Here is a 72089-nt window from a genome sequence, read left to right as displayed (position 1 = left end):
ATGTTTTATAATAACGATCCATTTAATCCCAAGAAAAAGAATTAGAGCCCGGGTCCCCACAGAGATAGATCGAGAAGATTGCTTGGTCTCACCCAGTCCACATACATGATACCATCGTGAAGCGGTTCTCGATGGATGAGTCCATGAGAGGACATCTACCAATGTGTCATGGCGTGTCCCTATCCAAGTCTGTCTCCCAAGACTGATGCAGAGATAGTGGCGATGACACGCATTCCGTATGCTTCGGCAAATGGTAGCATCATGTATGGGATGATATCTACACGTCTTGACGTGGCTTTCGCACTAAGTGTAGTGAGTAGATATCAATCGAACCCTGGTCTTCCACACTAGAAAGCTGTGAAAGACATCCTCAAGTAGTTGAGAAGGACCAATAAAGTGTTCTTGGTCTATGGGGTGGAGAACTAAAATTGGAAGGCTATACCGACTCTAGCTTCCAAAGCAATATCGATGACTCGGAGTCAACCTCTAGGTTTGTATTCATGCTCTATGGTGCTGCTGTCTCTTGGAAGAGTTCCAAGCAAGACAATATTACGGATTCCAGCACAGAGGCCGAATACATTGCTGCATCAGATGCAGCAAGGGAGGCTGTTTGGATAAGGAATTTCGTCTAAGAGTTGGACGTCATTCCTAATGGATTTGCTACTATCCCGGTGTTGTGTGACAACACGGGAGCTTTAGCTCAAGCAAAGGAGCCAAGGTCTCATCAGAAATCCAAACTAGTATTGAGAAAGTACCACATCCTCGGAGAGATTGTGGAAAGAGGAGAAGTGTCTTTTGACACAGTCGGCTCCGCCGATTATGTTGATTGATCCACTAGCTAAGCCTTTACCTAGACCATTATTCGACAAGCATCGCGAATCAATGGGTTTAAAGCATATGGGTAGTTGGCTCTAGTGCAAGTGGGAGATTGTTAGAGTAGGTGCCCGTCGAGCCAAGTGTTGGCCGAGTGTTCACAATGAAACTCTATGTATAAGCAATCTTTATTTTAATAATATATGAAATTATTACTTTGGCACATCTTTATCTGTATACCCATGCTAGTTGCATAGATAAAGCCCTTGAATATACAAATAGTAGAAAGAATATGAGATGCTCATATGATGAGTATCATGAAACTCATATTTGTAATACTGTATATTCTAAACGGTTCCTAGTCGATTCAGCCGCCACTAAGAAGGATATAGGCCGCTCGAGTTAGAGACTAGTATCTGCGATGTGAGTACCATGTTTCATTGGTAGGGGACATTGTGATGTCCGAGCATGCAGATAGGTGCTCCTTGTAGAGTGCACTGAACAACCCTCCATAAAAGGACTTTCCAAGTGGTTCTCACTTATCGAGTGGAAATGTCCTAGTTTATGGTTGTACAGAATTAGTCCTTATGACCCGGGACAACATTGAGACTCTATGTGCTAGAATTACACTTTGACTTGTTTACCGACTCTCATGGGGTCATTAGGTGGCAAGGTTGGGTGTTCTGTCGAAACACATAGGAGTCGATGCATTGTAGTCGGGGATTCACCGCTTACCTTCGGGTATGGATATCCTATGTGTTATCATGTGTATGTAGATCGAAATCTCTGGCTAGAGTATGGTGGTAATTATGAAAGGGTTTCATAGATTACACCATCGATGCAACTACGACATGACACATAGTATCGATTCATTGACAACTCTCGATAAACCAATGGTTGTCGAATCGATCGGGATATATGAGTTGAAGGGACCGTACTGTACGCTAACCATAATTAAATGGTTCTTGCAGGTACTATCATATGATACCTAGGGAATCACGTAAGCGATGCTGCTAGGCGTTTAACATGATTGGTTGGGTACTATCAGACTTGAGTTCTGACGTTCTTATTATCAAGGTGTTGATAAATAAGAATGGAGCAATTGGGGTATGCTCATATAAGGACATGTTTAGTCCGAATCACATAAAGATGTGAACCCACGGCTAGTTGTATCAATGAACCATTGAGGGCCACACAAGTACTAGCTTTCTAGATCCCGTTGAGAAGTAAAAATAGTTCAATGTGTTGAACGGCTTATAAAGGAGTTTATAAGCGTGAGGAAAATTAGAAGTATGACTTCTATAAAGGAGAAATTAGTTCAATGTGTTGAACGACTTATAAATGAGTTTATAAGTGTAAATGAAATAGAAGTATGACTTCTATAAAGAGAAATGTAAATTTTAATTTATGGAAGTGTTCCTAAATTAAAAGTTGGCCAAGAGAATAATGTAATTGAAAATTGTGATTTTCATAAACATTATTATGGACTAAATAAATTAATTCAAGTGTTGAATTAATTAAACACTAGTGGACCTAGTAGAGTCCAAATAATTAAATTAATTCAAGTGTTGAGTTAATTAAATTATATTGAGTCTTGTAGAGCTCAATTTAAATTAATTATTTAACTAGTGGGACTTGGGTAAATTCAAGTAATGTTTAATTAGTCTCAAATATGTTTGAGATAATTAAATTTAGTCCATGGTTTTTTAATTTGTTAAAAACCATATAATATATATGCTTGGGAGGTGAAGAGGTGGAGATTACTTTTGAATAAAAAATTGCATGGCATGCAACTTTTTCATTTTTGCTTTTTGCAACACCAAGACAAGAAAATTAATTCATTCTCCCACTCCCCACATGTGTGATGGCCGAAAAACTCTCTTTGGTTTTCTCTCCATATTTTCTTCTCATTTTGTTCTTCAATTGTTGGAGAATAAAACTCACTTCTCAAAGAAAAATCCTTATATTTTTCTAGTGCAAAATATGAGGGGATCTACCTAGTTGGTGGTGGGCTTGATTTTGTAGGAAAGACTCAAGGAGGAGGCTTGTAGATCTTCATGCCATTCAAGAGCTTTGTTGTTTAACAACAAAGTTGGAGCCATCATCAATCTTTTAAGATTGATAGGTATATTTTCTCAACACCCTATGCATGAAAGTTGAGATTTTTTTGTATATGCTACACTAGTACACATGGTGGCCGAAAATTTCCTTGCAAGAAAATGTGATTTTCGAAAATTTTGTAGCTTCCGTTGTGTTTTTCGGTCACCTTATTCGATCCCTTTCAGTTTTAAGGGGAAAGGCAAGATGGAACCGAGTTCTAAAGCACCGGCAGTTCTATTTGATCTCGAGAAGCCGTTGTGTCCCAAGGGCAATAGGCATCATAGGGGAGAGTGCAGATTCGGTACTCACACTTGCTATCGATTTGGTACTGCAGGCCATATTGCCAAGGACTGTGCGAGAGGATCGAGTAAAGAAAAGGTGCAGGGTCGCATCTTCACCATGACGAAGGAAGGTATAAACCCTGATTCTTCTGTGATCTCTAGCACTATTTTAATTTCAGGCAGAGTAGCTACGACATTAATGGATACAGGTGCTACTCATTCTTTTATGTCTGAACAATTTTTGAGATCTTTGGGTTTAGTTCCTTATGTTCTTCTCCTCCAGTTTAATGTTGTATTGCCTTCTGGGATGTGTTGTTTCCGACATCTATTGTGTATGCATGCTCTGTTCAAATTGATGAGCGAGTGGTTTATGCCGATTTGATTGTTATTCCGATGGTTGCGTTTGATATTATACTTGGCATGGATTGGCTATCAACCTATCGTGCAGTGATTGATTGCGTTGCTAAGACGGTGAAATTTGCAGATGATGGCAATAGGGAAGGTATTCTCGCCAGTGCAGGTACTTCGCTGGTCCTTCCTTTTATTTCGTGTCTTGAGGCTAAGAATTTGTTGTGTAGAGGTTGTGATGGGTTTTGGCTTCGATTTTTGATATGGATATAATGGTTAAGTTGAATATTGATGATATTGATGTGGTGAGAGAGTTCCATGATGTATTTGATGATGATGTTCCGGGTTTACCTCCGGACAGAGATGTAGAGTTTGTGATTGATCTAGTCCCCGGGACGGTTCCTATTTCTAAGGCTCCGTATAGAATGGCCCCTTCAGAGATGAGAGAGTTGAAGACGCAGTTGCAGGATCTATTGGATAAAGGTTTCATTCGTCCGAGTTCTTCGCCTTGGGGAGCTCCGGTTCTTTTTATCAAAAAGAAAGATGGGTCTTTGCGTCTTTGCATTGATTATAGAGAGATCAACAAAGTGACTATCAAGAATAAATATCCGTTTCCACGGATAGATGACCTTTTTGATCAACTACAGGGGGCTACCGTGTTTTCGAAGATTGATCTGCGATCTGGCTATTATCATTTGAAGGTTAGGGAGTCTGATATCCCTAAGACGGCGTTTCGGACCAGGTACGGTCATTATGAATTTCTTGTTATGTCATTTGGTCTGACTAATGCTCCTTCAGTCTTCATGGATCTTATGAACCGAGTTTTCAAGCCGTATCTGGATAGCTTTGTCATTGTTTTCATCGATGACATATTGATTTATTCCAAGACCAGAGAGCTTCATGCAGAGCACCTCAGAGTTGTTCTTCAGTTGCTGAGAGAGAAGCGGTTGTATGCTAAGTTGAAGAAATGTGAGTTCTGGTTGGAGCAGATTTCTTTCATAGGCCATGTTGTCTCGAAGGATGGTATAGCTGTTGATCCAGTGAAAATAGAGGCTATACAGAAGTTGATACGAAACCTCGTACGAATGAGAAGCAAACACGATTATCGAAATCGCACACTCAACTCAATAACAAACAAGGATCGATTATGTTGTCCCGATCTTTTGAAACAAGTAACAATTTGTGATATTCACCTCTAAGCGATTAAAACTTAGCTACAAATATCAACGATAAAACAATTGAATTTCAAACGAACCTTCAAAGATCTTGTTTTGACAATCCGAGCGAAAAACAATCGACAAACGCCACAAAGATACAATCTTTGATAAGTTTGATTTGGGTTGAAGATCAAAGCAAAAATGCCTTGAATATTGAGAGAAATCTCCAATAATTTGATATCAATCTGCCTTCCTTGTTTATGGTCTGATACATTGCATATATAATCAATAAAGTATGAAGAAGTAGTGTAAAAAGCCTTAATTAAGATAACTAGAAAATTTTGACACGAAAGTGGAGACCGTGGGTGTGCTGATGATTCGACCGTGGGTGCGCTGCAGCTTCGGCAACAGACCGCGGGTGCGCTGATGATTATACCGCAGGTGCGGTGCAGCTTCGGGAAATTTTCTTAAATTTGATTATCATGGACCGCGGGTGCGGTCCCTGTTTTAGCGCGGGTGCGCTGGACCTTCGGCAATTGCACTTGAATAACATTCCAAAGGCCTCCAATATTATTCCCATGATTCCCAACCTCCTCTAATTTAGTCACCCAATTTGTAGATCCTCCTTGGTAGTTCATCATGAGTCATTGAAGGGCTTCTTTAAACTTCTTGCTACGTCCCCTCGTTATAGGTCCTTCGGGTAACTCCAACGACTCCCATGCTTTCTTTGGTGCTTGTCAACCACGTTTGCATCATTCTCCCCTTCTTGAAAAGGATTTGTCCTCAAATCTTGATCATCTCCTACATCAAACAACGAAAGATCACTAACATTAAAAGTAGAACTGACATTGTACTCACATGGTAGGTCTAATTTGTAGGCATTGCCGTTGATCTTTTCAAGCACTTGAAATGGTCCATCACCCCTAGGTAAGAGCTTCGAACGTCACGTCTCTGGAAATATTTCCTTCCTTAAGTGCAACCACACCCAATCTCCTTTTTCAAAAACCATCTTTTTCCTTCCCTTGTTGGCTTGATTCGTGTATTGTAAATTCTTCTTCCCGATATTAGCCTTAACCTTCTCATGCAAACTCCTAACAAATTCAGCCTTCTTCTTTCCATCCATGTTTAACCTTTCACTCACAGGCAAAGACATCAAATCTGTTGGAAACTAAATTCTGGAGTTTGACAAAACATAAAAACCAACTAATACATGAAAGCATATTCGGCAGCTGAACATTCAACTAAAATCAGTTGACACAAACTGATCAGTTGAGAACTAATCAGTTAAAACATTCAGCCGAAAACATTAAAGCTTTTCAACTGAAGATACCTCGGGAAATATCATTCAACAGACAAAAAGACATATCAGACAGCAACTGAATATGGAAAGCCGCACTGCATAGAAAAAGGTATTTCGGCTGTTGAGATTAATACGCCGTCTTACAATAAATGATGAAGCGACAATCAAGAACTTTGTCCAATAAATGATAAAGTGGCAATCAACGGATACGAGAATTCAAAATTACCGTTGAAAGATAAGTCTATAAATATGACTAAAGAGCAGTTGACAGAAGATACGATTGACCAATCTTAAACTTGCCATTACTCTGTCAAAATCTCAGCTCACACTTATCAGATCTATTTGTAGCAATCAAGGCTACACATTGAGCAATCTAGCACTCTGAAATATTGATAATTCGATAAGTGCGAAGTTCAGTTACTTACAGAGATCATTGTATTATACTAAGAGTTTCAGTTCAGGCAATAGATAAGTCCTAACTGAAGTGGGTCTGTACAAGCGTTGTACTCGATCAAAGTCTTTTAGTGAATATCCTATCCTTGTGATAGAAGGGGTGACGTAGGAGTTATTCAATTCTCCGAACATCCAGAAACATATTGTGTTGTCTTTACCTCAGCTTTTTATTTCCAGTTAGATATTCTATCTTTCAATCAGTTTATTTTCCGCAACTGCTTATTCAGTTTAACTGATTGATATTGACCGACGGGATACTTAGTTCAGTTCGTAACGAAACTGAACTACCTTTTTCGAAAAACATTTAAATTCCTAGAAGTGTTTATTCAGCCCCCCCTTCTAAACAACCGATCCTAACAAAATCCAAAGGAGTTAAAGGGTTAAAACCATAAACAATCTCAAATGGCGAATAATTTGTAGTAGAATGCACGCTATGGTTATAAGCAAACTCAACAAATGACAAACATTCTTCCCAATTTTAAAAGTTCTTATTGAGTATAGCACGCAAAAGTGTTCCTAGAGTTCTATTAACAACTTCAGTTTGTCCATCCGTTTGAGGATGACATGTAGTAGAAAATAACAGTTTTATGCCAAGTTTAGCCCACAAATTTTTCCAAAAGTAACTCAAAAATTTAACATCACAATCAGATACAATAGTCCTAGGCATAACATGCAACCTAACGACTTCCTTGAAGAACAAATCCGCAATGTTTGATGCATCATCGGTTTTATGACAAGCAATAAAATGTGCCATCTTAGAGAATCTATCAACAACAACAAATATTGAATCCCTCCCCTTCTTAGTCCTCGGAAAACTTAAAACAAAATCCATAGAAATATCAATCCAAGGTTCACTAGGAATAGGAAGTGGTGTGTACAATCCATGTGGTTGTGTTCTAGACTTAGCTTGTCTACAAGTAATGCACTTTTCACAAACATGCTCAACATCACGTTTCATATGTGACCAATAAAAATTCACATGCAAACAACTCAAAGTTTTAGCCACACAAAAGTGCCCCATCAAACCACCACCATGTTCCTCCCTCACAAGTAATTCACGAATTGATGACTTAGGAATGTACAATCTATCTTCTCTAAATAAAAACCCATTATGCAAATAAAATTTATCATGTGGACCATGCATACATGTTTCAAATACTTCCTTAAATCCTAATCCATCGCATACAATTCTTTCACATGTTCAAATCAAAAGATTTTTGAATCGAAGGTAGAGATTAGTACGTACCTCCGTGATAGTGCGTCGGCCACTACATTATCCTTACCTTGTTTGTACTTGATTATGTAGGGAAATGTTCCTATGAATGTCACCCACTTAGCATGCCGCTTGTTCAGTTTCTGTTGTCCCCTAAGGTACTTTAGAGACTCATGATCGGTATGGATCACAAACTCCTTAGGCCTCAAGTAGTGTTGCCACATCTCCAAAGTCCTCACAAGCGCGTACAACTCCTTGTCATACGTTGGATAGTTCAGTGCTGCTCCATTGAGTTTCTCACTAAAGCACGCCACTGGTCGTCCTCCTTGCATCAAAACCCCACCAATACCTATACCTGAAGCATCACATTCAATTTCAAAAGTATTAGAAAAATCAGGCAAAACAAGTAAAGGCGCATTAATTAATTTTTGTTTAATAATATTAAAAGACTTCTCTTGCTCCTCGCCCCAATGAAATGGAACGTTCTTCTTAATCACCATCATCATCGGTGCCGCCAGTGTACTAAAATCTTTTACAAACCTCCTATAGAAGCTTGCAAGACCATGAAGCTTCGAACTTGACTAACATTAGCAGGCATTGGCCAATCTCGAATAGCACTTACCTTGTCCTCATCCACTTGTATCCCCTGTGAACTTACCACAGAACCAAGAAAGACAAGTTTGCTTGTACAAAAATCACATTTTTTAAGATTAGCATATAAATGTTTATCCCTAAGTGTTATCAGTACAAGTTTTAAATGCTCAACATGCTCTTCTAAATCTTTGCTATACATAAGTTTTCCTATGTAAGCACGCAATACATGATTCATCAACCTCATAAAGGTACAAGGAGCGTTTGTTAAACCAAAAGGCATTACCATCCACTCATATAACCCATATTTGGTTTTAAATGCTGTTTTCCACTAATCGCCTTCCCTCATTCTAATTTGGTGATAACCACTTTTCAAATCAATCTTACTAAAAATGCATGCACCATGCAACTCATCTAACATATCATCTAGTCAAGGTATGGGATGCCTATACTTGATGGTTATATTATTGATTGCCCTACAATCTACACACATTCGCCATGATCCATCTTTCTTAGGAACTAATAAAACAGGTACAGCACAAGGAGACATGGACTCACGCACAAAACCCCTTTCTAACAACTCACTTACCTGCCGCTGAAGCTCCTTAGTCTCCTCCGGATTGCTTCTATAAGCTGGACGATTTGGCAATGCACTTCCGGGTACAAAATCAATTTGGTGCTCAATCCCCCTCAATGGTCGTATTCCTTGAGGTAGATCCTCCGGAAATATATCATCAAACTCCTGCAAAAGGGAAAAAACAATGCTCGGAAGTGTTCCGGCTATATCACTTGTGTTAAGGAGAATCTCCTTGTAAAGAATCAACACAAGTGGTTCACGTGTGTACATTAACTGCTTCAACTCACTCTTTTGGGCCATATATGTTTTCTTTTTGACCTCTTTCCTCTCATTTTCTTTTCCCTCTTTTTTATCTCTATGGTCATCTCATCATTTTTTTATCACTTATTTTTTTGACCATATCGTTTTCTAGTTTGTTTAAGGCCACCTCACTTTTCTTTTCACTCTTTCTTTCGGCCTCATCTCTTTTTTTCTTTTGTCGTTGGTCTTCCATGATTTGTTTTGGGGACAAAGGAAGCAAAACAATTGGTTCTTTCTTGAGTACAAAAGAATATCTGTTTCTAAACCCATCATGTGTCACTTGCCTATCATATTGCCATGGTCTCCCGAACAAAATATGACAAGCATACATTGGCACCACATCACACAACACATAATCAATATACTTCCCAATCGAAAACGCAACAAAAACTTATTTGTTCACTTTCACTTCAGCACAGTCGTTCAACCACTGTAGCCTATATGGTTGAGGATGTTTCAAAGTAGGCAAGCTCAATTTGTCAACCATCTCGAGACTAGCAACATTGGTACAACTTCCTCAATCTATAATAAGATTGCAAACTTTGCCATTGAAAAAACATCTAGTATGGAATAAGTTTTCCCTTTTGTTTGTTTCCTCTTCCTTGACTTGGGTATTCATTATACGCCTAGTCACTAACGCTTCACCCACAACTGTCTCATATCCCTCATCAGGATCTTCTAATGCAGGCATCTCATCTTCATCCCCTCCATCATCTCCCTCACTATGAGATTCATACTCCCCACAATTATTCAACACCATCACCCTTTTATTGGGACATTGGCTAGCAATATGTCCAACTCCTTGACACCTAAAACATTTAATATCTCTAGAACGATTAATAGGAGTTTCAGGTTTACCTTGTACTCCCTGCTTAGGCGCCTCCTGTTTAATGTCAACTTTGGGATTGACCACTACCTTACTTTCTTCACGTTTAACAACGTTGGAACGCCAAGGTGTTGATGTATTCCCAGCTTGAGTGGTACGGCCAACTCCTCTCCTCTTGAGTTGTTGCTCCACTTTTATCGCCATCTGCTCCATTTCATCTAGATCCAAGTAATGTCTAAGTTCCACTTGGTCTTGAATTTCCCTGTTCAAACCACATAGAAAACGAGCCATAGTAGCCTCACTATCCTCATCTATGTTTGCTCTAATCATGACTACTTCCAACTCTTTATCCTCAACACTCTTCACACCCTGCCTCAAAGTTTGTAACTTCTTAAACATTTCTCTATAGTAGTGAGAGTTGGTCCAACAAATCTGCTTTCAAATCTAATACATTAATCTCAAAGAGCTCATTGCTCCTCCTGCCGTCGTTTCAGTGACTCATAGGGTTTCCCTCAGCTCAGTCTTTTTGGTTCTTGAGAATGGTTTTGGTACAAACCTCTTCCTCATTACGCTTTTCATCTCAGCCCAAGTTTCTATAGGCCTCTCATTGCATCTTCTCTTAGTGGTTACTAATTGATCCCACGAAATAAGTGCATAATCAACAAATTCAACCACGGCCAACCTTACCTTCTTTTGTTCGGAATAATGGTGACAATCAAACACAAATTCAACTCGCTTTTCCCATTCTAAATAAGCCTCTGGATCCGACTTACCATGGAACGACGGAATTTTCATCTTAATGCTACCTATGTTATTATCTTCCTTATTCCCATCATCGTACCTACCCCGTAAGGCTTCTCTTCTTCCCCTACCAAATCCTCTACCTCTTCCGCTCCTACCCCAGTTCTCGTTTTGACTCTCCTCTTCTACTCCCAATTCATAATCATCCTCTTCTTCTTCGACTGTACCCAAACCTTTAGGCTTAGATTTATTTTCACTAGTGCTAACTTCTAGCCTATCAAACCTCTCATATAAAGGATCCAACTCGGCCCTCATGATTCTAATAAAATGCCCAAATAACGCCTCCATTTGAACCTTAGACAAACCCTGGTTCGAACTCTCTTCTACTTCCCTCTCCATTTTAATTTCAGATTTTGTACCTGCAATAAAATGTTAGTAGAAATAAAAGATTTTCCTCACCCAAATTCTCACGATCACTCCAAAGAAATAACACTCGCACTCAAATGTTTTTCACTCGAATTTGATAGTTCTCTCAAAGGTGTGCTCAATCTTTATATTTTATTTTTTTTTATCAAACTAACAAGATTCAACTTGTGAACACTTGCAACTGTCTCACTTGGATTGTACAAAAACAAGAACGATAGAATAACACAGAAATTTTTTTTCGAGAATTCTGGATTATCAATTAACAAAGGATGATAGAAATAACGCAGATCTTAAATTAGAACAAAGGATAACAAAAAAACGGAAACAGAACGAATTTTTTTTTTGTTTTTGATCGATATGACAATAGAAACAAAAGTATAACACAGATCTGACGAATTTTTAAACAGATCTGAAAATGATAATTTACTTGAATCAAATAGAACGGGAAGCTCTGATACCAAATGATACGAAATCTCGTACGAATGAGAAACAAACACGATTATCGAAATCGCACCCTCAACTCAATAACAAACAAGGATCGATTATGTTGTCCCGATCTTTTGAAACAAGTAACGAGTTGTGATATTCACCTCTAAGCGATTAAAACTTAGAAACAAATATCAACGATAAAACAATTGAATTTCAAACGAACCTTCAAAGATCTTGTTTTGACAATCCGAGCGAAAAACAATCAACAAACGCCACAAAGATATAATCTTTGATAAGTTTGATTTGGGTTGAAGATCAAAGCAAAAATGCCTTGAATATTGAGAGAAATCTCCAATAATTTGACATCAATCTGCCTTCCTCGTTTATGGTCTGATACATTGCATATATAATCAATAAAACATGAAAAAGTAGTGTAAAAGGCTTAATTAAGATAACTAGCAAATTTTGACACGGAAGTGGAGACCGCGGGTGCGCTGATGATTCGACCGCGGGTGCGCTGATGATTATACCGCAGGTATGGTGTAGCTTCAGGAAATTTTCTTAAATTTGATTATCATGGACCGCGGGTGCGGTCCGTGTTTTAGCGCGGGTGCGCTGGACCTTCGACAATTGCACTTGAATAAGATTCCAAAGACCTCCAATATTATTCCCATGATTCCCAACCTCCTCTAATTTAGTCACCCAATTTGTAGATCCTCCTTGGTAGTTCATCATGAGTCCTTGAAGGGCTTCTTTAAACTTCTTGCTACGTCCCCTCGTTATAGGTCCTTCGGGTAACTCCAACGACTCCCATGCTTTCTTTGGTGCTTGATCAACCACGTTTGCATCAGAAGTGGCCTATTCCTACCACTGTATCAGAGGTACGCAGTTTTCTTTGTTTGGCGGGTTATTATCGTCGTTTTATTGCATACTTTTCCAAGATTGCCCTGCCGTTAACCAATTTGACGAGGAAGACTGTGAAGTTTGAGTGGTCCAATGAATGCCAAAGTGGATTTCAAGAGTTTAAAGATAGGTTGACGACAGCTCCTCTACTTGCATTGCCCAGTGGTTCAGAGGACTTTGTTGTTTATACCGATGCGTCAAAGAAGGGCCTCGATGCAGTGCTGATGCAACGTGGAAAAGTTATAGCTTATGATTTTCGCCAGTTGAAGGACTACGAGAAGAATTATCCTACGCATGATCTGGAGCTGGAAGGTCTGGTTTTTGCCCTGAAAATATGGAGACATTACTTATATGGCGAAAAGTGTGAAATTTCACGGACCATAAGAGTTTAAAGTATTTGTTTTCTCAGAAAGAACTCAATATGCGACATAGAAGGTGGTTAGAGCTTGTCAAAGACTATGATGTGATGATTAGTTATCACCCAGGGAAAGCGAATTTTGTAGCAGATGCATTGAGCCGTAAGTCGAGTTCTTCTTTGAGTGCTATGATTCAGAAGCCGTTGTTGTTAGACTTGCAACGAGAGAATAAAGCTTTGGTAGTCCCAGGAACCATTGCTCGATTTCAGCGTTGGTCATTCGGGCTACATTGACGGACAAGATCAGTAGAGAGCAGGCTAATGATGTACAATTGACAGAGTTGAGAGCCATAGCAGAGGAGAGAGGTAATTCAGAGTTTGGGATGAATGGAGATGGTTTGATGACATTCAGAGGCCGTATTTGCGTTCCTATTGGTGATGATATTTGGCGAGACGTCTTGACAGAGGCACATACCGCGCCATACTCGATACATCCAGGTGGTACCAAGATGTATCGGGAGGTAGACTCTATTGGTGTCCAGGTATGAAGAAGGATATTGCCATGTTTATTCCTCAGTGCCTAACTTGTCAGCAGGTGAAAATCGAGCACCAGAGACCTGCTGGGACATTGCTATCATTGCCGATTCCTCAATGGAAATGGGATCATATTACGATGGACTTCGTGACTGGTCTACCTAGAACGCAGAAAGGTTTTAACTCTATTTGGGTTATTGTTGATCGGTTGACCAAGTCAGCGCATTTTCTTCCAGTCAAGACGACGTATTCCATGAACCAGTATACCGAAAAGTACATAGAGGAGATTGTTAGAATTCATGGTGTTCCTGTGTCGATCGTGTCTGATCGTGACCTTAGATTTACTTCATAGTTTTGGAAGAGTTTGCACAGAGCTATGGGTACACGGGTAGCATTCAGTACAACATATCACCCCAGAGCGACGGTCAATCAGAGAGAGTTATTCAGATTTTAGAGGATATGCTCAGAACTTGTACTATTGATTATCCTTGTAGCTGGGGTTCCAAATTGCCTCTTGTTGAGTTCACGTACAATAATAGCTACCAAGCGACGATTGGCATTGCACCGTTTGAATCACTTTATGGCAGAAAGTGTAGATCTCCCATGTATTGGGACGATATTGGTGAGAGGAAGATGTTGGGTCCCGAGTTGGTCTAACAGACAGCTGATGTTGTTGCTGTTATTCAATAGAGAATGAAGACAGCACAGTCGAGACAGAAGAGTTATGCTGATGTGAGACGAAGGCCGTTGCAGTTTGAGGTTGGTGATCACGTGTTCTTGAAGATAGCACCTCTTAAGGGTGTGATGCGGTTTGGCAAGAAGGGAAAATTGAGTCCGAGATTTATTGGCCCATTTGAGATCTTGGATAGAGTCGGTGATCGAGCTTACAGGTTAGCCCTACCGCCAGATCTTGATAGAGTTCATAATGTTTTTCATGTCTCCATGCTCAGGATATATACTGCGAATCCTTCCCATGTTCTTCGTCACGAGCCATTGGATTTGACGTACTAAGAGATTCCAGTTCAGATTCTGGATCGCAAAGTTAAAGTGTTGAGAAACAAAGAGATCGAAATTATTAAAGTCATTTGGAGGAATCATTTGATTGAATAAGCCACGTGGGAACCAGAGAATGAAATGAAAGAGAAGTATCTTGAGTTGTTTGCGCAGTGACGTCAATTTCGAGGACGAAATTCCTTTAAGGATGGGAGATTGTAATAGCCAAGCCTGCTGAACGGTACAGTTTAAGATTTCGTGTGATTATTGACTATTTGGTTAAGTTTAAGTACAGTTTTGATGTTAAGAGTTGCGATTTATGGTTTATAGTATTATTGATATTAGATGATGTGTAGTTGTATTATAGCGTTGTTGCGATTTAATTCATGGTAATTCGTATGTTGAGCCAATTGGTATGAGGCCAATTGGGGTGGTTAGATAAGTTATAGAGTTGCAACTTTCTTGTTGGGAGTGTTTCCAGATTTTGAGGAGAAGCGACGTTGCGATTCGATTTTAGATGCAAAAGTTATTGTTGGCTAAAGAGGAGAGTGCACCCGCACTCCATTTTCAGTGCACCCGCGGTGACTGGGCAGAAGAGGCAGTGCACTCGCACTGAAAAAGGGACCGCATCCGCGGTGGCAGGGCAGAGCCTTCAATGCACCCGCGGTCAGTTTTGCAGCGCACCCGCGGTCGTCACTTTGGATTTTCGGAAGTGTTACAGAATGCCTAGCGCACCCGCGGTGTATTTTGGAGCGCACCCACGGTGCGTGAATAGTAAAAGCGTGTTTTCGGTTTTAAGTGATATAATACATGAGTTGGTTCACTTTTCCCTCATTTCTTATCCTCTTCTCGAAATTTCAGCTTTAGGGAGACTAGGGTTCCTACATTTCTTTCTTTCCTTCCTTTGATTCTAGCTTCTTGTTGGATATTTGAAGGGTGATCAAGATAGTTTTGGGTTCAAGGAGCTAAGGTAAGCTTGTGGTATAGTTTATTCTTTGTTTTTGGTGTTGGGAGAAATTATGGATTATTGAGTGTGTTGGTTTTATGGATTTTTTGGTTTGGTTGATTGATTATTGGGTTATTAATGGTGCAATATATGGTTTATAGTTGTAGGAAGTGTACCAAGAGATTAGATTCAAGGTTTCCAAGTGTTGTAAGTGGAATTCATTTCTTGTGCTCACATGATAATATATGTATTGTGTTTCAATGGTTTTAACATGTTATTCCCTTCCATTTGATTCATATTATGTATAAATACACTTTGTTGTATATTAGAGGCTTTTATATGTCTAAATTGTGAAAAAGGGGTAGCGGTTACGTCCATCTAAGTACCGGATGTACTCCCTTGTTCTGGCACTTGTCCTGCAGCTGGTTGCGGTATCCTTCTAGGCGGCATATCTGGTTATCAAACAAGTTAGTACACAGTATATACAAGCTGTCTCAGCCCTCCTCTGATCATATACCTCTGATCCAGAATCGGTTCTGATTCAGTCTTGGCAATTACATGCAGTAAATCAACTCAGATATAATACAACACATAATTAGGAAATCAATAAATCATGCTAGCACATCAAAAGCAAGGAAGATGACTCGATCTACCCCGCTCATTCTATTCTATCTCAGTCTACAGAACCTACGGCTCTGATACCACCTGTTGTGGGGACCCGGGCTCTAACTCAATTCTATCAGGGATTAAATGGATCTGTGAGAAAATGTGGGTCAAAATTTTCGCTTTTCAACATCAATTCTAATGTATATAAACAATCCCAAGTTCTTTATTTATTTTTACAAATATACAACATGTCTTGTTCGGGTACAATCATACAGCTAGGGTTTAATACAAAGTCCAAACCATAAACTACAAATAGTCCAAGTCTAGTCAAACCACTAGTCATCTTCTGCGCCCGTAGTCACCACGCTATCTTGATCTCATCTCTGTCGTGACCCAGATCATGCCCCACCTGTTGTTATGCACACATACCGACATAACAACAGCCAGAAACTCCGGTGAACAAATCCCAGTATAAAACATGTATACATGCATATGCATAATAAAATCATAAAGCACAATCTCATGCATGTAACATAAATCATAGGTTCCATAGTCTATGAAACCTATCTATAAAAACATGCAATGCAAATCAACTCATGTCTTGACTCAACTCGACTCTCCTCTAGGTATCCCGGGGTGAATAAGACGTCACTGTCTGTTACCTACCCTCCCAATCGGGGTAACTGTACGTCTTACTCCTAGACTTCGGTCGTGTCTGTATCGAATGTCTACAATCGGAGGAAGTCTGCTCCTTTGCGTCGATACACCGAACGTCTAGTTTTGACAAATTTGTCAATGACACTCCTATCTCAATGCTTGAATATAAATCTATTAACACATCATTATCATATCAGGAGATTTGAATATAATCTATAAACAATTCAAAACATATCAAAACATAAACAATAAATCTAGTATGTGATTTGGTTGGGAAACTCCAATCAAATCTGATTCGAGTCGTGTCTTCCCTATAATCACATGAATTATACCTTTCGTCGTATAATCTCTGTCGATGTCGAAGTCTCGCTATCAAAGTTGCCAATACAAATCTGAAATGGCAATGTAGAGATGCACCATATCAAATACAATTCAAAGTAGGTCTTGTACAATTCAATAATCCATCTTGGTGCAATTTCAACGGCATAACGGCGTAGTTCTCGATACCGGTCAATCCAATTCTCAACATATATCAATACATCATAATCTCTGATTCATAATCAATATCATCTATCCATCAACATCTCCAAATCTGCATTATCTTAACTCATACAAGCTGAAATCTCATAACAATAGCATAACATATCATTTTCTCGATCCGGTTACGAATACGCTATGCTTAATATGTTAAGAACACAATATAATCATCATATCACAAATCTTTGAACATATGAAATCTAAATCATGCTGAAATTTAACCAAACTTACATCCTTAGATAGCTCTTGATACAAGGAGAACAAATCTATGTTTAGATCGAAGTTTGGTTGGATAAATCTTGCACAAGATGACTTCTAGGATGAAAGAAGCCTTGTACCTTTTCTGTAATTGCTCTGAGTTTCGTTGCTGATCAGGAATGGGGAATGAAGGACAGCACCTCATATATGCATGGCTAGAACACATGTCTTATTTTTCATTGATCACGCATGACCGCGGGCGCGGTAGCTTCATTAGCGCGGGTGCGCTCAAGCTTCGGCCTTTCATTCAAAATTTTGAATTATGTAACCGCGGGTGCACTCCCTTTCTAAGCGCGGGTGCGGTCTATCTTGTACTCAAAACTCTAATTTTTCATGCCTTTGCCATGTCTTTCCTACTCTCATCTCATCTAGTGCACTTGATTACATGTCATGCATTCTCATATCTTCGAATATCACATCAATGAAGACTAATGAATCTCGAGCCTTACATTTCTCCCCCTCTAAGAAATGATTTCGTCCTCGAAATCGCAGGCAATCTATCAAAGCATGACCATAAGCAATATAATCAAAACTGAAAATTTACTTACATCATATGAATAACTCGGGATGTTTCTGTCTCATCTCTGATTCTGTCTCCCAAGTTGCTTCTTCGATGCCATGACGACTCCATTGGACTTTTACTAGCGGAATAGTCTTCGTTCTGAGCTTCTTTTCTTTCCGATCAAGAATCTGTATCGGTTGTTCAACATAACTCAATGTCTGATCCAGCTCAGCTTCGTCAGGGTGAATGACATGGGAAATATCTGGCATATATCTACGTAACATTGATACATGAAAAACATCATGTATCCCAGATAAAGAAGGAGGAAGAGCAAGTCGATATGCTCGATCACCAATCCTCTCAAGAATCTCATAAGGACCGATGTATCTCGGAGACAACTTCCCACGCTTGCCAAATCTGACAACGCCTCTGAAAGGAGAAATATTTAGAAACACTCTGTCTCCTTGCTCGAATACTAACGGTCTACGTCTGACATTGGCGTACTTGGCTTGTCTATCCTTTGTCGTCTTCATTTTTCTCTTAATGATCTTCACCTTCTCAATCATTTCACGTATCATATCAGGCCCAAGTTCTGGTACCTCAGATACATCATCCCAGTACAACGGAGATCTGCACTTCTTGCCATACAAAGCTTCAAACGGTGCCATCTCGATACTCGTCTGATAGCTGTTGTTGTACGAGAATTCACATAATGGCAGTGAATCTTGCCAACTAGTACCAAAATCTAGTACTACAGCTCTCAGCATGTCCTCTAAAGTCTGGATAGTCCGCTCTGACTGTCCGTCTGTCTGAGGATGATATGCAGTACTCAGGTGTAATGTCGTACCTAGAGCCTGCTGCAAACTGTGTCAAAAGTGTGAAGTGAATCGTGAATCACGATCTGATACGATAGACTTCGGCACACCATGCAATCTGACTACTTCTCTGACATACAACTCCGCCATCTGATCATGTCGATATGTCATTCTGTATGGAATAAAGCACGCTGATTTGGTTAATCTGTCAATAATGATCCAAATCGCATCACATTCCCGGGAAGAACGAGGTAACTTCGTCACGAAATCCATGGAAATGTGATCCCATTTCCATTCTGGAATAGACAAACTCTGAAGTAAACCTCCAGGCTTCTTTCTTTCAGCCTTCACCTGTTGGCAATTTAAGCATTTAGACACAAATTCTGCGATATCTGTCTTCATCTGTTTCCACCAGAATTGTGTCTTTAGGTCGTTGTACATTTTACGGCCTCCAGGTTGAATGCTAAACCGACTACAGTGCGCTTCTGACAATATCTGTTGTTTCAATTCTGAAAAATCTGGCACTACAAGACGGTTATTCACGTATAGTACCTGATCACGTACCTGATATTCGGATATATGGCCTGATCTGACCATATCAATCGATTTCTGCACATTTGGATCAATTCTTTGTGCTTCTTTGATCCTCATAATCAAGTCTGGCTCAACTTGAATCGAAGCAAGTCGTAGTGTTCTACTCTCTGTATCAAATATCAATCCAGACAAACAGCAATCTTTATCTAAACTCGAAACACCTATCGTCGATAAGGATAAAGCACAAACCTTTCGACTCAAGGCGTCTGCTGCTGGATTTGACTTCCCTGGGTAATATTTGATCTCACAATCAAAGTCTTTTCAACAAATCGAGCCATCTGCGCTGTCTCATGTTAAATTCTGACAAAGAAAAAAGATACTTCAGGCTTTTATGATCAGAGTAAATTTCAAATTTCTCGCCATACAGATAATGACGCCAAATCTTTAATGCAAATACGATAGCCGCCAATTCAAGATCATGAATGGGGTATCGAGTCTCGTGAGTCTTCAGCTGTCTCGAGGCGTAAGCAATCACATGATCTCGCTGCATAAGAACACAACCCAACCCTCTGTGAGATGCATCACAATATACAACGAAATCGCCAGTACCTGAAGGAATCATCAAGACAGGTGCACTGGTCAGTCTCTTCTTCAATTCTATAAAGCTAGACTCGCAATCTTCAGACCACACAAATGGCGTATTTTTTTTTGTCAACTGGGTAATTGGCTTCGCAATACTGGAGAAATCTTTGATTAATTGTCTATAGTACCCTGCTAGACCAATGAAACTGCGTATCTCTGGCACAGAAGTCGGTCTCGGCCAACTGATCACGGCTTCAACTTTACTCGGATCCACAGAAATGCCATCTCCAGATATAATATGACCCAAGAAGACAACCTGTCTCAGGCAAAACTCACATTTTGACAGCTTAGCATATAATCTTTCATATCTCAGTGTTTGCAACACAATTCTCAGATGATTGGCATGCTCATTCAAATTCTTTGAATATACCAAAATATCATCAATAAAAACAATCACAAACTCATCCAAGTACTTCTGAAAGATGCGGTTCGTCAAACTCATAAACACCGCTGGAGCATTCGTTAAACCAAAAGGCATGACAACAAACTCATAATGTCCATACCTGGTTCGGAATGTCATCTTCGGTATATCAACATCTCGAACTCTGAGTTGGTGATATCTCGATCGCAAATCAATCTTGGAATAGATGGAAGATCCCTGCAACTGATCAAATAAGTCGTCGATACGAGGCAAAGGATACTTGTTCTTTATCGTTGCCTTATTCAGTTGCCTGTAATCTATACACAATCTCATAGAATCGTCTTTCTTTCGTACAAATAGCACTGGAGCGCCCCAAGGGGATACACTAGGTCTGATATATCCCTTGGCTAGAAGATCTTCTAACTGTGCTTTCAGTTCTTTCAGCTCTATCGGCGCCATCCTATACGGAGCTCTCGAAATAGGAACGGTACCTGGAATAAGATCTATGCTGAAATCAACCTCTTGGGCTGGAGGTAACCCTGGAATCTCGTCAGGAAATACATCTGCAAATTCCCGTACTACTGGCAAATCTGCCAAGGCCGGGCTCGATTTCTGTAAATCTACAGAATAAACAAGGAACCCTTCTGCTCCTTTCTGCAACAATCTACTCATAGTCAGAGCAGATAATAAGGGAATCCGAGATCTGGAACCCTTACCATAGAATTTCCACTCCTCTGTCATCTCAGGTCTGAATCTGACAATCTTGTGGAAACAGTCTACGGTAGCTCTGTACTTAGTCAACATGTCAATTCCGACAATGCAATCAAAATCAGATAAACCAAGTACAACACAGTCCAAATCAATTTCATGCCCCTCAAACTGTAGTATACAATGTCTAACTGAAGTCACAGATATAAGACCACTTCCTAACGGAGAAGAAATAGATACTACAGTAGACATTGACTCGACACGCAAGGAATGCAACAATGCAAAACGTTCTGATATGAATGTATGTGATGCACCTGTATCTATCAATACATATGCAGGATAACCGCAAAGAAAACAGTTACATGCAATCACATCATCTGGCGCGTCTTGTGCCTGCTCCTCTGTCAATGCAAACACCTGAGCCTGTTGTCTGGGAGGTTGGCTCAATGTCTGGCCACCTCTGGCTCTAGTCTGGGACGGTGTAGGCGTGGGCTGGAAGGAATGGACAGACGAAGCTTGCCTCTCGGGCTGAGCTACTGAAGCTGATGACCCTGCACTCTGAAATCTCTAGCACCTTTTTGGGGACAAACTCTGGCGAAGTGTCCCGGCTGTCTGCAATAGTTACATCTGCCCATCACTCCCTGGCACTGCTCAGTGGCATGCCTACCACCACACGAACTGCAATAGACACCACTGTACTCTGAACTCTGACCCTGACCTCTCTGTCGGGATCCGCTGGAGCTCGACGAACTGCTCCCTGCTCTCTTGAACTGCTTACCCTTAGCCTTCAAAAACTCTTTCTTGCCACTACTGATTCCACTATCATATCGAGGAGGAGGTGGTGGAAACTGTGCGGCGGGCGGTGGCGTCGGTCTCTGACCCTGAACACTATAGGAAGCTCCTCGCTGCCTGATCAAGCCAGCCTATGCTCCATTCGCTCGATTCAACGCCTCAGAAAAGGTGTTAGGTCGCCTCGTGTTCACCAATGTGAAGATATCCGGATTCAAACCGTTTATGAACTGATCGGCAACTGCCTCGTCATTCCCTGCTACATGTGGTGCAAATCGAAGCATGGAAGAGAATTTGGCAACATACTCCTCTATGTTCCATTGCCCCTGTCTCAAATTGGCGAACTCCGCCCCTTTGTCTTTTCGGTATGATACTGGAAAGAAACCTTGATAAAATTCATATTTAAAAACTTTCCAAGTAATATCAATACCTCGATGTTCTAGGGCTCGTTTCGCCGTTAGCCACCAACACTTCGCCACTTCTTGTAATTGATGTCCGATCAGTTTCACTCTACATTCATCTGAATAGGCAAGTGATTCAAATAACATTTCTATATCATCCAGCCAGCTTTCGCAATCCGCTGCAGTCTCAGTGCCTTTCAAAGTCGGGGGTCGGAACGACTGAAACCACTTTAACAGAGTCTCCATCGGGGTAGCGGTTACGTCCATCTAAGTACCGGATGTACTCCCCTGTTCTGGCACTTGTCCTGCAGCTGGTTGCGGTATCCTTCTAGGCAGCATATCTGGTTATCAAACAAGTTAGTACACAGTATATACAAGCTGTCTCAGCCCTCCTCTGATCATATACTTCTGATCCAGAATCGGTTCTGATTCAGTCTTGGCAATTACATGCTGTAAATCAACTCAGATATAATACAACACATAATAAGGAAAGCAATAAATCATGCTAGCACATAAAAAGCAAGGAAGATGACTCGATCTACCCCGCTCATTCTATTCTATCTCAGTCAACAGAACCTACGGCTCTGATACCACCTGTTGCGGGGACCCGGGCTCTAACTCAATTCTATCTGGGATAAAATGGATCTGTGAGAAAATGTGGGTCAAATTTTTCGCTTTTCAACATCAATTCTAATGTATATAAACAAGCACAAGTTCTTTATTTATTTTTACAAATATACAACATGTCTTGTTCGGGTACAATCATACAGCTAGGGTTTAATACAAAGTGCAAACCATAAACTACAAATAGTCCAAGTCTAGTCAAACCACTAGTCATCTTCTGCGCCCGTAGTCACCACTCTATCTTGATCTCATCTATGTGGTGACCCAGATCCTGCCCCACCTGTTGTTATGCACACATACCGACATAACAACAGCCGGAAACTCCGGTGAGAACAAATCCCAGTATAAAACATGTATACATGCATATGCATAATAAAATCATAAAGCACAATCTCATGCATGTAACATAAATCATAGGTTCCATAGTCTATGAAACCTATCTATTAAAACATGCAATGCAAATCAACTCATGTCTTGACTCAACTCGACTCTCCTCTAGGTATCCCGGGGTGAATAAGACATCACTGTCTGTTACCTACCCTCCCAATCGGGGTAACTGTACGTCTTACTCCTAGACTTCGGTCGTTTCTGTATCGAATGTCTACAATCGGAGGAAGTCTGCTCCTTTGCGTCGATACAACGAACGTCTAGTTTTGACAAATTTGTCAATGACTCTCCTATCTCAATGCTTGAATATAAATCTACAAACACGGCATTATCATATCAGGAGATTTGAATATCATCTATAAACAATTCAAAACATATCAAAACATAAACAATAAATCTAGTATGTGATTTGGTTGGGAAACTCCAATCAAATCTGATTCGAGTCGTGTCTTCCCTATAATCACATGAATTATACCTTTCGTCGTACAATCTCTGTCGATGTCGAAGTCTCACTATCAAAGTTGCCAATACAAATCTGAAATGGCAATGTAGAGATGCACCATATCAAATACAATTCAAAGTAGGTCTTGTACAATTCAATAATCCATCTTGGTGCAATTTCAACGGCATAACGGCGTAGTTCTCGATACCGGTCAATCCAATTCTCAACATATATCAATACATCATAATCTCTGATTCATAATCAATATCATCTATCCATCAACATCTCAAAATCTGCATTATCTTAACTCATACAAGCTGAAATCTCATAACAATAGCATAACATATCATTTTCTCGATCCGGTTACGAATACGCTATGCTTAATATGTTAAGAACACAATATAATCATCATATCACAATTCTTTGAACATATGAAATCTAAATCATGCTGAAATTTAACCAAACTTACATCCTTAGATAGCTCTTGATACAAGGAGCACAATTCTATGTTTAGATTGAAGTTTGGTTGGATAAATCTTGCACAAGTTGACTTCTAGGATGAAAGAAGCCTTGTACCTTTTCTGTAATTGCTCTGAGTTTCGTTGCTGATCAGGAATGGGGAATGAAGGACAGCACCTCATATATGCATGGCAAGAACACATGTCTTATTTTTCAATGAACACGCATGACCGCGGGTGCGGTAGCTTCATTAGCGTGGGTGCGCTCAAGCTTCGGCCTTTCATTCAAAATTCTGAATTATGTAACTGTGGGTGCACTCCCTTTCTAAGCACGGGTGTGGTCTATCTTGTACTCAAAACTCTAATTTTTCATGCCTTTGCCATGTATTTCCTACTCTCATCTCATCTAGTGCTCTTGATTACATGTCATGCATTCTCATATCTTCGAATATCACATCAATGAAGACTAATGAATCTCGAGCCTTACAGGTTTTGACAAGAAAAAAGGTAGGAAAGAAACTCGTCCTCCATTCGTCACCGACGTTCCACCACTACGGTATTCATATTTCGAGCTTTTTAAACACAAAGGCACGTTTCTAAACCTTATTTTTGCACTATTAAAATCATATTATGTGTGTTTAATCATGTTTGCATGAAAAATATGAAACTCTCCTTTTATTTTCGTTTTTATGGCTTGTACATCTTAAAACTTTGATTTTCATGCATTGAAACTCATGCTTATCATGCACAATGGGGCTGCCATGATAAGGCTATGAGAATGGACGATTTCAACATGTTTAAGGGTCCATAGATGCATGTTTAAGGGCTACAAAATATGGCTGCAAGAGCTGAACGTATATTGGGTTTTTAGGAACTAGGTTTTGTGTTTTTGGTCCTAGGAAGAAGCAGGCTGTTAGCTACCGTAGGGACATGTTCATTGTTCCTAATAGGGTCTATTCATGGTCCTAGATGGGCTGTGCGCGGTTAGAAAGGAAGTATGAAGGTTGCACGTCGCTTTGGGTCGCTTAAGGCTTGTAGGGGAGCATGTTTAAGGTTGCAACTGCGAGGGCTGTATAGGCTGGTCCAATAGAGTTCTAAGGGTTCAGTCTAGGTCCTAGGATGGGTACATATGGTCTGGAAATGACGGTTAATGGCTAGGATTGATGGATTGAAAGTTTGCTTAGACTAGGGTTTGATCAATTGCGCAAAAAATTCAATAGTCATTCTAAGATATTCTAAGGACCTTAAATGGTTTGATTTGGGTTGCATAAGGCATGTTTAGCTGTTAATAGGCTATGGTTCAAGTTTGGTAAAATTTTGAGTTGATTCATGTTAAAACCGGGGCATACAGTTAAGTTTTAAAACGAATTTAGAAATTATTTGAGGAGCTTAAATTTATGTCTAAAAATGTTTATGGGTGTATTTTCAGGTGTCATGTTAAGTTTAGGGATGAAAAGTTTAAGTTTAAGATTTGGGAAAAAAATATTAAGTTTTGAATTTATTCGGGTTAAAAACGCCTCATGGTTTAATCATTAAATTATTAATCGAAAGCCTCGAGTTTACATCTAGGAAAAATACTAGAAGTCAAATTTAAGCTTATTTGATAATATATGATATGCTCGAGTCAATAAAGGTAAGAGAAAGCCAAAATCAGGAATTTTGGAGTTCAGAGGTAAAATGATCATTTTGTGTTCCGGGTATTATGAAAGGCTTGGCAGCGCCTCAAAGAATCATAACACAAGCTAAATGATATTTTGGAAACGTTTACGATGAAAATATTAGATTTTATGATAAAATTGTGCAATTTTTACTGTTAAAATGATATTTTCCAAATGTGGAAAGGATACGATATTTTATGTTTAAAAGGAAAAGGATAAATATTTTGAAGGAAATGAATTGACTGTCACATAAAGGATATGATATACGATTTTTGGGAATATCGTGACAGAGAAGGAGTCCTAGCCAGGCTAGGATTCTTCCCTAGGCTGCGACCAAGGACTCTTGAAGGAAGTGAATTAACTGTCACATGAACCCCCACTGCGAGCCGCCTGAATCAAGAATAGCAGGAAGCCGCGCGCTTTAAGCTTCCTCATGCTATGGTCGAGCCAGAAGAAAACCCACCCTCACCATCCACTGTCCCAACCCTTGACCATCTTCCTTAGACCCTAAAGGACCAACCCTAAACCTCCCTGCCCTAGCCGCGAGCCCCCTTGGCTGCTTCCGTTCACCCAAAGCTTTGCGCGAGGAGTCCTCGTCCCACAGGACTACTCCTAGGATACGACCAATATTTCCTAGGTCCTAGCCAGGCTAGGACTCTTCCCAAAGCCTAACCATGACCATCACGACCCCCTAGCCCAGCCCCTGTCGGGCCATGCTTGGAGCCGTTCCTCAAAATCATGAGTGAACCCCTTCCAAACCCTCGAATACCCTAGGTGCTTCTCTCCCTTGCTTATGCGTAATTCCAGCATGTATTGTCCCTTGAATTAATCATGTTCTAATCATATAACATCCTACGTTGACAGCGTACTCGTTGGAAATCATATCATGATCACATATAAGTAAAAACGATAAAACTTTTGAAAATATTTGACACCACGTTTAAACCATCAAAATTAGATATTTTTCATGAAAAAAACAATTGAAACATGCATATTATGAGTTGAATGATGCATAAAAGAGTATAGAAAATGTGCCTTTGCGTTTAAAACGTTCGAATACGTATCGTCAGCGAGGAAAGACGGACGGGCGAAGAAGACTCCTAGCTTTTCTCCTTGAAGAATTACGAAAATTGTTTGTGCTATTGTGTGTAAAAGTCGGCTTGTAACAAGCTCTCAAAAGACCTAGAATTGTATTTTTATAAATTTAATTTGCATGCTAATAGGCTTAGGTTTTGGGCTTCAAGTATAGGAGCAATTGGACCTACTCAATTTGGTTAAATTGAGCCCAATAACTCTTATTTAATTAAAACATAAAAGTTTATAAATTTTAATTTCCAAAAATAATATTTTTGATCTTTTAGAAACTCCTCGTTTGCTCAAAACCGGCTTCCCGAGTAAAATCGAGCTCGACTCGTAAAATAATTCGAACTCTACTATTCTTAGAAAAATTAAATCATTTTGAATCATATTTAGAAGCCTTGGAAATATTTAATGAAAAATATTTACTCTTGTCTTGGTCGTCCCCAGTGTCCTTTCCCCTTCATGTTATCGAATATTCGGGTAAAATCCTTCAATTTCATGAAAACATGTCATATAATCATTTAATCATGCAATCAAATCTTTAATCATTTAATATTCATCAAGTAAACATTTAAAATCAATTAAATAAAACAATTAAGCAATTCAAGTAATTTGCATGTATGTGGTTTACGTAGGTTGGTATTCGGACATTACATAAACCTTTTTTTGCACCATTCAAATCATATTATGTGTGTTTAATCATGTTCGCATGAAAATGTGAAAATCTCCTTTTATTTTCATTTTATGGCTTGTACATCTTAAAACTTTGATTTTCATGCATTGAAACTCATGCTTAATATGCACAAAAGGGCTGCCATGATAGAGCTATGGGAAGGGACGATTTCAACATGTTTAAGGGTCCATAGATGCATGTTTAAGGGCTGGGAAATATGGATGCAAGAGCTGAACAAAATTTGGTTTTTAGGAACTAGGGTTTGTGTTTTGGTCCTAGGAAGAAGCAGCCTGTTAGCTGCTGTAGGGACATGTTCATGAGTCCTAATAGGGTGTAGTCATGGCCCTATATGGGCTGTGTAAGGGTTGGAAAGGGAGTATGAAGGTTGCATGTCGCTTTGTGTTGCGCCCTTAACTCCTAATCGTTATTACAATACAATTTGATTAGGGTTAATTAATTACAGCTGAAAACGAGTAAACATTTTTCTTTGCAATGAACACAAAACGTGTCAATTGTATTAATAATACATAAAATAATATATAATATAGTCTCCTCTCATCACGTACAATGTAAAACAAGCCTACACGTAATCCAAAACAACTACATACAAACAAACTCATATCCTCGGGACATGCCCCGGTATATAGATACATATATATACTGGGAAAGACCAATAAATCTTAGCTCAAATTGTGACTCCCTCCAGAAGCACCCTCTCTGGTCTCCTGATGTAATGCCCGGTTACTCGTACAAATGATAATAATGTGTTTATGTCGTTTATTATGTAGTTATTTAGCTCATTAGATTTCACGTGATGATTGAGGTATCAATATTGAGATTGAACATGACTTTTATATTGTTCATGGTGTATTGAGAATGAATATATGCTTAAATAGTTATAGTAAGAGGTGTAGGTAGAAGTAATGTAATGAAAGTTGGTATAGGACTGCAGGAAATGAGACGAAATTGTGGTAGTTGTTATGGGTTTTAGCATAATGGTTTGAATATTGATCCAAATTGTGTGAGGCCTTAACCATTAGAAAGCTAAGATATATTGCTACAACTTTCACGTTTTGGGTTTTGTCCAAATCATTGTGGAAGACAAGCCAAAAGTACTCCGAAGTGGGTCGTGTATACCGTCATTCCTGCACTGACACATGTTAGGCGAATGGACATAACTTTTTACTCAGACCTCCAAATGACCTGAAACTTGTTGGAGATTCAAGCCAAGACATAGATCTACAACTTCCTAGTTTACCACTTTTCCAGATTATGAACGGAAGAGACGTTTCTGGAGCAATCTTTGAGGAACCAGTGCGCAGAAGCAGAATGGGTGGCGTCCGAGCGGTAGGATTTTACCGCCCGAGCGCCCCTGCACGAAAAATCTTGGTTTCAGACAGAAAGTAATGCGCTCGAGCGGTAATTTATGACCGCCCGAGCGCCGCCCAGTATAAAATAGGATAAGTTTCGAATTTCTGAACCATTTCTTCAGTACTTTCCTCTCCTTAGCAGCAAGAACTCGAGGGAAACAAAAGAAATTTTCCTCCAAGTGCTTTCTTCTTCATTTCCTTCATTGTTTTGAAGTGAGAACTTAGTTCTCCATCACAAGAGCATCATATAGGTGTAAGTTTTCTTCTCTTTTAGTGGTTCTACATGTAGAGGAGTGATTTTCACCTAGTATATACATAGTGATGGGTTTATTGGTATATTTGACAGTATAAGAGTGAGAAACACCGTCTCAAACCAGTGTTCTTAAGCTTGGACTGTAAGTTGGCATGTTCTTGAAGTAATACATGAGTAATATTATGATTTCAAATACTTCCCATTGATTATTGCTATATGTACATTTTTAGTATCTTATTGATGAAAACATAGCACCATATTCCATTGTTATGTATTAAATATGTAAGAAACTCATGAATATTCATGATGGGTGCTATGTTATGAACATGAACATGAACATGAAAGGAAAAGGACTGATTTTTACATGATATAGAGCTTGTTGACATCATGGATGGTTTTAAGTTCACCAAAGCTATTGGCCAATATATGTTCATGGGGCGTGGGGTTGCCAAAGGTTGCTCCCTGACGTCCAACACAGTAGTAGCTATATAATAAAGCAAGTACGGTAGTACAGGTCAACTAATGAGGCTCAAGTACAAAAATGAACATGAATATATGCTATGATATGAAATGGTTTAAAGTTTCATTGTTGTCACGACTTGATATGTATGTTCCTTCGACGCATATTGATACGTACAAGTGCCAACTTATTGAGTTTTATAAACTCACGTAGCTCATGTATTACAGGATCAGGTAGTGAAGATGCGTAGGATGCCGGTTCGCCAATGGATGCTTGTGACGTGCCTCACCTCGACAAGAACCGAGACTTATTATTGTATAGCTTCTGCATATGTATTATAATGAGTGAAATGTTAGGGTTTGAAACAAGTATCATATTATGTTTATGATGATACATAGTATGCATGTATATGAGAATATGGACAATATGGTTCATAGTTTTATATGAAAATATAGTTGATATGGTTGTATATATGGTATTGCTTGAGGTTTGGTTTAAACAAAATATAGGGACATCATGCCAAAAATTTTATAAACCATCAAAGTGATGCCTCTTGTTTGATTTGCTTCATAATATAGTTATATCATTCATGTTGTATCTCGATTTTCTCGTGCCCAAAACACAGCGGAAGTTTAAAATTTTTATTTTATTTTGAAAAACAAAATAATTCTTTTGGACACTCGTATGGTTTTCATGAATTAAACATTCATAGGATGTCAGAAAAATTATACCTTTGTGAATTAATCATGTGGCTCCAACTAATCTGGTATAAACAGATTAGCTCTTGATGAATCCCTACGAACTTTCTTCGATTCTTCTAATTAGGTCCACGACTAGAAGATTTGTTCCTCTTCCAAATAGCACTAGAAAATTTGGAAGAAGTTTCAACGTTGGAGATTAAAATCGAGAGACGGCTCAACTCTATTTTTCTTGTAAAGTTGGCAAAAGAATTTTGAGGATTATGAATTGTGATTGCCGAGAATCACAATAATAATTGTGGGTGGCTAGGTCAACTTTTTTTTTCTTCTTATAAACAAGTCATTTAACCTAAATATCATAATTAACATTAATGGGCTTGATTAATTAATTGGGCTAGTCCAACTAGTTTAATTAATTAATCAAAGTCCATTAATAACTTTAATTATTTAATATGTTGGACTTGTACCCCTACAAGCCCATTAAACATATTATCCACCATATTTAATTTATTAATTAATAAACTCAACTTTTGAGCTTAATAAATTAAATACATTATAAATTCAACATTTGAATTTATTATTTAAATTATAAATTCAACTCCTTGAATTTTTATCACCTCCAAAATTTAATATTTAATAAACCCAACATTTGAGTTTAATAAATTAAATTCTCAAATTTTTTTAAATTCAACTCCTTGAATTTATTCTCTCAAAATTTAATTATCATAAATTCATCTCCTTGAATTTACTATTTAATATAAATTCAACTCTTTGAATTTGTTCTCTCAACGGGAACAAACGATCCAGTGCTTGTGTGACCCTCAATGGTTCAGGGATACAGCTAGCCGTGGGTTCACAACTCTTTGTGATTCAGGACAGAATCCTTTATTCGGGCTTACCCTAGTTAGCCCCATTCTTTTCATCAACACCTTGATCAAGAATGTCAGAACTCGTTTCTGATTGCACCCATCGGATCATGGTAAGAGCGTCTAGTAGCATCGCCCCATGATCCCCTAGGTATCACTGATAGTGCCTGCAAGAACCAGTCGATTATTATTAACGCACAGTACGGTCCCTTCATCTCATATATCCCGATCGAATCTGCAACCATTGGTTCATCGAGGGTTGCATATTAATTCGATAACTATGTGATAACTATAATAGTGGCATCGCGTGTACTATTTGGAGAACTCCTTCTCCAACGTACATCTCGTACTCTGGCAAGAGATTCCATGCACTATTATTTCATTAGATCATATAGGATATCCACACCCGTAGGTGAGCGGTGAATCCCCGACTACAATGCACTGGCTCCTATATGTGTCGCAACTGTACCCAACCTCGCCACTTGATGACTCTCCTTGAGTCGATAAACGGGTCAAAGCACAGCCCTAGCATATAGACCCTCAGTGTTGTCCCGGGTCGTAAGGACTAATGGTGTACAATCATAACCACGGACTTATCCTCTCGATGAATGATAACCACTTGGAAAGTCCGAGGGAGGGTTGTTCGGTATAATCATCATATGACTACCCATCTGCATGTTTGGACATCTCTATGCCCTTATTAAGAAACGCAGTACACAACATCACAGATGCTAGTCTCGAGATCAAGCGACCTTTATCCATGTTTTAGGCGGCTGAATCGACTAGGAACGAATTTAGAATATGCAGTTTTTACAAATGAGTTTCAACATCGAATTATGATTCATTTGTATTAAAGCATAGTCAAGGACTTTATCTATGCTGTTTGCATGGGTATACAGATAAAGTATAACGAAACCATTAAAAGTTAAATTATATTAAAATAAAGATTGTTTATTACAACTGAGTCAATAAAATCCCTAGCCAACCGTTGGCTTGCAGGGCATCTACTCTAACAATTCAAACCTGCTAAGTATAGAGTAAGTGTGTGACAATTTTTATGGTATCAGAGCCCATGGTTCTTCGACAGGGAAGACACTGAACTTCATCCACATGGAGAACTCGGCAAGTAAGTATCTTTGTATCCCATAGTTTATGCTAAGTTATATGTTTCTACGTGACCTATATTTAGGTTAAGATAAGCGACGATGCCACCTAAACGCATGGTACATGAAGGAGAGTCATCTAAAGGCAAGGCCCCAGCACTCGAAGGTGAAGGTAATGCGCCACGACCTATAGATGATTTTTCTCAATTGCTTCAACAACAAGCGAAAGTTCATGGGGAGCAGATTTAACAATTACTGGAGATGCAACGGACTACACATGAGCAGGCACAAGCACAAGCCATAGTACACCGACATGGGCCTGTTCAAACCGATGTGTATGATCGTTTTCGACGTCTGAATCCTCCTGAATTCATGGGAAACACTGATCCAGCAGTAGCAGAAGAATGGATTAAGTCGTTGGAGTCCATATTCTCCTACCTTCGTATGGAGGATGATGACAAAGTAACTTGTGCCATTTTTTTATTACAAAACATGCAAGAATATGGTGGGAGAGTGGAAGGGTGGCCTTACCTGCGATACCATTGACATGGGGAACTTTCAAAACTGTGTTTTACAACAAATATTTCAGTAAATATGTACAAGCCAAGAAAGCCAATGACTTCCTGAATTTGAAGCAAGGGACCATGTCAATGACGGAATACATACAACAATTTGAGGCCGGAGTCCAATATGTACTATATATTGCACAAGATGACACTAGTAAGGGCGAACATTTCATGCGGGGACTTCGCTCTGAAATTAAAAGAGATGTACGAATGTCAAAAGTTGCTACGTATGGGGAGATAGTGGAAAGAGCACTTATGGCTGAATAGGATGAGCAAGACATTGATAGAGACATGCAACAACGAAGGCAGCAATACTTTCAGAAGATTCAAGGAACAGGACTAGGCAAAAGACCGATAACAGAGGTACTAGACCAGAGGAATCACGTGGCAAAGGTCCCCCTCCACGTAAAGAACAGGACATACCACCTTGTCCTAAATGTGGCAAACTCCATGGCGGGGAATGTATGCAGGGTTCCAATGTCTGTTATCGTTGCAAAAAGCCAGGGCATCTCGCCAAAATTGTCCAGGGAGTTCTGAGAAAGTACAAGGATGCCTTTTCTCCATGACTAAAGAGGAAGTAGATGCGGATACATCGATGATCACTGGTATGTTCTTGATTTCTAGTATTACTGCTATTGTTTTACTAGATTCAGGAGCCACGAATTCCTTTATTTCGGAATCATTTGTAAAGAGACTGGGCATTACAACAAGTACAATAGAGACACAACTCGCCATAGCCTTACCTTCCTGGCAAGAATTACAGACAGATCAGATTGTGCGAGGATGTCCAATATATGTCCAAGGTCATCAGATGTATGCTGAATTTATTGTTTTGAAAATGATCGATTTTGATGTGATATTGGGAATGGATTGGCTCTCGAAGTACAGAGTTACTATTGATTGTGGCATAAAGATGATCAAGTTTGCACCAGTAGGAGCTGAACCATTCACCGTAGCAAGTGCAGGTATATCCTTACCTCTTCGGATAATCTCTTGTATGAAGGCTTGTAAATTACTACAGAAGGGGTGTCAAGGATATTTAGCATCTGTGTTAACTATTGATCCACCTGTTCGTGAATTAAAAGATACAGATGTTGTTTGTGAATTTCCAGAAGTATTTCCTGATGATGTAACAGGCTTAACCCCAGATAGAAAGATCGAATTTGTAATTGATGTTGTGGCAGGAACTCATCCGATCTCAAAAGCTCCTTATCGATTAGCTCCTACAGAAATGAAAGAATTGAAAGAACAGTTACAGGAGTTTCATGATAAAGGGTTTATTAGACCGAGCTTTTCACCGTGGAGTGCACCTGTTTTGTTTGTGAAAAAGAAAGACGGTACTCTTCGTTTGTGTATTGATTATCAGGAGTTGAACAAAGTGACGATTAAAAACAAATATCCCCTCCCCGGAATTGATGATTTGTTTGATCAATTACAAGGAGCTGCTATCTTTTCGAAGATTGATTTACGATCAGGCTATCATCAATTAAAATTTAAATCAGATGATATCTCAAAGACTGCCTTCCGAACCAGGTACGAGCATTATGAATTTCTTGTAATGCCATTTGGACTAACGAATGCACCAGCTGCATTTATGGATCTAATGAACAGAATTTTCAAGCCATTCTTAGACAGGTTCGTGATTGTATTTATAGATGATATTTTAATTTACTCATGAACTGTAGAGGAACATCGAGAACATCTGGATTTTGTTTTGCAAACTTTGAAAGATAAACATTTATATGCGAAATGGAAGAAATGTGAATTTTGGCTTGAACAAGTATCATTCTTGGGTCATATCATTTCAAAAGAAGGCATATCAGTGGATCCAAGTAAGATTGAAGCTGTTAATAACTGGCTACGACCTACCACTGTTACCGAGGTACGTAGTTTTCTTGGGCTAGCTGGTTATTACCGTCGGTTTATAGCGGGATTTTCTAAGATAGTATTGCCTTTGACTGTTTTAACTTGAAAGAATGTGAAATTTGTATGGGACGAAGCATGTGATCGCAGTTTCCAAGAGTTAAAGGTAAAATTGACTTCAGCACTGATCCTTGCTATTCCAGAAGGATCAAGAGATTTTGTAGTATACAGTGATGCTTCGAAACAAGGTTTAGGAGCAGTCTTGATGCAACACGGGAAGGTGATTGCTTACGCCTCTAGACAATTGAAAGAATATGAAAAGAACTATCCACACATGATTTAGAACTGGCAGCAGTGGTATTTGCGTTGAAAATATGGCGCCATTTTCTGTATGGTGAACGGTGTGAAATTTACACGGACCACGAGAGTCTGAAATATTTATTCACGCAAAAAGAACTGAATATGAGACAACGACGTTGGTTGGAATTGGTGAAGGATTACGATATTGTTATTAATTATCATCCAGGTAAAACCAATGTTGTTGCGGATGCGTTAAGTCGAAAGTCCAGTTCTATTGCTGCAATGCAAATACAAGAACAAATTTTATGGGATTTACAGAACTTGAAGATTGATTTTATTCCAAAAAGGGCTGTAATCCAGTTATCATCCCTCATGATTCGACCAACGCTTGCAGACAGGATTAAGTTCGAACAAAACACAGATAATGAATTACAAAAATTGAGGCAGTGAGGTGAAGAAAAAGGAAATTTGAACTTTGAATTGAATGGGGAAGGAATATGGACATATCAAGGGAGATTGTGTGTGCCAAAGCAAGGAACGATCAGAACCGACATTCTTATTGATGCTCATGCTACTCCCTATTCGATCCATCCAGGAGGCACAAAAATGTACAAGGATTTGAAACCATTATTTTGGTGGCCAGGTATGAAAAGAGACATTGCTCAATTTGTTGCACAATGTCTAACTTGCCAACAGGTCAAAACTGAAAATCAAAGACCAGCAGGACTTCTGAAACCACTACCCATTCCTAAGTGGAAATGGGAACACATCACGATGGATTTCATCCTTGGTTTGCCAAGAACACAAAGAGGATTCAATGCTATATGGGTTATTGTGGATCGACTTACGAAATCAGCTCACTTTCTTCCGGTGAAGACCACATACACGATGAATCAATATGCTGAAGAATACATCAAAGAGATAGTGAGGCTTCATGGAATCCCAGTGTCCATTGTATCAGATAGAGATCCAAAATTTACATCTGCATTTTGGAAAAGCTTGCATCATGCTATGGGAACTCGATTGTCATTCAACACAGCGTTCCACCCTCAAACTGATGGACAATCAGAACGAGTGAATCAGATCTTAGAAGATATGTTGAGTGCATGCACTATTGACTTCCCAGGTAGTTGGGACAGTAAACTACCGTTGGCTGAGTTTACATATAACAATAGCTATCAGTCAAGCATTGGAATGGCACCATATACTACATTATATGGTAGAAAATGTCGATCTCCAATACATTGGGATGAAATAGGAGAAAGGAAATTATTAGGACCTGGATTGGTACAACAGAAAGCTGAATTGGTAACCAAGATCAGAGAAAGAATGCACACTGCCCAGAGTCGACAGAAAAGCTATGCTGATGTGCGACGTCGTCGATTGGAATTTCAGGTTGGTGACCATGTAATTGTAAAGATATCACCATTGAAGGGCATTTTGCGTTTTGGTAAGAACGGAAAATTGAGTCCAAGATATATCGGTCCATTTGACATCTTGGAAAGAATAGGAGACAGAGCCTACCGAGTTGCTTTACCTCCGAACTTGTCAAAGGTTCACAATGTTTTTCATGTTTCCTTGCTACGAAAGTATTTGGCCAATCCTTCTCACATTCTTCATTATGAATCGTTGGAGCTTGCATCGAATCTCTCATATGAATAACGACTGGTCTAAATCGTCGATAGGAAATCAAAAGTGTTACGAGGCAAGGAAATACCTTTGGTGAAACTACTATGGCGCAACCATGCAATTGAAGAAGCAACTTGGGAGCGAGAAGACGAGATCCAATATAGATATCCTGAACTATATGGTACGTCAAATTTCGAGGACGAAATTCTTTGAAGGAGGGGAGAATTGTAATGCCCGGTTACTAGTACAAATGATAATAATGCGTTTATATCGTTTATTATGTAGTTATTTAGCTCATTAGATTTCACGTGATGATTGAGGTATCAATATTGAGATTTAACATGACTTTTATATTATTCATGGTGTATTGAGAATGAATATATGCTTAAATAGTTATAGTAAGAGGTGTAGGTAGAAGTAATGTAATGAAAGTTGGAATAGGACAGCAGGAAATGAGACGAAATTGTGGTAGTTGTTGCGGGTTTTAGCATAATGGTTTGAATATTGATCCAAATTGTGTGGGGCCTTAACCATTAGAACGCTAAGATATAATGCTACAACTTTTACGTTTTAGGTTTTGTCCAAATCATTGTGGAAGACAAGCCAAAAGTGCCCCGAAGTGGGTCGTGTATACCGTCATTCCCACACTGACACATGTTAGGCGAATGGACATAACTTTTTACTCAGACCTCCAAATGACCTGAAAATTGTTGGAGATTCAAGCCAAGACATAGAGCTACAACTTCCTAGTTTACCACCTTTCCAGATTATGAACGGAAGAGACGTTTTTGGAGCAATCTTTGAGGAACCAGTGCGCAGAAGCAGAATGGGTGGCGCCCGAGCGGTAGGATTTTATGAAGAACCTAAAGGGGGGGGGTGAATAGGTTCTTTAAGGCCCTTTAGCGTTTTTAAAACGAGTTTGCAAAAATTGCAAGCGGAAGACTTGAGGGACAATCACAAATAAAAATGAAAGCGTAAAGTAAGTGCGTAAAATAAATGCGTAGTAAAGTAAATGCGTAAAGTAAAGAGGGATAGAGATGTTTATGGAAGTTCGACGAAGAATCGTCTACGTCTCCCCTTCTCGATGAGGATCGAGGTATCACTATGACGACTTGGCTTCAGGAGCTCCAAGCTAGCTTTTACAACCACGCCTCGATGCGTCTACTTGGCCTTGAGGGCTCCAAGGATAGCCACGAACTTTACAACCCACTCGAGAGTATTACTTTCACTCTTTTTCTACAACACTTTTGATATTACAACTCTTTTAATCAACGCACACAAGAGATAGTAGAAAGCTTTGTAAGAGACAAGAGAGAATGGAGTGGGATGATTGAGAATGCATCCTCAAAGGCCTATTTATGCTAGTTTTGGACGCCATGGTTCGGATCTTCTGTTTATACTTCGGAACGTCCGATGTGATTGAAATCAATTTGCGTAATTCGGGAATGACTTCGGATCTTCCGTTCTTGACTTCGTAGGGTCCGAACATATGCTTCGGAGGGACCGATCAAACTTCGTTTCTTCTGAACAGTTCTTTTAGACAGTGTATGAAAAACTTCGGAAGGAGTTCGTACCGTCCGAACATTCCCGCGTTTCCGGAGATTTGAAATCTTCAACACTTCGTAGCTTCCGATCATGTCCATCGTAGCGTCCGAAATCTACTCAATCAACAGTCAGATCAATTTGTCTCCGGATTGAAGTGATTTGATTGCTTGTGTTCGGAACGTCCGATCCAATCTTCGGAACGTCCGAACTTGCTCCTCGCAGCTTCCGAACAGCTTCTATTTTGCTTCTGATTGGCACAATTTCGGAACGTCCGAACCAAATTTCGGATCTTCCGAACGTAACCTTGTTCTTAATTTCCTGCATGCCTCAATATAAAACATTAGTACATTTTTAATCCAAGTTTTGGTATCATCAAAACAAAAACTTTGGGATATGTTACATCATTAAAAACATTAATCTCATCCTCGAGATTTGTATGCGTTTAAGGCGTAACAATCTCCCCCTTTTTGATGATCACAAAACTTGGTTAAAAATTGAGAAACAATAATCAACATAATCTAATGGTTATTAAATAACTCCCCCTTAATCAAATAACAAGTCTAAGAGGTTGAATTAATAGCAATTTTAACCAAATAAATTCTCCCCCTTTTTGCGATAATCAAAAAGACATAAGCATAAAGAGAGACAAATAAACAGGTAAAATATCCACTAATAAATGCAAGTCTTTTATACAATGATGCATAAAGATAAAATAAACAAAAATAACAAAAACATAAGCTAAGAATCCGCATCCCGCGACTCTCTATGGCTCCTCATCTCAGCCTCGATGGAATCAAGACGCGAGGAAGTCTCAGTATGATGGCGCTCTAAGCTAAGCTAGACTCCAAAAGAGAGAAACGAGTGTCGAAACAAGTCTCCAATCGCTCGAGATACTCGAAAATCCGATCGTAGGGTCCAGAGGGAGCAGGCGGAGTGAAGCCATGAGGAAGGTCATCCATGGTCATCAAAGGAGTGCTAATAGGGTCGGGACCACGCTGCTGGGATGTAGAGGGAATATCAGACGAAGGGGTAGGAGTGGTACCCGTAGTAGGAGGACCAGCGGAAAATCCTCTCGTCTGAACGTGAGGAGGAAGAAGACCGAAGGGAACATGAAAGTGTTCGGTCGGACGATAGGACGCAAAGATGCGATCCTTGTCGACGACCCAAGAGGATAAGACGGGATTCCAAGAGAGTCCCTTCTTAACAACGGTATCATGGTCGATAGTCTTGCGGGGAGAAATAGACACGGATTCTTCATCTGCAAAATCAATGTCCAAATGGGCTAGAATACGGTTAATGAACCGGCCAAACGGAAAAGAGACGCGAGTAGAAGTAGCCGCGTACTGCATGGCGTACATAAGAAAACGGGGAAGGTTAAAAGAGTGCTGGGAGACTAAGTAATAGAGAATGTACAGATCGAGATGCTTGCAAGTGGAGAGGTCTCCACTGCGAGGAACAATGGAAGAAGTGATAAGCTTTAGAACAAGCTGAAGCTGAGGAGGAAGGTCCTTTGCATGAGGACGGTCATCGGTAGGAGTAGGCGGACGACCGAAGATAGTGGTCAAGGCAGTGACTCGATCAAAAGTGGGGACATTCTCAGTCCAAGACTGAGAAAAGAACTCACTCGGTCCGTCTCGAGGAAGATCGAACCAAGTAGAGAGGTCGGCGGTAGAAAAAGAAATGAACCGACCCTGAACAATGGTAACAACACGAGTGTCATCACCACCAAGAACTAAGGAAAAGTTCGCATAGAACTGATGCATGAGAGAGGGGTAGATGACATCGGGTACGGAAGGTAGGAAAAAATTCCCCCAACGTTGAGACTCAATAAAAGTAATCAACGTAAAGGAATTCGCACGGAGGTATTCGGTGTGAAGGGTACGACCAGGCAGAATGTTACGGGTTTCGAATTCAGGTGGGATAGGACGAGGGTTGGGTGGTTGGGTAAGATCATGGTGAAAGGCACCGTGACGAGGGCGAACATTTCGGCCAGCTGTGTTACGGCGCGGAGGCATAGTGAGTAGCGGGTGTTTTGTGGGGAAAGAAAGAAGGATGTGAATTAGCAAATGAATCAGAGGATCCGAACGCCTATTTATAGGCCATGTTCGGACCATGGCCGGACGGTCCGAACATGAGTTCGGAAGGTCCGGAATGCGAACAGATCGGTTATCTGACAAGACGTTCGGACGATCCGATTAACAGTCGGACATTCCGATCCTAGAACGGAGGCTATGAGGAGTAAACGGAGGGTCCGAAGTTCGACAGTCAGGCATTGGGAAGGCGCGAACATTAAATGACATCGGAAGGAGGTTCGGACGATCCGATGTGTGTTCGGATGGTCCGAAGAGTGAATCGGAGGTTCTGGAACCTATGGTCAGGTTCGGACGCTCCGAACACGTTCGGTGGATCCGAAGTGAAACGAAGCATCCGAATAAGGAACGGTGATTCCGAAGTAGCCAAGATGAGGAACACCTAAAATTTAAAATATTTAGCACATAAAAGAATGTTGAGCCATAATTATGGATAAATACAATTAATTTGTATTATCCGACATTATAATGCTCACATTAATAATACTCCCCCTCAATTTAACAAATATGTACGAGAGTATTTGACTAATGTTTACAACTCAATCATGCCAAGTTCACCACGCAAACGAGTAAAAGTAGATTCATCTAGTGGTTTTGTAAAAATATCAGCAATTTGATTCTTGGTGTCAACATAGTGAAGTTCAACATCATTTTGCTCAATGTGATCACGAATAAAATGATGTCGAATGTCAATATGTTTTGTACGAGAATGTTGAACTGGATTCTTTGTTAGACATATGGTGCTTGTATTATCACAAAAGATTGGAATTTTTGAAAAAGTAACACCATAGTCGAGTAATTGATACTTCATCCAAAGAATTTGTGCACAACAACTACCGGCAGCCATATACTCGGCCTCGGTCGTTGAAAGTGCAACACAGTTTTGCTTTTTAGAAAACCATGACACCAAGCAATTTCCCAAAAAGAAACAAGTACCACTAGTGCTCTTTCTATCCACCTTATATCCTCCAAAGTCGGCATCACAGTAAGCTTTTAAATCGAAAAATGAGTTCTTAGAATACCATAATCCGAGATTTGGAGTATTTGAAAGATATTTGAAAATGCGTTTTAAGACAAATAAGTGTGATTCCTTTGGACATGATTGAAATCGTGCACACAAGCAAACACTAAACATAATGTCAGGTCTACTAGCAGTCGCATAGAGTAGGGAGCCAATCATGCTACGAAATAACTTTTGGTCAACAGGTTTACCTCCCTCATCTTTGTCGAGTCTGACTGTCGTGCTCATAGGTGTGGATGAGGCTTTGGAAGACTCCATCCCAAACTTTTTGAGCATCTCCTTGATTTACTTCCCTTGGTTGACAAAGAAACCATCCTTGCATTGCTTGATTTGGAGACCAAGGAAGTAGTTGAGCTCGCCCATCATGCTCATCTCAAAGTGATCCTGCATAAGCTTAGAAAAATCTCTACACAAGTGTTCATTAGTAGCACCAAAAACAATATCATCTACATATTTGTACTATCAGCAAATCATTATCTTTAGTCAAGGTAAACAAGGTAATATCAACTTTACCCCTACAAAAACCATTAGACAGCAAGAAAGTAGACAATTTCTCATACCAAGCTCTAGGAGCTTGTTTCAAACCATACAAAGCCTTATCAAGTTTATACACATAATCAGATAAGTGCACATCTTCAAAACCAACAGGTTGCTCAACATACACTTCTTCTTTCAAATCACCATTAAGAAAAGCACTTTTAAGATCCATTTGAAACAATTTAAAGTCTCTAGAGCAAGCAAAAGCAAATAGCATGCGAATGGATTCTAGTCTAGCAACAGGGGCATAAGTCTCATCATAATCAATTCCCTCTTCTTGACTATATCCTTTAGCTACTAGCCTAGCTTTATTTCTAGTGATTGTACCATGCTCATCTAACTTGTTCCTAAATACCCATTTAGTTCCTATGACAGGTCTATCAGTGGGTCTAGGTACAAGATTCCAAACTTTATTCCTTCTAAATTCATTTAGTTCATCTTGCATAGCAATAATCCAAGAATCATCAAGTAAAGCTTCTTCTATGTTCTTAGGCTCTATGTGAGAAATAAAAGCAAGATAATTGCACATATTAGAGGAGCGAGTAGATACTCCCTTCAATGGGCTACCAATGATGAGGTCCATGGGATGATCCTTGTGCGTAGTCCACTCCTTCGGAAGAGGTGCGTCCTCTTGATCTTTAGGAACAACATCTAGTCTTGTGGACTCCAACTCTTCGCCAAGGATATCTATATCATCATCATCAGAAACAACAGGTCTATTGAGCCGATGCCTACTATGATCCCTTTGCTGTTGTCTCCAAAGGTCACCGATCCCTTTTCTTTTGGTCGAATGGATTGTAGCAGCTTCTTTTCTCCCGTCATGTGTCGAGAGCATCCACTGTCAAGATACCAAGTGCTCGATAACTTGTCTCCCCTTTGTCCCTATAAGATTGAGATACAATTTGATAGTTGGTACCCGTTTCTTTGGGTCCTTTGAGGTTAGTAGTAGTTGGGGATTTGGGGATCCATTTCCAATAAATATTCTTATTGTGTTGGTGTCTAAGTTTCTTGCATTTAGGTCTTATGTGGCCTATCTTACAACAGTAAGTGCATGTTGGTGGTGTTCTTAGTTTTGCCTTTGCGATAAGACTAGCGAAGTTGACTGATTTCTTTTCATATCCTAGACCTCCTTTGTCGAAGTTACACCTTTGCATGCTCAAGAGGTTTTCTAGTTTACCGCTACTCACATTGAACTTGTTGAAGGCTTTCTCTAAGTCTCTTAGGTTTGTCTTGAGCTTAGTGTTGTCATGCATCCTAGCTTCTAGTTCAGTTTTAAGTTGCTTATTCTCATTTCTAAGTGACTTAGCCTTATTGTACATACTAGTGTAAGCGGAGAGTAATTCATCGTAAGAGGGTACCTCGTCGTCATCCGAGTCGGTCAGATGATCTTCCTTTGCCATGAAGCATAGGGTAGACTCCTCTTCGTTGGCGCTGTCGCTCCACGTGGCTAGAAGGGCCTTCTTCTTGTCTTTGCCGGCCTTCTTCTCGGAGGGACACTCGTTTGCATAGTGACCCTTTTGTTGACAGTTGTAGCAGGTCACTTCCTTCTCAATCTTTTTGTCCTTCTTGTTGAAGTTGGAACTCCGCATGAATATTTTGAACTTTCTAGTGAGGAGTGCCATTTCTTCATCGTCGCTATCTTCAAGTTGACTGGTCAAGGCGATCCCTTTCGCCTTTACTTTGTCGTCATCTTTCTTTGTCTCCTTCCGGGTAGATACTTCAAGTTCATGGGTCTTTAGGGTCCCATGAAGTTGATCAAGGTCGTAGGATGCCGCATCTCCCTTGTTGGATTCAATGATAGCCGTGCGCTTTGCATCCCATTCCGCCGGTAGTGCTCGAAGGGCTCTCCTCCACACTTGTTTAGTTGGGTAGTTCTCACCAAGTTGGGCAAGCTCATTGATGATTTGGGTGAGCCGCCGGAACATGGTGTCGATATCCTCCTTGGGTTCCATCTCAAAGGTCTCGTACTTGAGTTGGAGAAGATCTATCTTCGTTTCTTTGACTTGATTGGTTCCCTCGTGGCAAATCTTCAATTTGTCCCAAATCTCTTTGGCGGAGGTGCAAGCCGAGATTCGGTTGTATTCATTCATATCTAGGGAACAATGAAGAATATTCATAGCTTTAGCATTTTGAGAGATAAGTTTCATATCGTCCTTGGTGAGGTCATCCATTCCCTTAGGAATTTCCTTATCATCCACCGTTTTCATGGGGATATAGGGACCTTTCACCGTTATTTTCCAAAGGTCGTAATCGACGGATTGGATGTATAGAGATATTCTATTCTTCCAATATCCGTAATTGGTACCATTGAAAAGAGGGGGACGATTTGTGGATTGTCCTTGGGCATACTCGCTTGCTAGATTGGCCATTTTAAAAGATTTTGAAAAACTAGGCTCTGATACCACTTGAAGAACCTAAAGGGGGGGTGAATAGGTTCTTTAAGGCCCTTTAGCGTTTTTAAAACGAGTTTGCAAAAATTGCAAGCGGAAGACTTGAGGGACAATCACAAATAAAAATGAATGCGTAAAGTAAGTGCGTAAAATAAATGCGTAGTAAAGTAAATGCGTAAAGTAAAGAGGGATAGAGATGTTTATGGAAGTTCGACGAAGAATCGTCTACGTCTCCCCTTCTCGATGAGGATCGAGGTATCACTATGACGACTTGGCTTCAGGAGCTCCAAGCTAGCTTTTACAACCACGCCTCGATGCGTCTACTTGGCCTTGAGGGCTCCAAGGATAGCCACGAACTTTACAACCCACTCGAGAGTATTACTTTCACTCTTTTTCTACAACTCTTTTGATATTACAACTCTTTTAATCAACGCACACAAGAGATAGTAGAAAGCTTTGTAAGAGACAAGAGAGAATGGAGTGGGATGATTGAGAATGCATCCTCAAAGGCATATTTATACTAGTCTTGGACGCCAAGGTTCGGATCTTCTGTTTATACTTCGGAACGTCCGATGTGATTGAAATCAATTTGCGTAATTCTGGAATGACTTCGGATCTTCCGTTCTTGACTTCGTAGGGTCCGAACATATGCTTCGGAGGGACCGATCAAACTTCGTTTCTTCTGAACAGTTCTTTTAGACAGTGTATGAACAACTTCGGAAGGTCCGAACTCCAGTTCGTACCGTCCGAACATTCCCGCGTTTCCGGAGATTTGAAATCTTCAACACTTCGTAGCTTCCGATCATGTCCATCGTAGCGTCCAAAATCTACTCAATCAACAGTCAGATCAATTTTTCTCCGGATTGAAGTGATTTGATTGCTTGTGTTCGGAACGTCCGATCCAGTCTTCGGAACGTCCGAACTTGCTCCTCGCAGCTTCCTCGCAGCTTCTATTTTGCTTCTGATTGGCACAATTTCGGAACGTCCGAACCAAATTTCGGATCTTCCGAACGTAACCTTGTTCTTAATTTCCTGCATGCTCAATATAAAACATTAGTACATTTTTAATCCAAGTTTTGGTATCATCAAAACAAAAACTTTGGGATATGTTACAGCATTAAAAACATTAATCTCATCCTCGAGATTTGTATGCGTTTAAGGCGTAACATTTTACCGCCCGAGCGCCCCTGCACGAAAAATCTTGGTTTCGGACAGAAAGTGCCGCGCTCGAGCGGTAATTTATGACCGCCCGAGCGCCGCCCAGTATAAAATAGGATAAGTTTCGAATTTCTGAACCATTTCTTCAGTACTTTCCTCTCCTTAGCAGCAAGAACTCGAGGGAAACACAAGAAATTTTCCTCCAAGTGCTTTCTTCTTCATTTCCTTCATTGTTTTGAAGTGAGAACTTAGTTCTCCATCACAAGAGCATCATATAGGTGTAAGTTTTCTTCTCTTTTAGTTGTTCTACATGTAGAGGAGTGATTTTCACCTAGTATATACATATTGATGGGTTTATTGGTATATTTGACAGTATAAGAGCGAGAAACACAGTCTCGAACCAGTGTTCTTAAGCTTGGACTGTAAGTTGGCATGTTCTTGAAGTAATACATGAGTAATATTATGATTTCAAATACTTCCCATTGATTATTGCTATATGTACATTGTTAGTATCTTATTGATGAAAACATAGCACCATATTCCATTTTTATGTATTAAATATGTAAGAAACTCATGAATATTGATGATGGGTGCTATGTTATGAACATGAAAGGAAAAGGACTGATTTTTACATGATATAGAGCTTGTTGACATTATGGGTGGTTTTAAGTCCACCAAAGCTATTGGCCAATATATGTTCATGGGGCGTGGGGTTGCCAAAGGTTGCTCCCTAACGTCCAACACAGTAGTAGCTATATAATAAAGCAAGCACGGTAGTACAGGTCAACTAATGAGGCTCAAGTACCAAAATGAACATGAATATATGCTATGATATGACATGGTTTAAAGTTTCATTGTTGTCACAACTTGATATGTATGTTCCTTCGACGCATATTGATATGTACAAGTGCCAACTTATTGAGTTTTATAAATTCACGTAGCTCATGTATTACAGGATCAGGTAGTGAAGATGCGTAGGATGCCGGTTAAACAATGGATGCTTGTGACGTGCCTCACCTCGACAAGAACCGAGACTTAATATTGTATAGCTTCCGCATATGTATTATAATGAGTGAAATGTTAGGGTTTGAAACAAGTATCATATTATGTTTATGATGATACATAGTATGCATGTATATGAGAATATGGACAATATGGTGCATAGTTTTATATGAAAATATAGTTGATATGGTTGTATATATGGTATTGCTTGAGGTTTGGTTTAAACAAAATGTAGGGACATCATGCCAAAAAATTTATAATTCATCAAAGTGATGCCTCTTGTTTGATTTGCTTTATAATATAGTTATATCATTCAAACCTCATGGGGTCATCAGGTGGCAAGGTTGGGTGTTTTGTCGAAACATATAGGAGTCGATGCATTGTAGTCGGGGATTCAACACTTACCTTCAGGTATGGATATCCTATGTGATCTCATGTATATGTAGTATGAAATCTCTGATCAGAGTATGGTGGTAATTATGAAATGGGTTTCATAGATTACACCATCGATGCAACTCAACATGACACATAGTATCGATTCTTTGACAGCTCTCGATATACCAATAGTTATCGAATCGGTCGGGATATATGAGATGAAAGGACCGTCCTGTACGCTAACCATAATCGAATGGTTCTTGCAGGCACTATCATTCGATACCTAGGGAATCATGTAAGCGATGCTGCTAGGCGTTTAACATGATTGGTTGGGTAATATCATACTTGAGTTCTGACGTTCTTATTATCAATGAGTTGATAATTAAGAATGGAGCAATTGGGGTATTCTCGTATAAGGACATGTTTAGTCTCGAATCACATTAAGATGTGAATCCACGGTTAGTTGTATCAATGAACCATTGAGGGCCACACAAGTACTAACTTTCTAGATCCCGTTGAAAAGTAAATTAGTTCAATGTGTTGAACATGTTATAAAGGAGTTTATAGGCACAAGAAAAATTAGAAGTATGACTTCTATAAGGGGAATGTAACTTTTAACTTGTGGAAGTGTTCCTAAATTAAAAGTTGGACAAATGAATAATGTATTTGAAAATTGTGATTTTATAAACATTGTTATGGACTAAATTAAATTAATTCAGGTGTTGAATTAATTAAACACTAGTGGACCTAGTAGAGTCCAAATAATTAAATTAATTCAAATGTTGAATTAATTAAATAACATTGGGCCTTGTAGATCCCAATTAGAAATAATTATTCAACTAGTGGGCTTGAGTAAATTCAAGTAAGTTTTAATTGTCTCAAATTTGTTTGAGACATTTAAATAAAAGTCTATGGGCCTTGTAAATGTTACAAGCCCAAGTAAAAAGCATGGAGGTGAAGGGTTGTGGACAACTTTTTCATTAAACAATGCATGGCATGCTCATGCACTTTATCACTTTTTCAAGCACCGAGAAAAATTTCCACCTTCTCTCCCACACAACCCCTTGGCCGAAATTGTCCTCAAAATTCTTAAAAATTTGCTTCATCAATTTTTGATTAAAAGCATACCCTGCTCAAAGAAAATGCCTTACATTTTTCTAGTGCAAGTGTAAGGTGGATCTTCCTTGATGGTGGTGTGCTTAATTTTTGAGCAAGGTGTGCTCTTGGAAGCTTGAAGATTAGTCTTGCCATTGACAGGTAATTTCTAAAATATCCTATGTATGACATCATGTGTTTTATTGTATTTGCTACACATTATAGTCTAGGGTGCTCGATTTTCTTGCTAGTAAAATAATTTTGAAACTTCCGTTGCGCTAGCAAGCGTCTTAATCGATCCCCTTTCACGTGTATGTTATGTATGCCACATAAAATCAAAAAATAAGACATATACACATATATTATCAATCAAATCATTCAAACATATATCATATGATACAGACACCTATCGTATGTTACTAGGTCGCAACATACCTCAATTCTTCGTTTCCAGTCCACTATAGCTTTATATTTCAGTATAAAAATCTATTTACATCCATAAGATATTTATTTCAATCAATTAAATCGTTTAAATCAATGTTTCAAGTTTCAATTAGCTTTTGAAACTCTGAAAATTCATATCAAATAAAAATCATAACATAATTCAATTTTGACTTTGAGAACTAGATTCTTGTCACTTATTTTACCACATATACGGATCTCGACTTCAAATACATGGTATTGAAGCATTTTAAAAATTAAAGATGCTAAAACAAAAATAATCTTACCTCAAAAAATCTCTCGCCGCGAGGATTCCGAATATATAATTTGTTTCAATTTTGGACAACGTTTTCGAGGTAGATTCGTACGGTGGAATTCAATTTCTAACTTTCCTCTCAAAACTTCCAAGGGAAAGGAAGAGATATGCCATGAAAAACTAATCGTTAGCACTTCTTAAATTGTTTGCAATAGGGGTATAAATGCGGTGGCGGCATAACTCGCGCATCTGCGCGCCTAGTTCTGCCTACGCGCGGTCCTGCGCGGGTGCGCTCCTTCGCCTCTCCGAAACGCTAGTTTAGGTTCCGAATTAGTAAATGTGGTCAACACAATAATTGTAGATCTATGTCTTAATTTAATTTGCCACTAACCGCAAACAATTTGGATATCGGATGCAAGAGTTATGATCATTCTCCCAAAATATTTCAGTGCAGAAACTACAACGCACACGATACACGTCAAGATGATTTTGCCCCTATTTCCAAATGGATTTGGACAAAACGCAAAGCATGAAAGTTTTAGTAATATGTATTAGCTTTATAATGGAATTGGTCTCATTTCATTTGGACTAATACGCAAATAATTATGCTAAAAACCGTAACATGTGTCACTTTTCCGTTGCGGTTCAACATACTTTTCAAACACAAATCAATTTCTAATAAAATCTTTCATTATCACCACCTATTTTCCCACTTTCATTGTCAATTATATACTTCATACACTTAATAGCATAACAATTTCATAAATTATCGATAATCAACATTGGATTTAAGATAATACGATACACGATCCTTACACTTTGGGTCGCTTAAGGCTTGTAGGGCCGCGGGTTTAAGGTTGAAATTGTGAGGGCTGTAAAGGCTGGTCCAGTAGAGTTCTAAGGGTTCACTCTAGGTCCTAGGATGGCTACATAGGGTTGGTCATGATGGTTAAGGGCTAGGCTCAATGGATTGAAAGTTGGCTTGGGCTAGGGTTTGATAAATTGTGCAAAAAATTAAGTAGGCATTATAAGCTATTCTGAGGGTCTTAAATGGTTTGATTTTGGTTGCATAAAGTATGATTAGGGTTTAATAAGTTATGGTTCAACATATAATATGTCACAAGTTATAGTACATATCAAAACTAAAATCAGTAAATGGATCATTATATATTGAATACAATGGAACATGTGGAATATAATCGAAAAAATGTGGATATGATTCTCGCATCTTGCTTTCCAATTCCCTGTTGGATCTCTATTTTCTCGTGCCCCAAACACAGCGGAAGTTTTAAAATTTTTATTTTATTTTGACAATCAAAATATGTTTATGTTTGGGCATTTGTATGGTTTTATCATAAACATTCATAGGTCGTTAAAATTTCATACATTTGGTGAATTAATCGCACGGCTACAATTATTCCAAATTTCGCGGAGATAGCTCTTGATGAAATCCATACGAACTTTTTTCAAAGACTCCTTTCTTCTAATCAGGTCCACGACTAGAAGATTTTTTCCTCTTCTAAATTGTAATATAAATTTAGAAGATGTTTTTCGGTGGAGATTAAAATTAAAGGCGAGACAAAAAATCCTAAAATGCTGGGATGGTGGCCGAAATTTTGAGAGGAGAAGAGTTGTGATTTTCGAAAAATCACAAAGGAGGAGGAGGCTAGGTTTTTCAAAAAAATTATGAATGAATTGTCTTTAACCCTAAGCCTAATACACATATATATAAGCTTATGGCCCATTATTTAAATTAAATACTTAATGGACTTAATCAATTAATTACTCTAGTCTAACTAGTTTAATTATTTAATTAATTTTTAAAGTCCAATAATCTTAATAATGTGTATGTTGGTCTTGTAATCCTACAAGCCCGTAATACATAAATCCATTACATTTAATTTAAACTCATTATAAATTCAACATTTGAATTTAATATTTAAATTATAAATTCAACTCCTTGAATTTATTACCTCCAAAATTCAATATTTAATAAACTCAACTTTTGAAAATAAATTAAATCCTCAAATTTTATAAATTCAACTCCTTGAATTTATTCTCTCCAAATTACATAAATTCAACTTCTTGAATTTACTATCTCATAAATTCAACTCCTTGAATTTATTTTCTCAAAATTTAATTATCATGCATTCAACTCCTTGAATTTACTATATCATAATATAAATTCAACTCCTTGAATTTATTCTCTTAAAGAATTGATAATTCAGGATCAAGCTGTTGGGATCCACCGAATTTAAAAAGGAAAACCCGACCTACTTAAAATTACATTATCCCGAGAAATCAAACTAGACAAATGCGATTATGACATGTGGCAAATAAGATTGATTTGGATTTTCAGAAATACTCCGGATGCAGCCTATAAATAGAAGTTGAATTCTTTTTTTTCCTACACCGCATCCTTCAGAGAGAGTTCTAGCCTTATATCTTAGTTTTCTAATTAGTTTCTAGGGCACTTTGGTGTCGGGAAGTTTCGGAGCTAGTGTCGACTCGAGGAAGGGTCGCTGAACTGAGATCAAAACATCATCAGCGGGCTGATGACGGACGCATGTATAATCCTAAAGCCTTTCGGAAGAACTTTGTGGCATGTTTGGTAATTCAGGATCTGGTTTGATATTGATTTCATTATGTTGGTATTGTCTAGGTTCAGAGATTTCTGTCAGATTGTTTTAGTGAGGTACGTTATGTATTGACTGAGATATCCAAGCATAGTATACACACTTATATGCATAACATATCATGTTGAGCCTGATATTTTTGGAGATATACCTCATCGGTTAGGGACGCTCAGCCCTATTCTGTATTGTGGACGATGGGGCATCGAAAGCTACAGTGTCCGACAGGACCCGCGGGCTCTGATGACCTGGACATAGTAGGTCCACGTTTCGATAATGAGTGTGGGAGCCAAAACATGCCTAGGGCAGATCAGAGACTACACACTTAGGCGCCTCTAGACTGAGCATGAGATTCTTCACTTGATCCTTGCTATCTGAGCATATTGCATTTTCACATGCATCATATCAGTTTGTATGGTCGTACATTCTCGTATTGGGCGATTTTCAATCTCAAATCCTTGTTTTCATCTTGGGCATCCCATTTCGCGCGGCAGGTCTTAGGTTGGATAGTTCGGACGACCAAGACAGTGGCTAGAGCAGTTTGGTTTTCGGTGGTGATCTAGTGGAAGTTTTATGTAGTTTATCGTTTTCTCGTTCAGAATTATGTTTTCGATATGGTTGTATTAATGTATAAGACTGCTATTATTTGTTCTGTTTTCGTTTGGGTTGTAAGATGATTAAGTTATTTGGTTTCCGCTGTTTAATTGATGTTATTAAGTTTTAATGTTGCATGCTTATTATTTTGTTTAATAGTGGCTCGGGTAAGGCGCTAAAAAACTTCACCCAAAATGATATATGATGATGGAAAATTTTACGATTAAATGATTTATGATTTATTTATGCTTACAAATTTTTGCTACCTATTTTAAATATAAGTATGATTTTTAATGCATGTGTGTGTATATATATTATTTGTTACGTATGGTTAGAGTGTGCTAGGTAATTTGACTCATTAGGTTTGGATGGCTGTAGGTGAGGATGATATTGGAGGAGGCGCTGACACTTGAGTGGATCGACTCCGACATTATACTCCTGAGGGACATTGATTTTCCGCATTTACTTATTTAGTAATTGAAAGATTTTTGGCGTAAAGATTTTGAGGATTTCATATTTTTAGATTTATGCTTTATTTTGATGTTTGATTTTTGATTAATTTTAAAATGCTAACGTATGATTGCTGTTGGTTGATGATTTATGAATTTTATGCATTTGAGATTTTGAAATGTGGAGTTTGTTTTTAGGAATGGATAGAATTTTGAAGTATTAACATTAAAAGGTAATGGACATTTCACTACATCTCGTGTATTATGCAAGGATTGTGTACAATGGGGTTCGATAATGTAGGAGGAACTTAAAATGTTGTTCAGGGTGAAGATGAACAACCAAATAATTGGTATCGATATGTGAATAATCATGTAGTTGAACAAATCATTCCATGGCCAGGGTAGATGGGAGTCTAATGCAAGAAGAAGTTGTAATCCTTTTCAAATAACTCCATATACATTATGTTGGAACATTTCATGTTCGCAATCTTTATTTTGATGTTAACAAAACTTATTATTTTGTTTATAATGATTTACCTAAGTGTGCAGATACTGGAACTGATCAGGATTCGAACTGATCAGTTATCAAGCCAAAACTGAAGCTATCGAGACGCTAACTGAAAGTGACAACTAATTGATCGAACTGAACCAGTCCAACTGACGTATCAGGAGCAGTTCCACTGATTGTCCAGCTGATAGGCAGTTAAACAGAAGAACTTCAGAATCCCGGCCAGCTGATGAAGAGCTCAACTGATGAAGAGCCCAGCTGACCAGTTCAACTGAAAGGGTGAAATCAGTTCAACTGACGAGTCAACTGATTTCACCAACCCAACTGAAGATCAGTTTAGATGACCAGTTAGGAGCATTAGTTAGGAATCAATCAGTTGCAGATCAAGACAAGCTTATGGATTCAAGCTACGCATATTGGTACAAAAGCATCAGTACAATCTATAGTACAATACAGACGTTGCAGCAAAGCTTAAAGACAAAATGTTCCAACATAGATTTCGGAAAAGAGACACGAATCTCAAGGAACACATTCAAGCTGCAACGAATAAAATTGTTGAGTCTCACTGTACGATTAGTTTCTTGATTATAAATAGAAGATCGGTGAAGACCAACGAGATATAAAATAAGAAAAAGAACAAGTCTGTGGAAAAATAATAGAAAGGGCACGCATATTGCATATTATCTTACAAGAAGCAATTTTCCCAGAGAGAACACTTCATCGTGTTATCAGCTTAGTTTAGAAGCATAATTCCCTCATTGTGTGAGAACACTTTCTTGTAGTGTTCATTGTTCACTTCTTGCACACACACACACACACTCCACCACCCAAATATAGTCTTGCACAAAGACAATAAACTCGTGTATGTAGTTTTTGACACATAGAAGTTAAACAAGTGTCGACTTGAAGGTGCTACCTTCAGTCTAGTCTAAGAGTTCAGTTAGGCAGTGGGTAAGTCCTAAGCTCGGTGGGTTACCACACTTGTTGTAATTAATCAAAGTCTTCTAGTGGATCCTACCCGAGGTGGTAGAAGGGTGACGTAGGTGCAGTTGAAGTTTCCGAACATCCATAAATGTATATTGTGTATTTAATTATTTAACTACTATTTTCAAAGCTGATTTTATCGGTTAGAGCATCCTTCAGTTCAATTTTCATTAAAACTGAACTGATATATGTCACAACTGATTCCATATATTTTAAGTTAATCAGTTACATATAATATAAAATATATCATTGTTTCTTAATTAAGGATTACTTCAAGTGTTTTCCGCTTGGTTTGTAACCAAAATTGCTTTAATTCATCGGTCTGTACATTCTTAGAACACGAGCGATTGCAGCTCATTGGTTTATTGTGTTCAAGGCACCTCAAGGTGCTCAGTACACGGTCCTTCACATCATATGACGAAAAAATGAGGCACAATTTCTGTAACGTACCGTACTTTTAAACATACTTATAATTTGCGATATAAAAAAAAAATTCTTAAATAAGAAATTCTCATACAAATTGCCCAATAATTAAAATACTTGAAAAAATATTTGAAATTGTAAACAACTTGTAACAATTACTTGTTTCAAGCATCAAAAAGTAATTTCCTTAAAAATCAGATTAAATGAAATAACATGCATAAAAATCCTTGAAAACTAAGGCGGTCCATCGGTTAGTCCACCGCACAGTCCGAGCCAGCTCACTGATCCCCGCCTCTCGTCTCCTCATACTCTTCCTCACCTGCATCGATCAAGTCTAGTGAGTCTAAAGACTCAATATGTATAAACTCGGAATAGTAAGTAATGTATAATAAAACCACATGCATTTTAAAGTAGTACATATGTAACGAAACTTTGAACATTCTTTCATAACATAGGCGTGCCATCATTTCATAACATTTTTATAAACATACTTGCATCATACATATTTAAACATGCATAATCATCATCATTTATGTAGAGATATGTTTCAAAGCAAGTGACCCATAACATAGTGCGCCTGATCAGACTAAACCACAGTACTGGCCTGGCAGGGATGTCCACTACCAAATACATAAGATCCCCAGTCATACTTTACCAGGGTGGAGAGGTCTCCGGACACGTTCTCCTGCTTCCAAACCCATTCATAATTTGTCACAAGACAATTAGCATACCTCAAAAACATAAAATGTTTTCTTTTACACGTCAAACATACTTACTTAACGTTGAGAGATTCGTTGGATCTCGCTAGTGCTACTGCTGCACATGATAACAAAAAATTCAAGCACTCAAATTTCATAACTTAATCATGCCAATCAAACTCACCACCGAAGTAAATAAATAACTTAGAAATTTCTAGACTACTCGGGACTTGACCATGTTAAAAATCATACTAAACCATGACAACCAAATCCTGATGTGAAGTATAAACAATTCCCAAGCAATGGAAAAACCCAAACCCCGTTTAAACCGTGACTCAAAGATTCCCATTCAAGACTCGTAACAACTAGTCTAACCCTCATCAAGCTTGGACATAACAACGTATTAATACCCGAAGGAAGCAATAGCACCTAAACTCGAAGCTCCAAGATACCAGAACCAGCGCCTAGGCACTGAGGAGCAGCGCTTGTCCAGCACCTAGGCGCTACTCTACAGCGCCGCGTGCGAAGCTGTAGCGCTCCTAGTGCATCGCTACGGCTCTAACCCTGCGCAAACTCAACCTAAAAATGTCACATTCTACCCATCCACCTCCTTATGCCTTCTAATGCAACCAAACTCGTACCGACTCGAAACGAAACACCGAAAGACGATTGATCACAACACATGACACACCTAAACGCAGCAATGACCACTTGGCGATTCCCAACGAATCATGAAACCACATAACTCAAGAAACATGAAGAACATAATCTTTTAAAAACGTCACAGTTTGAGCAGTCAAACAAAAATGATCATAACTCACTCGTTTCTAATCATAAAATTACAAATTTACTGTCAAATCGAAGGTATCAAAATGCGCTACGTTTTATTTGTTGAAAGGTTTTCCAAAAATTTGCCCGAAAATTCATAGTTTCGAAATTCCAGCAGACTCGGTTTTGAGATCTAAAATTTGGATCCAAAATCGTTTCAAACATTTTGCTCAAACGTTTTTCACAACTTACTCGGATTTTGAATACAATATACATTAAAATACTTATTAAGAAAATATCGATACAAAAATAAAAGAATATACATGGCCTTGATGATTAAAATCTCGAAGAACACGAATAACAATGCGCTGGATCACGGGGGATGACCGGGAGACGACGCTATACGATTTCTTGCTAAAAACCTACGAGAGTTTGCTGGAAATTTTCGAAGGGGAAGGATAGCTACTGGAATAACCTACGAACCCTAGGGTTTTCTCTCAAAATATGAAACATATATGTGTGTGTGTTGTGTGTGCAGAACGTGTGTGTGTTTATGTGTGTGTGCATGAGGGTGTGTGTGCAGAGAAAATTTGCTTAATTAATTAACTAATTAGGGGCTAAAAATGCTTAATTAAATAACTAGTAATACAAATAATACTACTCTAATTATTCAATAGTACTCAATGATTAAACAAAATAATTGAGTACCAACTTTCAAGATTAAAATCTCCAAATTGGTTATTGAAAAGCTTAAAATCTCAAAATCACTTAATAAATTAAATTAGGCTTTAAAATACTTAAAATTCCAAAATCACTTACAATAAAAAATTTCTTGACTTGAAATAAAATACCACATTTTCTCAAATTCGCCTAAATCGTCGCCGGTCTCTTTTCCCGATCCTACATCAAATATTCGCCTCAGACATACAACTCAATAAACATTTTAACGTGCATCAAAATAAACATATAATAATTTTAAAAAAATGCAAAGATCATAAAATCATGCATCGCTAGAATTATTTTAAAAATTAAATAAATAATTTTTAACCATTTAGTAAATGCAAGGGTTTACGTGTACTGATTTTGGGATCTACAATTTCTCCCACACTTAAATAAATTTCAATCTTACCAAACAAGTCCAGATAACGACTTCTAATATCTACTTCGGCCTCCCAAGTGGCCTCCTCCACCTGGACTTTGACCAATTCAGTCACTTTATTCCGAAGTCTCCGCTCCTGTCTGTCTAGAATTCGGACAGGTCTTTCCTAATATTGTAATGCCCGAGATTTTATCACTGTAATCAGACATAGATTAATTAACAGAATTGAGATTTCATGAGCAAAAGAAAGATGCGGGTGGAGGAGCCGAGCGCCGGTACATGGACCAACATTTTTGTACAGAATGTTTGGCACCCGAGCGGTAGTTTTTGACCGCCCGAACGCCGCATGATATGGATGAAGAATAAGACGTGTCCGGGGCATGCAACTTGATATATATAAGACATTCATTTCTTCAGAATCTCAGCAAGGAAGAACCGAGAAGCCTCAGGAAAATCTTAAGCTTTTGCCTTTCGTAGAATTATGATTTGCGAAAGATCCGCTCGTCCGATTTTGAATTCAAGTTCAGTACCGTGTCTCTATCAACGAGAGCTTCGACAAGACGTAAGTTTTATTATATTTTGATATGATTTGAAAATATGATATTGATGGAATCAGAAATGATTAATATATGATGTTCTTGAGATGTTAGACATCGTTTAATCGAAACCGGATTGAAGAACGAATACAGAATGAAATTGTTATGATTTTTCAGATTTGATTTGATTGAGATTATCCAGATTTGGTATCAGATTGTATTTGTCGATTGATTATGAGTTATTGGAATGGTGTATACTAATTTTGTATTGCCGGGATATATCGTGATGGTGCTGTTATGCCGTTGGAACAGACATAGATTGAGTTCTGATTATATCTGGCATTGATTTTAATGATATATTGATATTGTACCTATCGAACCTGTATTTTCAGATTTGATATCGACAGCTCCGAATTCAAGACTTCGATTTAGCCAGAACTCGAAAAAATAAAGGTATAAATCAATGTTAACCGGGAGATCGACTCAAGTCAGATTTAACTTGAGTTTCCTTAAACCACATACTTGTTTGTTATTGTTTTACTACCTTTTATTATTTGAATGTTTATGTCTAATCTATTGAATTATAGAATATCAGAGAATAGAAGATAGATTACGAGAACGAGTCATTGGCAGAGGTGCCTAGACATTGGATGATTGGTTTATACCGATGTTGCTTAGGATTATATCGACTTCTATTGCTGAGATTCGATATATGTGCCAATGTCCGGGAACCGAGATCCCTAGACTAGACTAGATCAGAGTAGAGTCAGAGATATGAGTTTGATTTACAGTTTTATATCATTTCATGTTTCAAATTGATACATGTTATTGATGATTGTAATGCTTTCTTATATGCTTTTATATGATTGCATATATACATTGTTTATACTGGGAATGTTATTCTCACCGGAGTTATCCGGCTGTAGTTGTGTTTGTATGTGTTGATGACAACCAGTGGGACAGGATCAGGGTCCAGAAGAGGATGAGAGATGACAGTCTAGCGTGGATATTCGGACCCAGAAGTAGAGTTGTTTTCATTACTGGTTATGTAGTGAAAGAACAATAGTTTGTTATGATATACTATAGTACATGTAATGCCCGAGAATTATAAAATTGATAAACCAAGATTGTTAATCTTCGTTAATGTAAGACTCGAAAGATATGAGAATGCATGACATGCAATTTTGTGTATACTTGCGTGATTACTGGTTTATGAGTTCGAGGACGAACTCTTGTCTAAGAGTGGGAGAAATGTAAGGCTCGAGAATTATTCGTTGTCATTGATGTTAGACTTGTGGAAATAAGAATGCATGAATTATGAGATTTTGAGCAGCAGGGCCGAAGCCACATCGCACCCGCGGTGCTAAGACTACCGCACCCGCGGTGTAGGTGACAGAAATTGGTGAATTTGTGCGAACAGACACCGCACCCGCGGTGCTAGCAAGACCGCCCCCGCGGTGTGAGACCGTACCCGCGGTCATGTAAGGACCGCACCCGCGGTCTAAGAATTCCAGAAAATAATATTGCTGCCGAGAGCACAGCGCACCCGCACTTTTGAGTCACCGCACCCGCGGTCTGCATGCGAGATTGCCACCTTTGAATTTCGTGTTGACACATGGCATGTATATATATACATAAAGTTGCTGAGTCTTCATTCTCCTTTCAGATTGAGGGAAAGAATCGAGAGCAAGCTTTGTTCCTTCAAGCTTTGTCATCTTAGATTTGAGATTGTGCAAGATTTGCTCATTTGATTTTAATTCCGAGTCCGGATTATTGATCCTTGCAACGAGGGCTAGCTAAGGATGTAAGTTTCGATTATTTTCAGCATGGTTCGAAATCTATGTATTGGGGAAATTATGATTTTGTTAGAAATATGTGTTCTTGGTATACCGAGCATCGTATATTTGTTATCAAAATGATTTTCGGACACCGTATACGAGCCTTGCGAATTTCCAGCATGTATATCGATATTGATTGGAAGAATTGAGCATGTTATATTGTGTTTTGATGAGTATATTATGAAGATTATGAGTTGTGGTTATTGTATATATTGTTTTGTTGAGATTGAGTTGACCGGTACCGAGAATTACACCGTTACGCCGTCAAATTGTATTGAAACCGATTTCAGCTATGTTTATTGAGCTGTTTGAGATGTATATTGATAGAGTGCACCTCGACTATGCCATTTCAGATTTGTGTTGGCTATTGTGAACTCGAGACTTCGACGACGACACCGACGATTCGGCAAGAAAGGTATAATTCATGGGATATCTGGGAAGATATAACTCAAATCAGATCTCATTTGAGTTTCCCAATAAAATCACATACTTGATTATTGTTTATCTTTTGATATAATTGTGATTTGTTTATAGACTTTATATTCAAATCCTTTGAAATGAACATGCTTTGTTTACAGATTGTTATACATTGCATTTAAGGTAGGAAAGTTTGTAGATTATTCGATACAGATATGACCGAAGTCTAGGAATAAGACGTACGTCACCCCGATTGGGAGGGTAGGTGACAGACAGTGACGTCTTATTCACCCCGGGATCCCTAGAGATATAGTTGAGTCGAGTCTAGACATGAGTTGACTAGAACTGCATGTGGTTATGAATGTGGTTTCATAGACTATGAAATCCATGCTTATTGCTTCCAGTCATGACAGCATGGTTATATGATTTGATTTAAATTTCATGTGTATCTGAATTGGGTTGCATGCTTATTTTGATTTGATTTCATAGATCATGAAATCTATTACTTTTGAATATGTTCATGATAGCATGTTTTATGATTTAGATTGTTTCTATACATGCTTACCATGTTTTATACTGGGATTTGTTCTCACCGGAGTTATCCGGCTGTTGTCGTGTCTGTATGTGTGCATGGCAACAGGTGGGGCAGGATCTGGGTCTCGAGCTAGATGAGAGGTTGAGGATAGCGTGGAGATCTCGGGCGTTGAAGATTTCTAGTGTTTGCTTATTAGACTTGTACTACTGATATTTGTAGTTGGCATTTAAACACTAGCGTATTATTGTACTAGACAGACTTGTATGTACATTATGTTGTTTAATTAATATAGAGACATGTTATGCTTTAATTATACATTTGAGTTCATGTTAAAAGCAAAATTTTGACCCACATTTTCGAGCAAAGATCCAATAAATCCCAAAATAATTGAGTTAGAGCCCGGGTCCCCACAACAGGTGGTATCAGAGCTGATAGTTCCTTTAGACTTAGATTATCAGAGTCGATAGATTCTTTAGATGATATAGTCAGAGCTGATAGATTTTTCAGACTGAGATAGAAGAGAATGAGCGGGGTAGATTGAATTTTCTTTCCTTGCATGTGATTGCTAGCATGAGATTTATTTCAATGTTGACTTATATTGTGTGTTCTAGCATGATTTATTGCTTTCCCTATTACATGTTGTTGTATCTAAGTTGATTGCAGCATGTAATTGTTAAGCCTGAGTCAGAACCGAGTCTGGATCAGAGGTATATGATCAGAGGAGGGCTGAGACAGATGGTATAGATTGTGTACTAATCTGTTTGATATTCAGATATACCGCCTCGGAGATTTCCAGAAAGGGGTAGCACTTCGTCTGAACAGATTGATGTATCAGAAGCTCAACTAGAAGAAAAGATGAAAGAGTTTGAGTTATTACAGCCGCCGATTCTGAGTGGTACCGAGACATCTGAAGATTGTCAGAACTGGTTTGATGATATAGAAATCTTGTTTGATTTGCTTGATTGTACAGATGAACAGAGGGTTAAAATGGTGCCTTATCAGTTACGAGAAGCCGCCAGGAGTTGGTGGATTACCAGTAAAAGAATGTGGGAACAGAGAGGTACAGTGATTTCGTGGGAAATATTCAGAACTGAATTTTATCGAAGATTTTTCCCAGTCTCGTACCGAGAGGACAAGAAAGCAGAGTTTGAGAATTTGAGCCAAGGGCAGCTGAATATTGACCAATATGCTGCTAAATTCTCGATTCTACTGCGTTTTGCCCCTCAGATAGCTGGAAATGATGAAGTTGTAGTGAATCAGTTCATTAGAGGACTGAATTCGGAGGTAGTTGCATTTATGAATTTGCAACGACCTTACCATTTTGCTGACATCCTGAGTAGAGCAAAGAGAGCTGAGGCGAGTCTGATTAGACAATTGACAAGGTTGTGTGTGAAGCCACTTCAGGCACAGCAATCCCCTCTTCGATATGATCACGGCAGTACGAGTGGGAAGCAAGATTTGCTGAAGGCTCAGAAGAAGCCATTCAAGAAGTTAGGAAGTGGTTCCTCGAGTTCCAGTAGTTCTAGTCCGAGCTATACTGGAGTGTAGTGCAGGAGTTGCGGAGGGAGACATTTCACCGAGCAATGTCAGGGAGTGACTGGTAGATGCAATATTTGTGGACAGCCGGGACACTTTGCTAAAGTCTGTCCCCAGAAGCGTTCCCGAAGATCGTAGGGAACAGAGTTCACTTGAAACCACAGATCCAGAATTTACAATAGGTACTATTCTTTATGATTCTATTGCATATGTATTGAAATATACTAATGCAATTGTTAAGAATATCTTTGACTAAGTTGCATGGAAATATGCTGTATCTATTGGGTTTGTATGTACTGTAGTATTGATGTCCTTGCTTGTTGAGGAAGTGTTGATATCAGAGATTTCTGTATATATTGTATACTACAGTAAGATGAGACTGAAATAGAGATAGATTATGACATACTTGTGTTTTCTGATTTGAACGCATTATTGATATGTATAGGATAAACAAGTACAGATATATTGTAGAATTTTCCATAATTGGTAAAAGTCGGATCAGAGATGACTGATCAGTGGAGATACCACGATAAGGATCCTAAATTTAGAATTCATTTGATGTCTGTATTGTAAATGACTCGATTAATACAGAAAGGAGCAGATTGCATCCCTATATATTCAGTAGACCTACTGAAATCGAGCCTAACATTGACAGATATGTCAATGATGTATGAGTTGGCTGATGTTTGCCTAGATAAGATTTCAGATTTGTGTGCTATATCAGAAAGATAGAGTTCAGAATTGAATGGAGATCGGACATTGATTGTATGTTAGAATTCAGTACAGAATGATATGGAATGACCAGAATGATACAGAGTGAATTGTAAAATCAGTAGAAGAGTACTAACCAGGAGTTGCATCTGATTTAGTGTTTCTCTTTGGTATGTTTCAGTATATTCAGAGATGTTCTGATGATTTTATGCTTGTTATATCTGTAAGATTTTGATATACTTCTAGCATTTGATTGATTGAAGAGAATATCTGAAGATTGTATTGAATATTCTGAGAACTATAATGATTGTATACAGAAATTGTTCAGATATGTATTTTGTTTGAAACAGATTGTATTCAGAATAGATGATATCTGATGTTAGTATACTGATTGAATTTGAGACAGTTGATATTGTGATCAGTGACTGATCAGATACCAATATCAAAAAAATCAGGAAATCAGAAATGTCAGAATTGTCAGAGACTGATATTCTATGAGTTGACAGATTATCTGATATGATTGTGTTTTGAACTGCTCGAGAATGATTGCTTCTAGATCAGTATTTTATACAAATTGTATTGTTTGGGGAGCATATTATATTTGCAGATGATATCTAGCAGTGGATCAAAATGGCATGAAGATCTGATTGATTTGTCAAAATCGATAGTATTGTTAGAATTTACAATCCTATATATTTACTAGATTAGTATAGATTATTGTTATTCTGAATCAGTATTGATACAGATTTTCTGAACTGTTGAGGGTAGATACAGTCCAGCTTGTATCAGAAATGAATTCTATAATTTCAGCAGTTCAGAAACGTGATCAGAATGGTCAGAGCAGTATTTCGATAATCAGAGCAGGGTATCGGTCAGAGAAACAGATATGTGATTTTGTGTTTTGTAGTAGACTGGTTGTGTTATGATATCAGAATGTTTCAGAATTGTATAACAGAATTGATATCTACAATCAAAGCCGAATACCAGGTAGGTATTTCTTCTTTATTTTATATTATTAACTGATTGTTTATACAGGATAGTTCGAATCTATAAAGCACAGATAGTGTCAGAAATGCACAGTAGTGAGTTCAGTTTTCATTCAAGTAATTGTGAATGTATGATATTCGAACAGATAGTTATGATATAGACAGATTAAATCAGTTATGGCAGAATTTGTACCGAAATGTTGGCAGAAATTGTACTGATATGTCTGAATTGCTAACAGAAGAGGACAGAAATATAGGAATCAGAAGTTTACTATAGAATTTGTATATTTCTGAATAGAAATGGGAGTACATTTCTATGGCTTTCGTAATGAAATTACCATCATTTTCTTTAGATTGAGATATGATATGATTATGATTGAAAGATTACTCAATCTATATCTATCAGTTTGTACCCGATTACGTACAAACAGAATTAAATGACATAGATCGATGTCAAAGAAATGTTCAGATAGAACAGAACATTTAAGTAGATTATATCAGATTGTGATTATGATTGAGTTTGTACTTATTATAGAAGATATCATGAGCTCTCTCTCGCAGATTTTTCACAGATTGACAGACAGTCAGAATGTACTAGCCAGATATTGGAAGATATCCATAGAGTGGTAGTGCTAGATGCTAGCACTAGTTGGCATAAAGTTTTGTTACCTTATGGGTGATTGTGTGGTGATAGCTATCAAAAGAGTACGGAGATCGTTACAGATGACACATTGTACAGTAAGTACTACAGAGTCCATATAATGAAGATTCAGACAGAAATAAAGATAGCTCAGAAATGACAGATTTGATAAACCAACATCGGATGATGATGCTTGGTATTGAGAGTGGAAGATTGAGTATATCCTTGATTGGGATAAACAGGTTGATCAATGACTATTGGTATTGGTTACTAAACTGTAATTGGTTTATACAGATGTTGTATAACCCGCATGGAAAGATTGATTCTCTCAGAGTTAGTTTAAGAAGTATTATGATAGGATACTTCGTGAATTCTTATTCCAAACTGGAATCAGAGAGTTGAGTTCGAGTTGAACTCGAGTATACATTTCTTCTCGTATAGCTGAATTGATTACTTGAGAGTTCGAGGACGAACTCAGATCTAACAGGGGGAGAAATGTAATGCCCGAGAATTATAGAATTGATAAACCAAGATTGTTAATCTTCGTTAATGTAAGACTCGAAAGATATGAGAATGCATGACATGCAATTTTGTGTATACTTGCGTGATTACTGGTTTATGAGTTCGAGGACGAACTCTTGTCTAAGAGGGGGAGAAATGTAAGGCTCGAGAATTATTCGTTGTCATTGATGTTAGACTTGTGGAAATAAGAATGCATGAATTATGAGATTTTGAGCAGCAGGGCCGAAGCCACATCGCACCCGCGGTGCTAAGACTACCGCACCCGCGGTGTAGGTGACAGAAATTGGTGAATTTGTGCGAACAGACACCGCACCCGCGGTGCTAGCAAGACCGCCCACGCGGTGTGAGACCGCACCCGCGGTCATGTAAGGACCGCACCTGCGGTCTAAGAATTCCAGAAAATAATATTGCTGCCGAGAGCACAGCGCACCCGCACTTTTGAGTCACCGCACCCGCGGTCTGCATGCGAGATTGCCACCTTTGAATTTCGTGTTGACACATGGCATGTATATATATACATAAAGTTGCTGAGTCTTCATTCTCCTTTCAGATTGAGGGAAAGAATCGAGAGCAAGCTTTGTTCCTTCAAGCTTTGTCATCTTAGATTTGAGATTGTGCAAGATTTGCTCATTTGATTTTAATTCCGAGTCCGGATTATTGATCCTTGCAACGAGGGCTAGCTAAGGATGTAAGTTTCGATTATTTTCAGCATGGTCCGAAATCTATGTATTGGGGAAATTATGATTTTGTTAGAAATATGTGTTCTTGGTATACCGAGCATCGTATATTTGTTATCAGAATGATTTTCGGACACCGTATACGAGCCTTGCGAATTTCCAGCATGTATATCGATATTGATTGGAAGAATTGAGCATGTTATATTGTGTTTTGATGAGTATATTATGAAGATTATGAGTTGTGGTTATTGTATATATTGTTTTGTTGAGATTGAGTTGACCGGTACCGAGAATTACACCGTTATGCCGTCAAATTGTATTGAAACCGATTTCAGCTATGTTTATTGAGTTGTTTGAGATGTATATTGATAGAGTGCACCTCGACTATGCCATTTCAGATTTGTGTTGGCTATTGTGAACTCGAGACTTCGACGACGACACCGACGATTCGGCAAGAAAGGTATAATTCATGTGATATCTGGGAAGATATAACTCAAATCAGATCTCATTTGAGTTTCCCAATAAAATCACATACTTGATTATTGTTTATCTTTTGATATAATTGTGATTTGTTTATAGACTTTATATTCAAATCCTTTGAAATGAACATGCTTTGTTTACAGATTGTTATACATTGCATTTAAGGTAGGAAAGTTTGACAGATAGTCAGACTTCTAGACGTTCGGTGTATCGTTACATAGGAGCAGACACCCTCCTATTGTAGATTATTCGATACAGATATGACCGAAGTCTAGGAATAAGACGTACGTCACCCCGATTGGGAGGGTAGGTGACAGACAGTGACGTCTTATTCACCCCGGGATCCCTAGAGATATAGTTGAGTCGAGTCTAGACATGAGTTGACTAGAACTGCATGTGGTTATGAATGTGGTTTCATAGACTATGAAATCCATGTTTATTGCTTCCAGTCATGACAGCATGGTTATATGATTTGATTTAAATTTCATGTGTATCTGAATTTGGTTGCATGCTTATTTTGATTTGATTTCATAGATCATGAAATCTATTACTTTTGAATATGTTCATGATAGCATGTTTTATGATTTAGATTGTTTCTATACATGCTTACCATGTTTTATACTGGGATTTGTTCTCACCGGAGTTATCCGGCTGTTGTCGTGTCTGTATGTGTGCATGGCAACAGGTGGGGCAGGATCTGGGTCTCGAGCTAGATGAGAGGTTGAGGATAGCGTGGAGATCTCGGGCGTTGAAGATTTCTAGTGTTTGCTTATTAGACTTGTACTACTGATATTTGTAGTTGGCATTTAAACACTAGCGTATGATTGTACTAGACAGACTTGTATGTACATTATGTTGTTTAATTAATATAGAGACATGTTATGCTTTAATTATACATTTGAGTTCATGTTAAAAGCAAAATTTTGACCCACATTTTCGAGCAAAGATCCAATAAATCCCAAAATAATTGAGTTAGAGCCCGGGTCCCCACAGTACAAGACTTGTACTTTTATTTGGACATTATATCATACTGATTCCATTATGTTCTGCATTTGTATAAAAAAAAAATTAGACTCAGTTTGTTAAATTGATCCAATTATTCCCAAGAACGATTAAGAAATGAATTAGCGTCCGAGTCCCCACATCAGATAACTACCGCTTGCGCACGGAACACTTTGTCCGTTTGCTATTCTTTTTGTACACTGGCTCTCGAGCGGTCATTTTCTACTGCTCGAGCGCCAGACATTATATCCAAGTACTCAGTTTGTGGCGCATTGGCACTCGGGCGGTCATTTTCTACCGCTCGGGCGCCAAACATTCTGTACAAAAATGTTGGTCCATGTACCGGCGCTCGACTACTCCACCCGCATCTTCCTTTCGCTCTTAAAATCTCAATTTTGTTAATTAATCAATATCTGATTATAGTTATAAAATCTGGGGCATTACACATATGATAGATCTGGAGCAAGCTGCAACCGCTCATAACTCAAAACATGCGAAGGATTTGCCATATACTTCCTCAGCATCGAGACGTGGAACACATCGTGTACTCCGGCCAGATTAGACGGTAGAGTACACAATAAGTTAGTGTCCCAACTCTGTCAAGAATTTCGAATGGTCCAATGAATCTCGGACTCAGCTTGCCTCTCTTCCCAAACCCCATAACGATCTTCTTAGGTGTTATCTTCATGAAAACATGATCTCCTATGACGAATTCGATATCGCTTCTCCTTTTCTAATCATAACTCTTTTGGAGACTCTGGTAGGTCCTCATCCTGTCTCGAATCTTTACCACCACGTATGCAGTCTTCTGAACAATCTCTGGGCCAAGTTCTGATCTCTTACCGACTTCATCCCAATGAATCAGTGATCTGCACTTCCTTCCGTACAGTGCTTTGTAGGGATACATACCTATAGATGACTGAAAACCATTGTTTTAGGTAAACTCCATGAAAGGATCGGTTAAACGATTAAAGAGTGTTTAGAAGGGGGGTTGAATAAACACTTCTCAAAGTTTAAATATTCTTCGACAATATGAGTTCAGTTTTGTTACAAACTGATACTAGGTATCCCGTCGGTCAATGACAATCAGTTAAACTGAATGAAACAATTGCGGAAAATAAACTGACTGAAAGATAGAGTATCTAACTTAAAAGTAACGACTGAGGTAAAGATAACACAATTTGTTTCTGGATGTTCGTAGACTTGAATAACTCCTACGTCACCCCTTCTATCACGAAGATAGGATATCCAGTAAAAGACTTTGATCGAACACAAGATACTGTACTGACCCACTTCAGTTTGGACTTATCACTTTGCCACAACTGAAACTCTTAGTATATAACACTTTTACAGATGGTAACTGATCTTAGCACAACTTAGAAAAACTATCAAAGATTACAAAGTGCTATTTAAGCTCGAGAATGTAGCCTTGAATGCTACTGATATAACTAGTAAACGTGAGCTTTTTGCTTCTGAATGTGAGTAGATATTTTAGTAGCGTAACAAAAAGTAGAATGTAATAGCTGAAATCAGTCGTATTTTCTTCGGCTGCTACCTTCGATTATTTATAGGCTTCTCTCTCAACAGTAACATTAATGGATATTTGAATATTCTAACCGTTGATTTCCACGTCGATATACTCTGACAGTCGTACACTGCTCATTCTGAAATGCAGCGTTCCACTACCAATTGCAGGTAGTTGTACTATTTTTCAGTTGTCATTTTCAACTGATGACGTGTACAGCTGAGAGATCAGCTGGTAAAGAGTCAGTTGACGAGAATGACTGAAGAGATGTTCAGCTGAAAAAGCATCTTGATAGAGAAAACATTTGTTCAGTTATATTTTAGTTGCGTCGATCAGTTAGCTGGATTCAATTGCTTAGTTCAGTTGGTTTATCTTTTGTCAAACACCGGAATTAAGTTTCCAACAATTTCCCCCTTTATGGTGTTTTGACAAAACTAGAGTAATTGAAAACCGAATAACTGGACTCATAGTAGATAAAATAAGATGTAAATCAACTGAACTCATATTCTTCACAAATACAAGAAAGACTGCTGCTTTTTAAGATTTCTTCTGCTGTTCTAAAATCTCTTTGAGCTCTTCCCCATTTTTTTCAAACAGCTCCATCTTGACAGATAATTTCCGAACGTCAGTAGATAGAAGCCGGACAGAAGTGGAAATGTTTTCGATAGCAGAGGTCATTGCGACTTGTATCAAATCTATCTTTCTGGAGACGAGTGTCTCGACACTGTCAACTCGTTTGTTAATAGAGTTTTGAGTTGCAGTGAGAATCAAGGCTATCCCCTTGTTCTTCTGGATTTCTTCAACTGCAGATGAGAGAGAGGTAAGACCAGTTTGGATAGCCTTCAGCTTTTCGGAGTTGAACTGTTGAGAGTGTTCCAACTTTAAAGTGTGAGACAGTTGCGTATTCTGAATCTTTGAGATGGCTGAGAGCATCTGATTCATACTATTCTGCATATTCTGAATTTCTTCAAGGACAAGATCAAAATACAATGAGGATGGAGGAGAAGACTGATGAGAGGTTTCCGGTCCTCTTGTGGTTTGATCAAATATAACCAACTCTTGGTCAGTTGCTACTGTTTCAGCAACGTTCTGAACTGAAGTGATTGTTGCAGCAATTTCTTCTGGAACTTGAGGCAGAGAAGGTGTATTCTGATCAGCAGATGAGCTGCCGGGAGGAAAAACTGGTGCCTCTAGAGGATGATCTTGGGAATCAATTGGCACAACAGTTGGAATAGCTTGTTCAGTAGATAAATCTGGCTGAACTGGTGCTTCTGAAGAGATAGGAACCTCTGGATTGATTTCATCAACGGGGTGATCAACTTTATCAGAAATAGGTTCACTCAATTGGGATTCTTGCACCACTGCTTGAATAATTTCATCAATGTTTGCGAAAGATAATTCTGCTTCAGTGTACATTTGATGTTCACCAGTAGGTGATTGAGACATATCCTGAACTGGTTCTTCAGTTGGAATAATAGCCTGTTCTGAGGATGTCTCTTTCTGCTGAGAGGAAGGTTCTTCAACTATTTCCTCTTCATCATCGTCTGGATCTTCTTTATGAAGGACTAACTCTTGATCCATTTCCCAAAACTTTATCTGAGATAGCAAGCCAATCAGATCGGTGTCTAGCTGAGTAATCACCGCATGATCAGCATAGGCAGTAGGATTTGTTGGAACCTATTTAACCTTCAGTTTGTCAATAATTTGTGCTAACTTCTTGACTCTCATCTGATCAAACAAATATGTTTTTCTCTCCAGAGCTTGAACAATTGTGGCAGCTTTGACCATCTTGAGGACAAAAGCTTCCAGTTTGATGAACTTGTTCAGCTGGGATTTCTTTCTCAGTTTCTTGGCAAAAATATGAGTACGATAGGCTGTCCAAGTAACATAGAGTTGAAGTTTTGATGCTGCAAAATTATTAACCTTATCCCAAACAAGGTCAATGTGGGTTTGAATGGGATTGGATGGCCCGGGCTCTTCAATCAATTTGCCCTTTCCTTTATCAGAACTGAGGATGTGTGGAATTTCCAGACCAGTTCGAGTAGTATCCACCCGTTCTATAATATTGATGCCTTTGGGTCGGGCAGGTGCCAGAACAGTAGGACGAATGATATTAATCAGAGGAGCTTTGATCCTAACTGTTTCTCTCTTTGCACCAGCTGATTTTTCTGGTGGGATGATCTTCAGAGGAGCTGCTTCAATTGGCTGCTGAGCATCTGATGATATTAGCTTGTCAGTAGGAATAGATTCCTCTATAGTTGTTGGTTTAATCCTCTGGGTTCTCGGTTTCTTGGCGATATTTGGGGAAGGAGTTTTCTCTGAATCAGATTCACCCACAACTAATTTCCTTTTTGCTGACTTCAGCCAATGTCTTGGCCTTTTTCACTGATTTAGGAGCCGCATGTTGAGTCCCAATCTCTTGTTTTATCTTTACAAACTGAGAAGGAGAAATGTCCAATTTGGTCTTGAGTGGCATAGTATTCTTCGCATTGAAGACTTTGAACTTGGATGATTTTTCTGAATCATCTGCCACTAACCCCTTCACTTTCAGCAGATAGCTCAGTTGCACTGCAAAGCCTTTGGACTGTTTGGATGATAGAAACATATTCTTTAAAATATTGAATATAAGATGCTTCCAGTTGAGTTTACGTTCAGCCATAATGATAGAAATGGCTTGAAATTTTTCAAACGTAAGTGCAGCAAAAGATCCAGCTTTCGCCAAAATCTCTTTGGCGATTATATCACCAAGTAACTGAACCTCGTGCTTCAGCTCCTTCTTTGGATCGGAAACTTTGATTTTCCGTCCATCAGCAGAAAGTGAGGTTTGCATTTCTTCAACGTCGGATGTTTTAACATCAGAGAGGTGTGCCAGTCCAACAGATGGTAAAACAAGATTTCTCCAAAGGAATCTTCAGAGATGGTCAGCAACTGACCATGGATAGTAGAAGCGATGTTTCCATCAAAATTGATCATACCGCTAGAGTAGAATTCCTGAAGTTCTTTGGGGTAGATATCTTGTGATGATTGTCCCAAGAATGTCCTTAACCCAACAGTTTCGAGTTTTTGATAGACGTTCTTGACATCAGCGTTGCAGAAAAATATAAAATGGATCCGAAGTTGATAGCCATTGCATTCAGCATATAAGCGGGAGTTTGATTCGCCATTTGGAACTGAATGATTTCCAAAAAAAATAGAAGGATGAAATTTGTTTTTGCTCTCAAGAGTTTGTAGATAAACGTAATTAAAAAAAAAAACTGAAATAGAGCGGGGAATGGTACATATGTACGTGACTATTCAAATTCTGGACACATGTTAGTCCATAGAAATTTTGAATGAAAACGTGTGTACGTGTGCTGTAAGCGTGTGTATTTTAAACGGTTCAAAAAGTGTCCACGTTTCCACCAGTCATTTGCTGAAGGATAGCATTTAATGCTTGAAAATCAGTCACGTCACTTGATTTGGAATATAATATGGTTAATTAGTTAACTTATATGAGAAGATTAGTGAAAAACTCAACTGAACGATCAGATGTGAGACTGTGTCCTCAGTTGAGAGTTGACTAACAAATGTATTCTCAGATTACCTCTTAAAACCAATATTCCCCCTTAATAGATGCATAAAAGAAAATTTCAAGAATATAAACAAGATTAATTAATAGAAATCCTGATGCTTAGTAGTTTAAACGTCCGTCACAATGAAATAGTCCTTTCATCTTCTTTGTACGGTTCTATAAATAAGAGCATCTCTGTTAGTCGCAAATATATTAGCAAATTATATTCAGTAAAAGAAAATGGCAGGTGCAAGCAGTTCAAAATCTCCGGAAATGGCTGAAGATTTCATGAAAGCAGCTCTGGAGAAGAGAAAATTTGAGATGGAAGATGATGTTTTCCATCAAATTCTTCGCTACTGGGAGAATCTCCAAGAACTTCAGTTTCTTTGGGAGAATGAGATGGCAACCACTCCCATTTTGTTGGAAAAACTGGAGAAATATCGGGAACGCTTGCACGTTGCCTATACTGTGAATATTTTCGAACCAGACAATATTTACGAGCTGATGCTCTACAAGGCGAGGAGGATCCTGGAGCTCATAGC

Source organism: Primulina eburnea, unplaced genomic scaffold, assembly GCF_022965805.1.
Source record: "Primulina eburnea isolate SZY01 unplaced genomic scaffold, ASM2296580v1 ctg870_ERROPOS947806, whole genome shotgun sequence".
Lineage (NCBI taxonomy): Eukaryota > Viridiplantae > Streptophyta > Magnoliopsida > Lamiales > Gesneriaceae > Primulina > Primulina eburnea.
This window is presented reverse-complemented; position numbering follows the sequence as displayed.